The 72,089-nt window shown below is 39.1% G+C and overlaps 1 protein-coding gene across 1 annotated transcript; it reads right to left on the bottom strand.

Annotated features, from left to right (window-relative positions):
• Positions 1–26,290: 26,290 nt before the first annotated feature.
• On the bottom strand, positions 26,291–49,257 carry LURAP1L (leucine rich adaptor protein 1 like). Its single transcript, XM_082336095.1, has 2 exons — positions 48,893–49,257; positions 26,291–26,874 (listed from the first exon to the last, which is right to left on the bottom strand). Exons 1-2 carry the CDS (start codon positions 49,109–49,111, stop codon positions 26,500–26,502), a joined length of 594 nt encoding a protein of 197 aa, XP_082192221.1. The 5' UTR covers positions 49,112–49,257; the 3' UTR covers positions 26,291–26,499.
• Between the last annotated feature and the right edge of the window lie 22,832 nt (positions 49,258–72,089).

The raw sequence follows: 72,089 nt of genomic DNA, 5'->3' as shown, positions 1-72,089 counted from the left end.
TGGTAGACAGATGGGCTTCGTGGGGCTGCAAAGGGAAGATAATCAGGCATGGTGCAAGCCTATGTCTTGGAGGAGGGCTTTTTTATGTATAAATTTAAAAGTAGTTTAAAAATGAAAGGAAATTTTGGGTGCTTTAGTCTTTCCCTCCAATTATTACTCAGGAATTTAAGGCCATGCCTACCAGGTGCTTAAATACTCAAAGATGGATCTACGTGGATAGTGACAGGTACCAACCATGTGGCAATGTACTAATGTTCCAGCAGTAATCCATCTGTATTCCCTGTGTAATGACACCAGCATCTTCTAAGAGAGCCTACCAACATGAGAATCCCATAATCTTTGCCACTGGCTGTTGAAATCAGCGTGGCCAACCCTGAAGAAACCCGGAGAAACAGACGAAGTTGAAAAACATTAGTATTAGTACTAAACAATTTTCATGAAGGTTAAAGACTAAGTTTGAATCATAATATGGAAATTAGAACCTTGTCATTTTTATCTACAGATCTACCTCTATGTATATTATAATGAGTTCTGAAAGAAATAACTGTTTTAGTAGGAGCTTATATGATTTTTTACTGATTATACATTTGATTCTGAAGGGAATATTTCAGTCATTCTTTTCTAGAAGCTTCTTGGATGGGCTGATAGGGGACACTGGCAGTGGCAACAGCAAGAGCCACCTGGAAGTTCACAGGTTACTGAGGAAACAAATGGAATTCTGGTGTATTTTAAAACTAGGTGTTTTGCTGGAGTTTACAGATAAAGGGTACTTTGCATTCTACAAACATTGTATTTATTAAAAGAGACAAAACACAGTGTGCATATAAGGTAATGATTCTTGGCAGGACTAGAAAGCAGTAAAACTGTGTCTGAAACACCGCTAGTGCTTTATAGCATTAGTAGTTACGGCAGTCACCAATTTTCAGTTGCTTTGGTCAGTTTGTTTTCTTCTAGTTCTCCTTCTACCCATTACTTTCAGAATCATGATTACATTCTTCATTCCCATGTCTAGTTCATCAGAGTAAATTTTATAGTATCTAAACCAGCAGGTGAGGGCTACGTTACAAGCAAGTTGAAGGTGTGCCATACTTTTAAATGAATATGCTGTTGATCAACGATTTCAAAAATTTACTTAATCTGATACTCACTAATCATTAGTGACTGTCCAGATGATGGAAAACCTGGAAAGCACTGTACCAAGTTCTGTTACCTCAGAGCTGCAGTAACTTACATTACTTGATGTCCTGCAGAAAATGCAGCTAACTGTTAGCAGGGTCTCCCTTGCTAAAAGCAGAGACTCTCATTATAAAAAGCAGCAAAATCCTCCTCATGCATACTATTACTCATTTTAGATAGAGAAAAAATGGAAGTGACATTTGACAAACACCAAACTTCACTGGCTACAAAAATGAAAATCAGCTAGGAATACAACTTGCTGCTTCTGAATTCACAAAACCTGTATTCCTGCAAAAAGAAAATAGACATCTTTTGCAGGAAAAAAACAGCCTAGCAATGTTTCCTGAAAACTGAAATTACATTTACAAGAAGGATTCCTGTCCTTAACCAGGATTTTTTATCACAGCTGAAATGTAGTCTGCGATTTCTTTTTTAAACACAGACCTGTTGACTCAGATGGATTGTTAAAGTACAGGTCAAAGTATTCTTATTCATTCTGTAGAGGAGAATTGTGAGGCCACATCTTCACACTACCATTGACTCATTTAATTCTGCGTCTAGTGACCCAGGACTCATGATTTAAGAAACTTCAGACAGCAGAAACTGATAAGAAAAGAGGTTATATAAAAGCTTGGTGAGCAGGAAAACAAGCCTGTCTTGCTTTGAGATGGCTGAATAACTCTTACGTATTTTTAAAGTCTTTCATCATGTTATTACATGATTGTCTTATGAAATGTGATGTGTACAGATATGCATAGGAAGCAGAAGACACCTGTGGCTGTTGTTATCACACAGACAATCTTGTTAGTCTTGTAATTTTTTGTGTTTCAAGATTTTGACTCAAGGATCTACCATGACTGCAATTTCTAACATTGTAAAATTCTTTGAATAAGTAGCAATATATTATGCTTTGGTTGTTACGCTTATACAATAGACTTGTGCAGCATTAGAAACCTATATCTTATTTGCCACTTCATGGGGTTGGACAAATAAACACAATTTTACAGATGACAGATACGTGACATATGGGGATTCAAATATTCAGCCTTCCAGAGGATGACCAAAACACTTTGAGTTTTAGGAATTAATTGTGAAATGTAAAATATAATAAAGATGCATTCCATATGCTTTAAAACCAAAGATCAGTGATAAGAGCAAACCCATTCCTATTTAAATGTTGCACAGGAAATAACATTATTCAGGTTCAGTATTGCTTTTAGTTCACAAGGATTTTGTGTTACAGTTCATTGGTCTACTCAATCTATTTTTAATTAAAACCACTTGCTACCCTAGGCTTAGGCTAATCCCTGAGAATTATAGACACAAACAGATATATAAACCAGAAAAGAGAAAATAGTTACTGACAGCTACTCATGAAGAACAAATCTGGACTCTTCAGGTTATCACGCGTGAGTTCCGGAAGTGAGGATTAACACACAGGTGGGCATCCAAGATTTTGTTTCAACTTGTAATAAAGTAACCTCGAAGCATGAAGGTCTGCAGTTTCTCTCTTGTCCTGATTTAAATAGCTACAGCAAACCAATACAAGGGAGTGAGGGAGGATGAGAGGCAGTGGAGGAAGGAGGAAGGAAGGAAGAGAGAAAAGGAGGGAAAGGAGGGAAGGACGCTCACTTAGCAGCATGTTCTGTCTTTGATATTCTCTCCATTAAACATTCCTAAGTATTCTTCCTAGGGGTATAACAGTCCCATTTCTATTCAGGGCTGCTGTAGTTTGCATTGAGGCAGGTAAACACACAGTGGCCGTTCTGGTGGTATGTTTCATGAATTTTTAAATAATAATGATTTCAGATTTGTTGTGCTTCTTGCAGATAAAAACAAAAAATGTCAAGTAAAACATCTATCAAGTCTAAATTGCTTTTACTACATAGATGCTGCAAACTGAAATGTGTTTAGATGTCATCTGACCCAGTAGTCCTTTTAACCAGAGTTGTGCCAATTCACAGTGTAATGCTGTCTACATTAAAAAGCTTTAGTGACTCACAAACACAGCAGGGATGATAGAACAATAGGGTGCAAGAAAAAAAGTAGAGCAAGGAGCAATTAATAAGGTTACATACCATTTATTATATATTTTAATATCCACAATCCTATACTAACAACTAAGGTTTATATGACTATTCCCTGCTAATGAAAATCACGATACTCTAATAGCCCTGTCCTGTTTTACAAGTGATTAGTAACTCTTTAACTGAAGTTAAGTGGAGCAATTTGGGGACAGGGGATGTAACTTTCAGGCCACTGGGTCATATTGTGTACATTCCAAAAAAACAAAATATTGTTTCTAAGAAAGAGTCAGGACACATTTATTTATAATTTTTTTCAAGTTCCATCAGGGAAGGCTTCCATTTCCTCAGGAAATGACGAGCATGTCTTCTAAAATTACTCTTATATATAACTCTGTCTTTATTGCAAAGTACACAGCATCCAGTATGCTTGCAGGCTCATCTTTCTTTTTTATTATTTTGGGCTGGGGAAGCAAGAGATATGTAGCATTATCTCAATCTAAGGTTGACTTTTAAATCCTCATGTCACCTAAGTGTGTACCATAAGAAACATAAGGTAAACTAAACCACAGGTATGAGTGTAATGTTGGCCTCATCTAGATGACTACAGTACCTTGCTCCCCAGGGATTCCCCTGGTGACAGAGTTAACATGCACAAATCATTTCAATGTGGAAAGGAAGGGAGTAAAGACCTAAATTCATACTATTAAATGATAACAGGATAATTTATTAAGACGGGGCTTTGTTCTTAGTTTTGAGCTAGCATAAAATGAAACCAGCATATGTATTTGTAAAGGTCATCTAAAAACTATACCTGTTGCTGCCAGTAGAATGTAGACCAGAGAAGAAACTGTTTATCAGAGTATGACCACTTCCTTTCTTCTCTTCTAAAGCTTTTGTTGAAGAAAGCATTGTAGACAGATAACTGATAAATGGCACAAGAAACGGAGCTCCTTTATTAGATGGCTATGATGGAAAAGCTTTTATATCAGTAAATAACTTCTGATTCTCCACTGAGTTAAGGTGAATGGCTTCCATAAGATGTCCTCTAAAGAAAATACTTTTTCTGATCCTAAGCATGTTGATTAAACTTGGAACAAACTGGCAGCAAAGTTTTTGTTGCTCCTTGCCGATGTGTTGGCAGGAAACAGAAACATTTGTCACTATGGAAGCCAAAGGAGCTGCTAAAATGAAGAATTATTTTTGTATTGTTTACCATCTTGCTCTGGATAAGACTTTTTTTTTTTTTAATGGAGAGAAAGACAAAGTAAATGTGACATCAAACCAATTAAGAGAAACAGAGAGAAAAGATAAACCTTGAAACAAGAAACGGAACTGCATTAAGTATCTTTATGTCCGCTCCCTGGTCTAAAGTAACCTTGCTTAAAATCATGACTTTCATAAGATTGAAAACCCTCTGGCTAGGACCTTGGAACGCAATGCACCTGATTTGTTTAGCTCCTTCACCAGCCACTGGGATGCCAACTTTTGATAATTATACTTTATTAATTGGAGGAAAGGTCTTCCTAATGCTCCCTGACAAACAGCTCTGATAGCAGCCTCATGAGACCACTGTTATCTGGCAGTCCTTCCTTTCTGCTCTCTCTGTTCTTGTTTGTAGGTAAAGATCTTGTCTACTGACATGAATAATTGTGCCTTCCATTGCACGTATCGAAGCAATTTACAAGCAAGCATTCATTAATAAGGAACAAATAGATAAGGAATTAAGTATTATAGTTCATTATTTTTTAACATCCTTATTACTGATTTGGAATATTAAGCCAACACCAAGCACACCTGAAGCCACAGTCAAATAGAAATACAGTATTAATTCACTATATATATTATTCATTCATTCACTGTCCACCATATAATTAAAATTATCTATGGACTTACCAGCACATTTTAACAGCAACTCAATAATTCTTAGTTGTTTGGAACATTTTACTGTCTTCTAGTCCAAACTGTTGCAAAAAGAAAATCTTGTAATATAAACATACAAAAAGAGGATTAGGAACACAAACTTTTAGATAATAAATACTTTATAAAGGAAGAGACAGGATGATTTTTTTTTTTTTTATATATGCCTTGGCTATGGAATATTGTCTTTCAGAACATATTTATTTCTCGTTCAATTGAGTAATTTAGAAAGACCATCTAGAAACAAATAAAAAAAAAAATTCTATGTAAAATTGATTTATTAAGATTAGTTGTCTAAATGATCTGTATTTGTACAAAATGTCCACGACAGCAGTAGCTGAAGAACGCTGTTACAGAGTAGCATCTTAGTCTTCCTAATACCTGAAACATGTACTTTATGATTTCTACACTCTCTACTGATAAACAGAAAATCTCTAACAGGTGATATAGCAGCTTTTCTTGTAACAACATTGGAGGGTTGTTTAATATCAGAAATGTCTTAATTGTGAAGGAAGGACTGATGATAAATCCTCCTGGAAGCCACTCAGGAGCCTAAGGCTGTTCAAAAGGTTAACTCATAAGAAGAAGCTATCCCATTGCTGGGAAAATGAATAGCAGTTTGGGAAGGTTACAAACCCTGGGATACAACACTGCTGCTACTACATAAATCATGTTTTTCAAAGTTCAGAGCAGCTTTTCCACAATTTCACCTCCATTTTCTCTGCTTTGGGGAATACAAGCTTGAATAACTTGAGAGCTAGTTCTTAAGGCTGTCTCCAGTTCAAGAGAGCAAAGCCCAGGGGATGTCTTAGTACCTATAATAATTTCATATAGCTTGACCAGTCTCTTCTTTTAAAATGAGGATATGCCTGCTAGGCAACATGCAAGAAGCAAAGCACTATGTCATATCTTCAGGGTTAGCTTGTAGACATCAGAAACAGCACTGTGCATGGCAAAAATGTGTAGGACTTCTGGCCTGTGACATTTTGTCTCCTGAGTTACCTCACACCAAAAGTAAAGAAATCTCAGTCACGGGCAGTGGAATAGGCAGAGCTCTGAAGTACAGTCTGAAACTTTCCCAGTCCACACAGGAGAAATTAAGTTCTGAGCAACTGCATAACACTGGTGGTTTTGCACTAAAACCATCATTTCTGTTTGAATTATAGTGTATCTTTTGAAAAGACAGGTTGTATTGATTTAATAGTTTCAGGTGGCATGGAAACCACTCCACTGTTAATACAGTGCTTTATTTTTAGTTTGCATTCACCTCTACCAGCTTCCTTCTCTTGATCTCTTTATGCTTTTTTTCTGCTAAAATCCATAAATCTCTCCTATGTAGATACTTTGAAAATGGGATCAAGTCACGGGCTAACCTCCTGTTGGATTATTTGATGGATTGATACCTTAAATCTTCCACAGTAGAAGGGTCTTAAATCTTACCTTATATAGCCCGTTATTCAGACTTCAGCCCATCTCAGTAGACCTTTTCCAATTTTATGTATTACTTTTAAATATGTCTGTCAGACACAGTAATAGCCTCCCTGATGCTATAAAGGGTAAGAGCATTTTCTTCCTCCTCCTAATATTCTCTGACTGCTCTGTTCTTAGGCCATATTTGAGACGTGTTTCTCAAGCTTCTTTTTAAATCACAGGACACCTTTTTTAAAAAAGGTGGACCTTTTAAGAAAGCATTCCTTCCTTGGATGAAAATTTCCCATTTATCTTTTTGACTGAATTTGTCCATTCAATAGAGGCTATATTGGCTGTATGGTGTGTTTTTAAAATCAGAATATGTGAACTGAGCCAAAAACATTCTTGGTCTGACTCCCTGTACAGTGAAGATATCATCCACACTCTGCAGCACTGTTTTAAGCATTAAAAAATAAGGTCTTAAGTCTATAAAGGACCACAGTGTTACTCTGTAGCACTTTCATCTCAAGCAGGCTATAAATATTTCTGCAACTCCAGACTCACGTGAGCCACAGAAAGGAAGACGTGATAGTGTCTGTATCAGCGCTTTACTGAATACACAGGGGTCACTCCCTTGAAGTGGAAATGAAAACTGCCCAACCAGGCCTCACATTGTTATTCAAACAGATGGGAAAAACAAAACACTGCATGTCAGTAAGCATACCTGGTGCAAGTGTTCCCTCAAACATCTTTTCTCTCTGCATGCTAAGTGAAACACAGGAGTTGAAAGCACAAAGCACTGGGCCTGAAGTTTTGCACACTGCACTATCATAGTTGAAACACCATGGGAAACAGTTTGCACTTCCCTTTCCTTTGAAAATGAAAGCAGAACAAAACAAACCTCATCTTGCCTCATGGGTGGGAAGGGTGGGTAAAAGAATATTGCAGCAGTTGTGCTTGCACTATGATGCTGTATGGGACTAAGTATGAGCTTCTTTCCTCTGCCTATCAGACAAAAGCCTCTCATTAAATGCACTAGTATGTTTGATCCTCCAAGAGGTAGTGCCTCGCTTCACACCCAGAACAATGCTGAAACAAGCATAGGTGTTTTTTTGAGGCCTAGAACAGCAAAAGCAATGAGGAAATCTGTATGAAAATATGACAAAGACTGTTTTTTGAGTTTTGCCTTGTAGTGCTTTATAGATATGCACTTTATACATGAATCACCACTTTGAAGTTCTGGAGATGGAACTACTTGTCCAAAACCTGATAAAAAGTTAAGGACAGAGATGGTTACACAAACATTCAAGCTTCAGGACCTTCCTTTAGGAGCTATCAGCAGGACTGTAAATTACTCAGATTTAATTCCTTGGGAAAAAGACCATTGCTCTGGGATATTTGAAAAATAATTTAACACATTTTGACAAAGGAATTGTTATGTTTAGATTCTATAGTAAACACTCCAAAATCTATGACATGCAGTGCAGCAGCCAAACCATTTCTCAAGAACTATGAAGAACTCAGTAAAATCACATTGAGTGAAATAGCTCTGGTTTAGAGAAAAATAAGTATGAATCTTTTTCTACAGAATTCCTGAACCAATGTCTACATCTCTTGAGATTTTCTATATGGTGATTGAACTTCCCCTACTCTGCCTTATTTTAGAATCAAATGCACCAAAGTATGTTTTAATGCTATTTATTATTAGGTCTGGTCAAACATTTTCTCTTGAAGAGTTATGTTGGAAAACACTTATTTTTTGAACATGAAATGGTTTAGTTCTGTGAATTCTTGCTGAGCAAACAGCAGGGCTTCGTTTACCTGTTTTCTGGAGTAGACTACAAAGTCACCTTGTGCTTAGCTACGCGCCACAGTTGCAGTCTGAACGAGTGGGGTCTGACAAAGGAGCCAAATAAGATTCCAGGGACCTGTGGCGATGTTTTTATGTGTCCATAAGGTTTTACAGAATTGGTGGATTTTGAAAAACTCTACTTCTAGATTGTCTTGGGAATGGAATTACTAAAGTATCATCTCTTGAAAAAAGAGAACATGTGAGATGATGGTTTGGATGGGCGTACATGGCTTGGATGGGCATAATCTTCACTGGGTAAAAAACTGGCTGGATGCCCAGGCCCAAAGAGTTGTGGTGAATGGAGTTAAATCCAGCTGGCAGCCAGTCACAAGCAGTGTTCCCCAGAGCTCAGAATAGAGGCCTTTCTGTTTATGTCTTTATCAATGATCTGGATGAGGGGATTGAGTGCACCCTCAGTAAGTTTGCAGATGACACCAAGTTGGGTGGGAGTGTCGATCTGCTGGAGGGTAGGAAGGCTCTACAGAGAGATCTGGACAGGCTGGATTGATGGGCTGAGGCCAATTGTATGCAGTTCAAAAAGGTTAAATGTCAGGTCCTGCACTTGGGTCACAACAACCCCATGCAACACTGCAGGCTTGGGGGAGAGTGGCTGGAGAGCTGCCTAACAAAAAAGGACCTGGGGGTGCTGGTCAACAGCCGGCTGAATATGAGCCAGCAGTGTGCCCAGGTGGCCAAGGACGCCAATGGCATCCTGGCTTGTATCAGAGTTAGTGTGACCAGCAGGACTAGGGAAGTGATCGTCCCCCTGTATTCAACACTGGTGAGGCTGCACCTCAAATACTTTGTTCATTTTTGGGCACCTCATTACAAGAAAGACATTGAGGTGCTGGAGTGTGCAAAGAACGGCAATGACAAGTCATATGAGGAGTGGCTGAGGGAGCTGGGTTTGTTTAGTTTGGAGAAGAGGAGGCTGAGGGGAGACCTTATCGCTTTCTACAACTACCTGAAAGGAGGCTGTAGCAAGGTGGGTGTCAGTGTCTTCTCCCAAGTAAAAAGCAATAGGACAAGAGCAAATGGGCTCAAATTGCACCAGGGAAGGTTTGGATTGGATATTAGAGAAAACTTCACTGAAAGGGTGGTCAAGCACTGGAATATGATGGCCAGGGAAGTGGTTGACTCCCCATCCCTAGAGGTATTTAAAAGACGTGTAGATGTGGTGCTTGAGGACATGGTTTAGTGGTGGACTTGGCAGTGCTAGGTTAACGGTTGGACTTGATGACCTTAAAGGTCATTTCCAATCTAACTGATTATGTGATTCTATGATAAGATAAAGTAATATACAGAAATCTGATGCCCCATAAGGGAGAACTCAGACTTTTCCACTAAAAATGAAGGTGTGGAATACCTTCAACAATGTATGTATGTAGTATGTAGGTACTAATAACACATTAATATCTAATTGCTTATGAGTAATGTCGTTCAAGGAAAGACATATTCACTTTCCTGAAGTTCTTTTTGACATGTTACAGGTTTTTGGCAATATCCATAGCACCTTGGATCAAATTAGCAGTTACCTTGGACCATAGTAGCAGTGAAGGAAAAGTTTCAGAACTGCAGTTTTTAGAGGTACCACTTTAAGTTTCATGGGGTTTCTCTTTTTTTTTTTTTTTTTTTATTAAAACCAAACCAAACCAAACCAAAATCCCTTATCCAATAAATCTATACTTCAAAAATTTAACTTTAAATCTTCACCCTTTCTTTTTATTTCCTGATAAAAACCATTTGGTATGTTCTTTGCTGATTAAGTAAGCCTCTAAAACATTTGGGGGCACATTTCTCCATCCTATTTGTAATAGAGTGTCAAATAAAATATTATTTCCTCTTCAGATCATAGACACCCATCTCATCAGTGGTCCTCAATTAACAAGAAAGTGAAATCCATACCTATACTTAATAAAACTGACACCTTCCCACATTCCAAGTAAAGCTGTATCGACCATCTTTCATTCCTTAAGAAACAGCAAGTCTTTCCATGGTTATTATTCATCTGCAAAGTCTTTGCAAGTACAGTTATTAAACTCCTTTTGATGTTTGCTCAGAATGGCTTAGAGAATGGTGATTTTGCATTGTCCCAGCCTTCTTTTTCAACAACACAGTGATTACAGAGTAAATACTTTGAAGTAAGCCTTGGAATTAACGTTCCTATGGGCAAATTAATCTTTTTTTAACATTACTGTTCTCTCTACATATGAATACATAGTTTTTACCTCATTGGGAAAAATTCTCTGTAATAGGTATTGAAGCTTCCTCCTTCATCCTTTTTCTGGTATATCTTTTTCAACAGTTTCATTATTTTAATGAAATCATATTTTCCTTTCTCTCCAATGATTATATTTCCATGAGAGTAACTTAGGACAAGGACTCCCAGTTCATTGATATGATGTTGTGGTTAGGGTCCAAACATGGCAAACCTATATTTCCTGTTAGTCATGGCTTCAGTCTTTTGTGCCCTAGTCCTGCATTTGCATTAGGACAGTAATAATGACAAGTTAATTACATTTGGAATTCTGAGGTTCTCATATGCAAAAATAATACGTACATATAAATTCTCAAGGTAGACTGCATTGATACAGTTATGCCTCTAAGTTCCAAAGCCATTTTACTAATTTGAATTCTCATTTTACCTGCTACCACAGGAAAGAATTTGAGAAAGGAAAAGATGTCTGATAGCACATATTCAGACTTTGCTAGGGGTTACAGTAAAAATGTTAATAAAAAAAATAAAGCTTTAAGTGGCAAAATAGCCAGGAACAGAGAGAGGGTGGTGGACACAAAAGAGATCCTCTTTAGATTTTGTCTCATTTAACTTGTTCATTGATGAACTAAAAAGAATGAGAAATGGAATGTAAATGAGATTTACATATTATAAGATTTGGTGTGGTTAAAGAAGAACAGTAAAGCCAGAAGACAAATGAGAAAGGTTAGAAACTTGGGCAGGAAATAAGAAAATGAAGTCCAATCTGGAAAATATGCAGGCTGTTGCATTTAGGGGAAAAATAACCTGAAACACAGATATTTAGCAGCAGAGGGATTCACCCAAAATCCCTTAGAGTGACACTGGATAGCAAATTATAAAGGAGCTTGCAAAGGAACGAAGCAACAAAAAATGCCAGTGTAAATTCAGGCTGTACATGTAGAGACACAATACTGTGGACTAGGGAGAAGATAGCTCCAGCCTGTGCAGAATAAAAGAGACCACACCACAGATACTGCTTATGGTTACAAGCACCTCTGCCAAAAAATTTCAGCAAGCTGGAGGGAGTTCAGAGAAAGCAACAGAAATAAACATGTGGCTGTAGGAATTAATTTATGAGGAAAGCTCAAATGAAATAAATACCTTGGTTTGGCTAAATAGTTACTAGAAGGGGATATGATTACATTCTTCAAACACTTCAGGACTGTTATCATCAAGGAAGAAGATAAACAGGATGCATAGTAGATCTGGCTCTACATCTACCTTCACAATGTCCATATGCTTCAAAAAACCTTCTGTGTTGTCTTCCAGATGACCTCTTTCATCTTACTTCAAATCCCTCTCAAAAATGGATGTGTTAGTATAGACGTCAAACTGGAAAAAAAAAAAAAAAAGTTTAGGTGAAATTATACATTTTATCCAGCTTGAAATATTGTTTTAATTATACTTCCCTTTCAGCTTGGTTTATAGAAGACATTAGGACAAAGATTAGCTGTTTCACAGAAGAATGTCCTTAGATGAAGGTGAGGACATATTCTGTATGAGTCCTTCAATTTCTTCTGATAATGTGGTTCCATTTTGTGCAAAATACTTATTCACAGCAGGACTGAAACTCAGATGTGTCAGTTCCCAGGGGACTGGTTTAACCTATAAACCATGTCACTCAACAGGGAAGTATCTAGAGGCAAAGGAATTGAAATCAGGGGTAGAATGGATCTGAATCAAGATTTTCACATCTGACTGGTAGACTGATTAGCAGGCTTCAAGAAGAAGTCTGTTGGAAGAACTTCCTTCTTCTTCATTCAGAAGATGGAGTTTTGGTCCCCTTTCTAAGGCTGGCTTGGAAACTTGAAACAGTATGTTCACAAAAAGTCAAAATGCACTTTCTTGAGATCTTCAATTCTCCTTTCAGTTCAACCTAAGCCATTAACTGAATTAGGGCTGGATTTATAAATAGCTTTAATGTGGCAAAATTGGCATTTCTCAGCAAAGATGACTATAAAACACGCCAGGAAACAAAAATAGATCTGTACCATAGAACTCATTTAGGCTGTAAATACTTCCTGTGCAGATCCGTTTGTCCAAGTCATATCCACAGCTTAACTGACATTCATAAAGTCCAGGTCAATTTCGAATTTGATGGAGTTAAATCATTAATGAAGCTGTTCAGTCATGTGCATGGTTAATTGATTAATATGAAGTTAATGGGCATTCTGAACTTAGCTTCACCATTAGGGACTCAGGGCTGGTAAAATTAATCTTTCTTAGTGGAAAGATCTTCGATCTGGGTATGAGTCATGCAACAAGTCAGAGTTAAATAAGTAGCCAGAGTCATATTAGTAGGACTCGTAATGAATACAATTGAGCCAAAATCTTCAAGCTAACTGGGAAGAACAGGTATTTTGGCCTGCTTTATAGAATTCGACTTGACTATGTGCACCTCATTTGTGCATTTGCTACACATTTCCAGACACAGAGAATCTAAGATGTTGGCACCTTTCTGCTAAGATGTTGGCAATACTTTCTGCTAAGATGTTAGCAATACTTTCTGCTAAGTATAAAGCGTAACTGTGATGAGCCTGTTGTTTCACATTGCTCAGTGCTTTGAGAAGCTGCACCACTTCTTTGCATTCCTAAATGTGGATTTATTTGCTGAGTTTTAGACACTATATTTTTAAGCTGTTGACTTTTGCTTTAGGAGAACTTATTCAAGTCAAAGGTAAACTCTCACCGAATTCAATAGAAGTAGTTAAACTGTATCTCATAATATTGGAAAGAACATCAATATTCATCTATCTTTGTTGACAGAGGAAGTCAATCAACCATGTAAGAGATTCACATTGAAAAATAATTGACTGTTGATGCATATTCTTTTGAAAGCACCAGGCTACATAGTTTCCATAGAGAAAACATAAATATGAACCTCACATGTAGAAATATCTCCAAAAAGCAGTACAAAAATGTCAAGGACACTGCTATGCCAGATTTTTTGAGAAGAGGGTATGATAGTTCTGTTTTAATTTTTTTGGCCAAGCAAATGTGTTTTGTCTGTCTACGCCAATAGTGTTTATGATTTAGTCCTACACTTCCGTGAGATGCTGGCCCGAAATATTTCTGTGTTGATGATGTGGAAGACTTTCTTGTATAATCAGCATGGAATCCCCTGGAGCCATTTTACCACATAGCTTTTCAGACTGAAGTGCGTATAAATTGATGGTTTTGTCCTAATGTGATTACAGACATTCCAGCTCTTGTCAGACTAGATCAGGCTCTTGTAAACATTTAGACAATTCTGAAAGAATTTATGCCACCCATAATTTTTGCCACAAAGATATTATCATATTTTGACAAGAATAACTGTCCCTGTAGTGCTTCTCCTTCTCAGTGAAAGCAACAATCAGACCAGATAATAATTCTGAGTTTTTTTCCTATTGTTGGACTCCAGTGCCTAAATGGAACAAAGCTTCAAAAGCTCAAACACTTGCATGTGTTTATATGCTTATACCCTGGAGATGCAATCTACTGTAATCATTCTTTTTTCAACAGCCATTGATTCCTTATGCACTGGTCAATACTTATTTAATTCCAGATCCTATTATACAGGTTTCTTGGTTCTTGCATTCTGCTTGATATAATCCATTAAATGTGATCCAGCCAACCATTTGTCTAAATGTCCTTGAGCGTCACAGTGAATCAAATAAGCGTTCCCTAAACAATATTGCATTTTGACTGAAAACAAAATAGATGCAGATTCTGGTAAGCATGAATCACCTTTTTAACTAAAATGTGAATTATATTAAAGAAATTAGGATTAAATAGCTGGAACTTTCCTTGCAAGATAGTTTTCCATCTAAAATAAAACAACCAATCCATAACAGAAATGGATTTGATCTGTAAAATGAGGGTTTGCGTCTCCTTTCTCTTTTGTAAGAAGACTGGCAGCTCCAAGTCTACTAACATCTTCTGGATTTACACTAACTAGGTGCTTATGCTCTCAGATTAAGGTTTGATTTTGTCTGCCAGGTCGATGATTTTTAGAGGTCACAACACACATACATGTGGAGAAGACAGCATAACAGATGATAGAAAACAATAAATTACACTGGTCACACTATGTGGGACTAAGCTTTGGTATACTGTGTGCCATTTATTGTCACACAGAAGTCATTCTATCAAAGTCCCTGGGACTATTTGGATAAATAAATCTGAGCAACTGTGTAGCTGTTGACAGAAAGAGGGTTAGTCCTCAAACATTTTTGAAGGATGCAGTTCACACTAAGGTCTCATTCTCATATTTTCATTTTAAATGCCAGCTATTTCTATATATTTCTGCTTCCTCATCCTTAGAACTACCAAGTCTACCTATTTTCCACTTATGGGGTATGTGAGAAAGCGTGAAGATAGCTAGGACACATTTAACTTTTTCTTCTCCTTTTAAGAGAAAAAAGGAATCTCCTTTTGTTAATCCATACCCAGCTCCAGAGACACTGTATGAAAAGTTCAATAACATGTCTGAACGTCTTGATCACAAGACACATATAGTCCTCCACAGCAATACTGCTTCTCTTGTATATCCCTAACTAGAAGGATACCTTCTGCTGCATTTCTCTCCCTTTGTTTGTGATAGTCTCATGACTTCATAGGCTCTTTAGGTCTTTATCCCATGACTCCTTAGGAGAAAATAAAAAACAAGAGGCTTTTGTTGCTTGTTTTTTGTAGATAGACAAGAATGGAACTCCAGCAGTAAAAGAAGCATTAGCAAAAAAAAAAAAAAAGAAAAAGCTTTTGTCTACAGTCTGACCTAAGTCATTACCAGTTGACAATTCATGGAATGAGGATATCAGTAAAAATATAATAGGGACCTAGCAACAGTATCCATACAGAGCAGTTAGAGAAACACAAGTAGGTTTATTCTTCCTTCTGCTCTCACTTTTCTGGATTTTATTGACACATGTAATGTTTTCAGGCACAACACTACAGTATGTTAGCACACAATTCACAGGAGCACACACTAGCAATGTGTAGGACTGCTGTTCAGTGAAAGAATTGAGAAGTGCTGTCTTGACTCAGCATGATGAAACATAAAACACCCCTTATCCTTTAAAAAAAAAAGAAAAAGAAAGCCATTGATAGTTCATTTTTTCATGGGCTAATTTGAAGATATCTGGCAAGCTTACAAAGAAATTAGAAATTTAAAATATCTTAAGCAGGTACCATGACATAAAGTAGTACTGATTTAGCTATGACTGAATGATTATTATTTTCCCCTACTCCTGGCACAATGCATATTTTCCATATTGGCCTACATTGTCACACCTCTAAAAACAAGTACTGGCTCTTAAAAAAGAAAACTAACTCATACTCTGGCTAATAAACCCCTTACTTTTTGACTGAACCCTGGTATGGTTGCAATTTCAATGATAGCGTTATCAGAGAATATTGCTACATGACGATCTCTGTAAAGATTAAGAAGGACACATCTGAAAGTTGAACTATCTTCCAGTCATGTGATGATTACAGATGCATTTCAGACGCAATGAAAACAATGAACTGTGGATATCAAGTGAAGACCGTTTGGCAAAGTTTCATTTGGAAAGATTCCGTGTCTGCACAGAGTTGGCTCTGTGCAGCCTGAAAGGATAACCAGGAAGATTTAGTTCCTGATTCAGCCAGGCATTTAAGGACATGAATAGTCCCATTGAAGTCAATGAGATTACTCACTTACTTGAAGTTAACCACATACTCAAGTATCTTTCTGAAATGGACGCCTACGCTTGCAGAACAGTAGTAGGAAACTGGTTTGCCAGGGACTGGCTACGAATCAGCTTTGTAATGTTTGTTTGGAAAGACTGTCAGAGCTTTCCCATGAAAAGGTAAGTTCCTCCACTCCATTGAACTGCCAGGATAGCTAGGGGCAAGTAGACAAAATATTCCTTTGCCTTGTTCTTTGAGAAAATTGTGCTGGGGCATAGAACAACCTCTTTCCACTCTGCCCTGTGTGTCAGGAGAGCCAATTTTTTTCTGGACTTGATTTTCCCATATTTGAATCATAATGAGTGAGCTTATTACTGTAACAAATCCTCTTCCTGAGAAGCACTTCTAAAATGAAATTAAAGAACAAGTGCTGATTGATTTGCAAGATTTACAAAATGTTTTTCATGTTAGTTGTTTTTCAAAAAGGCAAAAATATCCCAACAACATTATTCCAGAAGTTTGAAACAAAGTCCCTTATCACTATCAATGATCAGCATTCTCAGCTGTAAAGAAACTGAAGCTGAGAGGGAAGATGGTACTATTATTTTTATTTAACTTCCAATAAAGCAACAAAAGAGAGAAACCAATGTCCATGCTTTAGCGTTATGAAAATAAGATGCTCCAAAAACAATATATGAGATGAGATGAGATGAGATGAGATGAGATGAGATGAGATGAGATGAGATGAGATGAGATGAGATGAGATGAGATGAGATGAGGTGATGTTCTGTCACAGAACACAAACCTGCCTGATTTCTAAAACGAGGTTAACTGTCCAAGAAATTACTATGACTTGTTTATCTGAAAAGAAAAATATTCTACACATAAAGTATAAAATACTTAGAAAACCTGAAGAAAACATGAAGATTTACACAATACATCACTTTTTTCCCTTAGAGGATGAAAGTTATAAGACATATTAGAAAATGAGATACCTACAGCAGAGAACAGTATTTTGTCAATAGGAAAAGGTAGTCCTTGATGAAGTTATGTGACTTCAGGTACTCTGGGCTTTATTCCAAAACGTACTTTGATCCTCCCTCATTTTCAGGGAAAAGCGACAAACCTTTGTACCTTATCGCTCCCTATGAAAACCAGAAATAATTCTTCCTTTTTTTTTTTTTTTTTTTTTTTTAATTCCTTCATGGCAAAGCCTAGTCTTTCTTACCTGCTGTTGTGATGTTTTGACACAATAAACCCCTATTTTGTATTGGGTGCCTACAAGCTGCTGAAATATAAACAGCATTTAGACTGTTGCTGAATTAAGGAATTACCAAACCTATGAACTTTGTTCCCTCACCACTACTTTTTGGCTAATAAAGCTCTGTTTACTGTACTGGTTAATAAAAATCAGCAGCTAGCAAAGCCTGCAGTGCAGTTCTGGAAAGGGAAGGTGGGTTGATTAGTGGCCATTTCTCTCTCTGTCAGGATTCCTTCCCTGACTGTTAAAAGGTCCAGGTTAGAGTTTCTTCCAGGCTCTTCTCAAGGTGAAAAAGGAAAGTGGTTTGTGACAAGAGACAGAAAAGCCGAGCAAGCTGTAGCACTTCAAGGGGTTCATGAAATTATCCCCTATATGTGTAGAAACAGCCAGTGAAAAGGAGTGATGGCTTGTGATTGCCCTACAAGTGTACATAGCTGTGAGATCTGCAACGGTGGAAAGGAGATAGACCAGACAAATGAGATGCAACTCTTTTGCTGGTTCCTGTCTTTCATGACTGATCCTGCTTTGTGCTCTTCATTCTCAACCACTGTCTGGAACCTACATGACATCAACATCTTTTGACATTGGCTATGTTATAATCCTTTTTTCCTCTCTCTTCCACTCCTAATCTTTCTCACTAAATAGTTCTCTTCAATATCATATGCATGCCAGCAGACTCTGAAGTTTTGCATCAAATAATTTTGCACTGATGGAGATGTGTGTTCCTTTTCCAGGCCTGGTTGTGAGAAAACCCAGCAAAGCAAGCCGTGAGTTTTTACCTGAGAACATGGCTTCTGTCCAATAACATATCAAGTTTGTCAGAAGTGTCTGACTGAAGCCCTCTATTATCACATGCTGGTGAAATGATTTGCCTGAAGGGAAAACAGAGCATTAATAAATTGAATGATTGCATATTGTTCATGACAGACTGTAATGGTACAGTCTTCTGTGTACTGTACATTCCAGATACCACCCCAGGTCCTATCTGATTAATATTCATCTGTATAAAAGCATAAGAATCAACTTGGGATTAGTAGCACAAATCAGCCATTCCTAGGATGCCTCACTGAAAGGGTTTCCCAGGCTAGATCATATGCCACTTACTCTTAAACCATGGCAATATATCATGTTTACATTGTCAATGGCTCATCAGCCTGATGACATGGCAAAACCAGCAATTCAGGCCTTAAATATTCCTGTCATAATATCAACGTCCACTTAGAAATGTGGACTAAACTAAACTTGTAATTTTTATTGCCCTAATTGCCGTGGTAAAGGATCTGAGGACATGGATGTTGCCTTGTAATTCCTATACAATTTTTGAACTCATTGAGAAAAAACACAGGAAATTTCTCTGTCTTTCTAAATGATTCCTACCTCTTTAAGAAATAAACAAACTTAACAGTCTTGCTAGAATTTTGTTGGCCCAAATGACAAAGGGAAGGGGAAAAAAGCTCTATAATTTATTGTATTATGGAAAAGAGAGCTACAAAAATTAAAAAATTCACATTGTGCAGAAATGTAAGGAAACCTTGGTACAAGAATTACTTCCTCAGTAAATCTACTTCAAGTTTATTTTCTACCGAGGAAATTCAAATATATTTTACATTAGTTCATATATGCTTATTTAAAGGTACAGAAATGTCAGCATTTTAACCGAAAGTCCAACTCCAGTCATGGTGTTACAGATTAGCATTATTCAGTGAATGCCTTTCTAATCAGCAACTTTTTGAGGAGCTTCTCTTACTGGCTCTGACAGCCAAGCACTTGAAAATACAAACAGAAAAAGGAAAGGTATTTGATTTCCTAAACTATAGATTGGTAGGAATGTAAGTTTTTACTTTACTCTTCAATAAGGAAAAAAACCAACTAAACATCAACAACAAAAGAACAAAAGAAACCCCAACCCAAAACCCCAAACCCCACAGCCACCTAACCTTTACCCAGAAGGAAGTCTCCACAAATACTGTTTCAAATTCCCTGTTCTTTGTAAGGGTCACCTCTGGAAATCCATTCAGATTTTCATTGGCTTCCAGGACCATTGCTAGTGCATACTTCACTAGGATTAGTGGCCTACTCTGTTTATTCAAATTATTCTCTCCATTTTCACTCCCTCCCTCATCTGTGTGTCCCCGTTCACGAAGAAAATACACTCTCTGGAGAGCTGATGTTCTCTCTCTGTCAAAAAAAAGCGCCCTTCAGCAAACCCAAGGGTATATTCTGAATTTTAATTCATTTCAGAGGAAAAAGTACCGTGATAGTATTTTCCTAACATTTTTGGTGGTATCTTTCTTTATGCTTCTGCATAAAGGGCCATCAATAAATCAGTTTTTCTGTCACAACCTGAAGCTGACCCTTCAGCTTTCTTCACGTGCCAAAGTAATTTAAGCTACAATACAACAAGTGGAATGATAGGACTGAAATCCCTAGGCTTACCTTAATTTAAAAAAAAAAAAAGGATTATCTAAAAGCCTTTCTCAACTCTACCTTTCCTGATGATGGTGTTCTGTAGAAACAATCTGTTCTATGTGAAGTTTAAACAACTTGGTAGCTTCTCATACAGCACTATGACTCATTTTGGAAATCTGTGTGCTGATATCAGCATGTTGAATACCAGAAAGAAAATGACCCAGCAATGACTTTGAGTAACTTCATGGACTGAAGCAAATATTTACATTACTTCAGGCAACGGGGAGGTGGGGTGGCACAATGAAAGCCATATTTGTCCTAAGGATTATGTCACTGTTCCAAACACAGCCTCTCTGTGCAGAAAAGCAAGTAGCATTTTAATGACCCTTCTCCTCCCCCATCATCAAAATATTTTTAGGATTACTTGACTATGCAAACTGTATGATAGCCAGTTGTCAGGAAACAAAGGGCCCTGTATTGCTGAGGGAAAGAGATGGTCTTCTGAGCAATCAAAATTCTTAGAGATGCACAAAAGGTGAATAGATTCTCCCTAATTTGATCATTTGTGATATCAACTGGGCAGTTAATAACTTTGCCTAAACAATTTGATTGCAAAATATATAAATATGGGGAGAGTTCTCTCATGTTCACAGGAAAAACCTGCCTTTTAGAAAAAACATCACCAACTATGAGTAAGATATGGCTCTCAAAAAATGGATAGGAGAAAAATAAATACCAAGTGCTCCTGTTAAATAGTTTTTTATATTCATGTACTACTTTATGACAACTGTAGCACTTTGCCTTCAAACATTTGAGCAGCCCCCTGGAAATCAGTGTGTCTTAGGACTAGAATGAGCAAACTAGGAAGCCAGACTACCAAATGCTAGGCTCACAATTTTTCTTTCCTTGGTTTATCAAACACTTTTAGGTAGAGTTCAGAAAGTGGTTTGCAATGGAAAATGCAGAGGAGGCATTCAAATTTGTTTTCTATGTGTAAAACATTTAGGCTGCCTCCTGCAAGCTTGGTCATAGGGTCAGATCTGGCTTTCACATATTGAGATCTACTATCATTTGGATGCACACAGGACTGGGTGCATCGATAACTACTCTGTTATTGTCTCTCTTCCTTCCCTTCCTGGAGAAATGTTTTTGGGTTTGTTTGTTGGGGTTTTTTTTTGGTTTTTTTTTCCTAAAAAGGCAGCACAATCACTTTATTACAAGTACTACTTTGTGCTGTAATGCTTAATTCTGATTTGCCTGATAAGTCATATGCTATTGTTTAGACACTCATACGGTAAGATGATGGGAACATTTCTGACAGTAAAACTTGAACAAAGAATTAACTAAGTCATTTTCTACAAATGCTCTCACATATAGCATTTCTTATGCTCTTTCTGTAGTGTTGGTTCTTAGAATCTGACTTGGAATGCAAATAAAAAAGAACTTGAGAGTCAAAAATGAGATTTTTTTCCTTTAAAATGAAATTAGTAGCAATTGCCATATTGCCCAACAATAAATAGTTATTTTACAATTAAAATTTCTAAAGCTTAAAATCTATTTTTTAACTCAGTATTTTAGTGCATTCTTTTAAATAAGGGACTACAACTGTTTGCTCTTACAACAACTTTGAACAGTTGTGACAAAACCTCACATAATGCCACCTGAAAAAAAGCAAACTGCTTTTTATTTTCAATTGGTATAACAAACATTGAAGAGAAACAATGTCTCCAGCAACACTGAAGAGAAACACAGTCTACTACAAGACAGACCTAACACAAACAATTTTGAATTTTATTGTGTACTTTGTCCTTTGAGTTCATAACTCATAGACCAACATTTACGCAGTTCTAATATTACATTTTCCTTCACAAAATCAAAGCAGTATCCTTTCTAAATTAAAAAGGTTTCAGTGGTTTCACAAATTTCCAGAAGATGATCAATACAGTGATCATATGAAAGGGTTTTAATGTATTATAATGTTATAGATGTTAGCTATAAAATTTTGGACCTAGCAGTGCTGACAAGTTTGCACTGAGGGTAAGTGTGCTCTGCGGTCCACAGGTAAAAGCATGATTTCAGACTTTTGGGCTCAGTCTGCTTCTTTCTCTCCATATGGATGTCAGACAAAAATGGAGTTTAAAAAAAAAAAAAAAAATGCTCAGGAATACCAATATAGTTTCTGCAGCCAATTTTGGAAAAAAAAAAAAAAAAAAAGCTGTGTTACCAATATTTATTCTCAGACATTTGCATCATGTAGTCTCCTAACAGTAACTAACACACATTTCTTTTCAAATGTTTCTTTTGGGACTGAGCCAACAAAACCAAGCAAGACTATAGAGAAATGTCAGCCCTGAAGATCAGACATGTTTGCTGGAAGACCATGCTTTTAAAAAGACTTCATGAAGACTGTTTATATTATTAGTGGTATGCCATAGCATAGAAAATTCCATGGGGGAAAAAAAAAGTTGTTTTCACTCTAGATATGCTTACTAGGGAAATTTAATCTCTGACCAATGGAAAGGTCAAGTGCAGGCAGCATTAATGTCTTTTTAATTTAGGTAAGGGAAAAGCTTCTATTTGTTTCAGAGCATGAAGCTCTTACACTGTTTCTATAGTAAATTCATAGCTATTGTGAGAAAGACAAACTTGCTGTAACAGAGCACATTTAAAGTGAAACAAAGCCTCCTTTGCTGTAAGGTGATGGATGCTTTCTACTGATCCCATGTTTATTGGGTATATGTTAATTTGTGACATCAAAGACACATCTTTTAGGGTTGGTTCAGAAGAAGTGTTGGCAACATGAAAATACTAGCACAGGCTTTTTAGACAGCTTAGTAACTGCTTAAGATTACTAAACAAAAACCCCACAGTTTCTCAGTGGATTATATAGGGTTATATGAGATACAACTATGTGGTGTAACTAGACATTACTTCAGACTGCACTTCACCCGCCTTGACTAACCAGTTCTCTTTTTCAAAGAGAAATGTGGAGAAAGATTTTTGAAACTTCAAACTTTCAAACATTTTGACAGTACTTCCAGCATTTTACCACTCCCTTCAAAAGTCAGGGCTCATTTTAACAAGATACACCAGATTTCTGCCTTTTTTTGTCATCCTGTTTCAATTTGCAGGACAATGGTAGTGTGCCTTCCAAAGGCAGAGATGCTGTTCTGTCTTCAGTGTCCTAGTACAATGTTTCTGGCCTACTGATGGATCCAAGAGCTCCTGCTTGCTTCTTCATCCTCTCATAGCATTTGTGGAGACACAAACAGTCATGCAACCCTGAGATAAATACTAGACTTGGCAGTTGGCAGAGAGATTTCAAAGAATTTTAATTGCTCTTTTGAAAGTGCAAGAAAACTTCACAGCTAGACTGTCTTGGCAGAATCTTTAAAGCACCACAGTTTTCAGATGTGAAAGTTTGAGCCTTTTTTTTTTTTTCCTCTCCTTCAATAGTTTGTTTGTGAACCAGAGCACATCCATTTATTAGCTGGTTCCTATTATTAGCAGGGAACAGTTATTTTAAAACGGAAAGCACACTGAATCTATCTTTTTTGACTGTCCCTTATTGTCTCTGAATTACACAGCTCACATAGTGGAATGTCTTTCAAAGACAAAACTTCAGCACTATGGAAATAAGAATGGACTGGGTGTTGCTTGTTGTCTGTGATTTCACAAATTGTCTTGAAACTGTTTGTCATGCCTGGAAGCAAGCTAAGTGACAGAAGAGCCAAGATGATAGAAAATGACAGAGAATAAATGAATTATATTTGCTGGTATTTCCATTTTTTTTTTTTTTAATTCTGTTGCTTTTATCCATTTGAAACAGACGTAGCTTTGTAAAGTGCTTTCAGATACTCTGCCCTATACTACTGAATATTGTTTTTTAGTTCTGTAAATCAGAAAAAAAATTCCAAGTAAACCCAAGGAAAAAAAGAACCCAGCTCTGCAAAATGCTAGAAGAGCAGATCTCTTTTTACCCGACAAAGATTTTGCAAGACTAAGGTCAACCAAGTCAAGAGGAAGCTGGAACAAATATGTAAATTGTTTAAAAGCAAAATTAATTACCCAATGGGAATATTGTTTCTAAGGAGCACTGAACATTTTCCATTGTCTAAACAGTGAAGTTGTAGTTCAATTGCAAGTTATTGACTTTAGGAGATAATCAAATTTCATGGTCTGTCTTAAGCAGGAAGTCAGAGTAAATTATTATCTTTTGGCTATAAAGTTCTATTAATACAATTAAGGAATCTAAGTCAAATCTAAATATTTGAAGATTTTATGCTGCAAAAATAAAATCCAAGGTGCTTGTGTTCCTGGATATGAGAAACACGACACCTGGAAATTCTTGTTTCCTTCTAACAGGCTCCTGGCCTCCCTATTTTGTCATTCATACTCTCTCCATGTCCAGTCACGAGACACACAAGAATAAAAGCTTCTAATCACATACAGGTTTTATTTCACCACTTCTAGTAGTAGGCTTTTTTCCTGCCAGCTTTGATTCCCATTTAAATGAACTTTTTAATCATGATATGATAAATCTATCATTGATGTAATTACTCTTTATCCAGCATTACAGCTGTCAGTGGGTGGGTGACACCTACAGCCTGTATTTTCCTTGAAGTAATTTCACCATAACTCTAGTGGATATTTGAGAAGGTATGTTAAGAATATTTTTGAATTTCCTTCATAGTAGAAAAATTTTATGTGCATCTTGGCCTACAGCCCAAAATCTCAGTTGGAGAAGAAAAGGCTGTATATATTGCACATTCATTACATTCAGAGGGAGTATACAACCTGATGTTTAACTTCCACACCAAGGAATAAAGGTAGAAAAACTTTCAAGAGAGTCACAGTTTTACACCAGGGAGTTAGTTCTGTTCCCTAGGTTAAAATAATGTAATGTAAAGTAATAAAACCTATTTTGAATTTACAGTTGATGTTCTTTTTAATGGTACACCAAGAAAAATTTTTTTCCAAGATTTTTTCTTCAACCTTTTTTTTTCAAACTATGCCCAGCAGTCATAAGCTGGGGAAAGAATTAAAAAAACGTAAAAATGGTAGGTCAGCACAGCATTGTCATTTGAGGGTTTGCCTTTGTTTTCCATCAAGCTATCTGAAATACCCCGGTTGATCTCAGAAGCTGAACAGAGAAGCCTTGTTCTTGGTAACCACGCATTTCTTCACTATCATTCTATTTGAATAAATCATAATGTCCGAAGCAAAATGTACATATCTTGTTTTTTAATTTTGAGGGACACAGACATCTACTGTGTTGAAAAGTAATAGAGCTAACCACAAAGCACAAATTGCCACTTTCAATTTCTTGAGTTTTTACCTTTTCTCCACATTCGTTGTTGATCAAGGCTGGACAAGACAGGTCCATGGAAACATGGCTTGGAAGAGCAGAACCTTATTGGACTATTACTTTATCTCAAAATGAACCAAACCAACATATGTTGACTGCTGCATATACTAGCTTTATTCCTTCAGAATGTGTAAAAGATATTTTAAATAAGGAGCCTGTATTATACTTGGCAAACATTAGTTTCTTCGGTGAGGGAATTTTATGCTTTACTGGCAGTAGGAATACAGACAGGGCAAGACGGGACACTTTTAGATAATGTACAAGTGTCAATATCTCTTTCACTATCTGTAAGCTGGAAATACACATTCATTAATCTGTTAAAGTGTCCAGTTCGATTCTATTTCTTTTATTCTTATTTTTTCTTTACTGTGGAAGGATAAAATCTTGTTTCTTTATCATTCTGAAGCAAGCAAAGAAGAATCTGCCTCCTAATCTTCCGCACAAAAGAATGGGCTGCAGGAGTCTCAAGACAGAGACTTTCCACACAGCAGTTTATTCCTGTTTTTCTTCTCAGATGCTTCCAATATGAATGACTAGCCATAGCTCTCAACTGTACTAGTAGGCACAAAAAGGTTAAAGCAAACTCTTCTTTGTAAAACAGGAAACTAAAAGACAGCAGGACACCACTTTCTCTAAGTAATACTTTATATTCGAAGTGAAGACAGCTTAACAAAATCAAATATAATTTCTTACAAAAGGAAAATTATTTTGTAGAGGTATTTTCAAGATTCAGACTTAAGGCTCAACAAGAACAGTGTCTTTGGAAAGGCCAAACCTGGTAGTCAAGAAAATTTACCACAACATATATTTATCAGAAGATATTTTATTGCCAACAAATACAAAATTGTTGCTCTTGTTCCCTGATGTTTCTTTTTAAAGATAAAGCTTTTCCTTCACCACATTTAAAGACCTGTAAATACAGCATTGTAAAAAATAAAACAAAAAAAGAAAAATTGCGACAATAAATTAAGAAAAGTGAGGAGGAGGAAAGCCCAACCCACCAAGGAGAAAATGTATTAGAAGCAACAGAAAAGTTATGAAGTGGAATCAAAGTATCATATTATGTTTTCCTTCCAAGAGAAGTTCAGGGGTTTTGCACATGAAATAAAATAGCAGCAAAGAAAAAGGGCAAGTACAAGTGCATTTGTGTCCCACTGGAACTTGTTTTTATTAACCAAAACAGTAGTACTCATCAGAATCAATTTTGGGATGCTTTTGCAGAGGCTGTGAGTCCTCCAGAATAGAAGAATCACTGAATTGGTCCATATCTGAAGGGGTTTGGTGACCAGGGACATCATCCACTAAGGTGTCCAAATAACTCCCCACTGATATTCCATCCAGTCCATCACTACAGTCTTGTAAACTGTTACAGCTGCCGTGGAGGGATGTCTCCTGACTTTCCAGCAAGCTGCACAGGCTGCCACTCAAACTGCTACCTCTGCTGGCAATGGCCTTCTCTTCAATCATCCACTTGATTGATTCAATACTTTCATTGATGATGAGTAGCTGGCGCATAAGCTTCACATCAGTGGCTCGGAGATTAACCTACAAGGCAAAAGTGATTAAAAAATTACTCATTTTTTTCAAAATCAAAGTCTAGATAGCAGACTGAAGGCAATGAATGGGTTAAAAAAGCACACAAAAAAATCCACCTTTCACGTCTAGGACAAATCTATTTAAATAATTAGTAAAAAAAAAGTAAAAGTTTTGCTATACTAACTCAATAAAGTTCAAGTGGGAACCTGATCAGGCTACATAAGCACTCCATTAACAGGAATGCTAATCAATGACAAGACTTGTACACACGCTAGTACAATACTATTTAGATGAGAAACACAGCTGCTTTGACAGCTCTTGGGGATAGCTTTTCATTATTCAGAGAAGCAAGACAAAAAACCCATTTCCATTTACAATTACTCTAAGCTCCTTAGCATATCCAAGCAGCTAAATATTCACCCCAAATTTCCCTTATCGTGGCTACTTGCGTAACCTAAAATTTTCAGATGTGCATCATTTGGAAAAAGGCTTGTGGACTTTTAGCTTTTATTCACACTACACCTGAGTTCATGTTGCAAGCTGGTGTATAAACATTTGAAAGTTGAAATATTGAACTTACTGAAACTGTAAATTTCAAATTATTTAAGCCCATATTAGATGAAGGTGTTGAGTTCACAGTCAACCATTTATTATAGATTAACATAGAGAGCAACAATTTGCAAAAAATAACTAAATAAAAAATACACATTAAACACAAAGTCCTACTTTCCAACTTAGTTGTGGTGGTTGATGCATACACACAGAAGTGTTAATGGTGAAGTACAGTGGAATATTACAGTGCTGCTTTTCACAGGTACATTTAAGTTAACTGACTTCATGTTTTCCTTAACAGACAAACTTTATAAGCCACTGTTTCACTCAAATTTCCACAATGAGATGACACATAAAGGTGAGGCCTAAGGGTTTTATTTGTTGCTTCTTTCTTTTCATCTGAAACATCACAAGTGTTGGCAAAAAAATCTGTGTGACCTCCTGTTCATCACATGAAACAAGTAAAAATACTGAAAAGGTAGTCTGACAAACTGAAGATGATTCTGGGTTTGACTATAAAATCAAGTGTGGAGAGCCAGAAGCTACTTCCATCCATACTGTGAGAAAATAATGCTAGTTTGTGACATAATCAACTCTCCAGCGCTTTCCAACAGGACCTCAGGACTACAAAATGTTTGACATCACAACAGACACACTTCCAGTCTCATCACTTCCAGAGTAAGACCTCCACCTAGATGAACTTTTGCCACAGTGCCAACATAGGGCATGCATGCTTAAAACCACTGGAAAAAAGACACTAGTCATTTCAGATTAAGTCATAGAGATACCATGTCTAGCATGTAATTTGTGTCGTATTTTATCACATGTTCTTACATCCTCTAATTGTACTAATCAAGCATACTACATGCAGATATGTCACTGCTTTAATACATGCATTTGGAAAATACTTTCCCTTGTATATAATTTGAGTGTACCTCTCTACAAAAATGTGTGCCATAATGTCTGATATACACACATGTATTACATGCTTTTCTTCCATAGGGCACTAACATTTTAACTTTCAGATTATTAATTCAAAAAAGACAACACAGTGTATCGAAAATTTGAATGTCTTCACTCAGCTGAAAAATAAGGGAACAAGTAAGATCTGTTATGCCAGATGGCAGACATTTTATGCTCTTCTCCGAGTCCACAATTATTATACAGAAATATAGCACCTGTATTGTTCATCCAGAATGGACTGGAATGCAACCAGTATTCTCAGGAAGCAAAGATCGTATCTTGTTTTGCCAAGAGTACTATCTGGACATGGTTCTTTCCATACTCAGATGCCATCTTCTCAATATCCTAAATTACACTGACCTGGTACAGTTGTTCAAAAGTTATGTTAATGTATTTTTATTCTGTTAGATACTGCAGAAGATTGTACTGGCTCTGGCTGCAATGCTTCTTAGCAGCCATTATGGTGCTGCGTTCTATATCTGTGACTAAACAGTGTTGATAGCATACCAGTGTTTAAGCTGTTGCTGAACAGTTATTGCACAGCATCAAGGCCTTTTCTGTTTTTCACTCTGCACCCTCAGTGAGTAGGCTGGGGCTGGGAAAGATGTTTGGACAGGACAGAGCTGGGACAGTTGACCAGAACTGACCAAAGGGATATTCCCTGCCATATAATGTCCTGCTCAGCAATAAAATCCATGGGTTTGGTCTTTCCAATGTAGCTGTTGCTTGAGGACTGGCTGGGCATCCATCTACTGGTGGGAGATGGTGAGTGACTGACTTTGCATCACCTGGGTTTTTTCTTTCTTTCCTTCACTTATTAAACTGTTTTTATTACAACCCATGAGTTTTTCTTGCTTTGGTTCTTCCAATTCTTTCCCCTGTCCCACTGGAGAGAGAAGTGAGTGAGCAGCTGGTGGGTGCTTAGTTACTGGCCAGGATCAACCCAACACAAAGATTTCAAGCTTTGCTAGTAACATACTGTGTAACTCTCACATGTATTCCCAGTCTCCCTCCCCAGTCCCCAGAATGACTTCTGTATTATCCTCAATCCAGTATCACAGGATTTAACATAGCTAACCTGGTCCTGTGCAAAATAGCTTTACCGTTCACAATTTTAACAATATTACCCATCTATCATTGTTTCAGATGTGAGATTCTGAAAACAGATTGACCATTTCATAGCCCTTCTGCTGAAGCCAGTTCTTCTGCTCCTACCCATAAATCACATAAACCATTTGCTCAGCAATGAGGCTGTCATGAAAGCAGCAAATAACCTGACCTCTCAAATGCAACTACAGACTTCAGTAGCTTGCTGAATATAAGCAAGCTTGGAGACAGCAAATTTCCCAAAAGACTGATTAGGGAAATGTTTAACAGAACTAGCACCAATATGCCTCTAATGAAACAGTCCCTTTTAGATGAAGTAGACATCTCATAGATTGCAGATTCAGTTCACAGGAAATCATTTTTTGCTCTAAATACACCCACAGCTTCAGCATTTCTGTGGAACAGCCTTACTGGGAGTAATTGCTTTCATTCCTGCATACTTGAGTCCTCCCCTTCCAAGCTACCATGTCATCCCAAGTCTCCCATATCAAGAGTGTGCTTTTCCTAAAGCAGACATTAAAAAGTAGTCCACCAAGTGTCATCTTTCTTTAATATGGTTTACTTCAGCCTCTGCTTGATAACACAAAAATGTCACTATGACATTTCTTGCCTCTGATCTGTTTTAGCCCAGACACAATCACATTAGTTCATACTCACTTATGTAGCTGCAACCCATGTACAGTAAAGAAGTCAGTTCCAAGATGGTTCAGCTAAAGGGCCTAAACACAGTAAAATCTCATCACATTTGACAGCTCCATTTGTTATGCACAGTAACAGGTGCATTTTTGAAATAATCTAAACAGAGTGTGTCATAGCTAATACAGGTATTTCAGAACAGTTTCTACAGTTGCTCTTTGAGTCAAAGGTAGAGCACAGCACCACAACAGGGAAGGTGTGTATGAGTATGTATCAGTCCTCAGCACAAACTTGTGGGGTACAGAGGAAACGAATTGTCACAAGAGAGCAAAAAAGAAATTCTGGTTACAGGCTAGCTTTTATATCTTTTTGCCTAGTTTGTATAATCACAATAGTGCAGATCCCCAGGAAGGATTGTAAATGTTTAACATTAAATAGCTAGTCATAGCAAGAGAAAATAATGAAATTAAAGTGACAGTGAGCATCTTTCAAGTAACACAGTCTGGCAGCACAGCTGAACAGAACAGATTAGCATTCAGACACAATCAGATCTTAAGTCTGGAAGGGATAACTGGCCTAAACACCTGTCTGTGCTTCTCTCCCTCTCATACTGGTTGTTCTAACAAGATATTTCTTCCTTACAAAACTAGCCTTGCTTGTGGTCTTCCATAATAACATGTGCAACATTGTCATAATTTATTCAAGAGAATTTATATATATACAAACATATGGACATCTGTATACATATATGTATGCACAGATCTATACAAATATTCATGTTATTTTTATAGATACAGTGTTTTTAAAAAAGGGCTTGACTAGGTTATTGGTTTTAGGATAAAACTCTTAATGACCAGGGCTGTTAACAAAGACAATTATCGCTTCCTGGCAGTCACCCAAAATAGCGCATTAGCTATCCCTAGCTTGGTCACGTTGCTTTTGGATCAAAGTCACACTTGCACTCTGACTACAGGCAGAATGGACTTGTGTTTTCCTGCTGCATGTTCTGCAGATACAGCTTTCAGTCGGCTCCAAACACAGTGGGTCCCCTTCCCCTCCAAAAATGACAAAACTAAAAATTCTGTTCAATATATCCTTTTAATCTGTCAAAGCGGTCCACAACTCTAGTTCCTTTCTGCAGATTACTTTCTTTTTGATTCCTGGGGTCACATGCTGCTGCTGCTGCTTCTTTTAACTACAGGAAGTCTGCAGGGATATTAATGGTAACCATAAATGTGGTCTGAGGAAAAGATACTCCTAAGTTTATTTTTAGTTTCATTTTTTCCTCAACACCTTTATGTTGTGTGTTGTAAAGAGCCCACTAGAAAAAGGAAAGGAAATGAATGAGCCTGAATAACAAGGTGTTTCCTTCAAGACAAATCTTTTAGCCAGAGCACAGTGAAGTAAAGTCACTACAAGACATAAAATTTTCAACTTACAGGTTAATGGATTCAGGGAGCTATTTAAGTCACTCAGCTCAGAAGCTCTGGTCTGCACAGGATCTCGAGCAGGACTGAAACACTAACCTAGGGTTGGCTACTATGGAATCTGCATTTCTAAAACAGTATAGTTTTGGACAGATATTCCACAATAAATAGAAGCTGGATGGAAACTGTAGCAAAATATGGTACACCACTGAAAGCCACTCAGAAGTTCAGCACGTGAGCCATCTTGCAGAAAAGAATCAGCACGTGAAGAGGTTAGATAAAATGGGCACTGGAGCCAATTCCATCTGTTGTTGAACACTGCCATACCCATCTCTATCACCCATTCTACAAACAGAATTTCAAACCAGTAGAATCTTCCCATGCCAAACAGATGTGCATTACCACTATGGCTGAGGAGTATTAATGCAACTGCTGTTTTCCTTTCTCCAGGGTGTGTCAGAGACAGCTTTCCACTTTCCCATTCCATTTCTTCTATTTCCGGTGTCATTCAGGATAAACAGCTTTGTGGTTACCCAGCTATGCCTACCTCCCCTTTCTTTTTTTAAAGGCAGATTACCTCAGTTTTCCACGGAATAATGAATTCCATTATTTCATTTGAGATGTAACACACACACACACACAAATCTAACAATCAATGTCCAAATAATGATTTGTTTCGAATTCTCAGAAGCCTCTTTCTTCACAAAAGCTAAGTTTATTCCACTTTCTCCTGGTGTTACTTTTGCTATTACAAACATGGAGTAACAATTTTTAAAGTAACTAAGACAATTAATACCCAAGGAGAAAGGTGAGAGTGTGAAAAATAAAATAAACATTCGTTGGCAACGTTGAATTATTTGATTCTTATAAAGATACAAATTTAGTAAGCAGATATAAAAGAATATAAAACTCATCAATAAAACCTCATCAACCAATTCTATGAGAGAATATACATAACAAGCTAAAGCAAGCTATTCAAAGTCCAAAATTCAGAATATGTGAATGCAAGCATCATTTAATTGGAGTCACTGAGCTAACATGTTTACAACACGGATGAGTGTGATCACACACACAGGCGTTGTTTACTAAGCAACCACCATAAAGCATGAAGCATGCCACTTGAAGGTTGGCAAGCTCAGAACGATATTACAGTAGCTTCTCAACACATTAAAATAAATGGTTTTTTTCCCCATTTAACACGTCTAAAATAAAACCATAAATGACAGATAAGGGATAAATGTCTGCTCCTTAAACACACAGGATGATTAACAGGCTGTGCATGAGCTCCATCCTACTTTAATTAGTACATATGCATGTGCATGACTAAACTTCTTGCCTACTTCAAAATTGTCCCACTGATTCAGGATGTTCGCATTCGTTTCTTCATATAATTAAGCCACTTTGGGCAATGGTATTTCAGAATCAAGATGAAAAAGCGTAAGTCCTAGACTGACTTCTGAATTTGAATGCAATCTTCAGCATCACCTGTCAAAAAGTCAGGGAGCTTTTATGTGACAGAGCGCAAGAACACAGGTTTACTATTCTTAGCTGGGAGGGATCATGTACGCACAGGTGGAACTGTAACTGCTTGTGGGAATGCTCCACATCCACTCCACCACAAAGTCAACTAGCTTGGATAAATTCAAGCACTACAATAATTCAAGGTAATCCAATCAACCTGACACTGTATATGAGCTCTCTCATTTCTTCAATTTATTCGTATGCATAAACAATGGAGGTGGTGACGAAAGTCTAGCAGAGATGAGACTCTCTGTCAGTTGAGGTAGGTGCTCCCATGTTCATCATTACGCCATGTGTGTCTGTGATTTACCTCACACTGATTTAGGTAAATTAAATTTCAGCCAACAGTGATATATGTATATGAACTGCTTTTTGCACGTCTGGTTTCTTTCAGCATGGGCTTGTGTCATAATGTATTGCTGGAACATTTTCCCACTTCTTTCCTCATGTCTTTTAGGCTTGTGGTAATCTTCAGACGAGAGCACATACAAAAGCTACATATACAAAAGCTAAATTTATGTGACTCATCATTGATTTGTAGTTGCAGTTCGCTGATCTAGTATATTTCTGCACATTGAGCAAGTTACACTGACCCTCTCAGCTGCACTTCCATAATGAGTCACAATAAAAACATTGTGGCAGGTTACAGAAGCAGTCTTGATCGCTTACTTTTTGCCATCTTTTGCAAAAGAGATTATTTATACTCTTGTTTCTCTTGAAGACTCCAAAATTGTTAAAACCCCCATAGCAGATTTTTAGGCAGCATTCATTACATTGACTAAAGTTCCAGCTGTTCAGAAAGTGAGCAGTCATTAAATCTTCAGTTTCTATCTGCGCCCTTGACCTTGCTGGTTTAAAAGCTCTAGCCTAGTCATGATCTTGTTTCAACCTCCTGCAGTTCCAGTGCAATCCTGCACCAAATGCTTACGATAAATATTTCTACAGGTCCTTCTGTAAAATTCGGCAGCAATATAATAGCTTTGTGAACAGTATTTTTTTAACTAGGAAGGAGAGACAGTGTGATTTGACATCAGCCAGAAGAGGATTCTCCTTCTATAAGCAGAGCTTACCAAACACCCATTAGCTAAAGCAAGGAAGTCAGCAGGCCAGATCTGAGCCACCGCCAGAATAATCAGGAGGCAGAGCAACTTCACGAAGGAGTAAGTTCGCTCAGTAAGCAATGAGCCTAAATAATTTAATTGACAGGTTTCAAGGACATTTCTTACAAATATATGAACAAAATATTATGCTAGTATGGTTATCATCTGGTATAGAAAATTACAGTATTGGTGATTTACATTTCTCTTACAACACCCTATTTTAATATGCTAATTTTATACTTACTAATTGATCCCCTCCAGCCTTGACAGGAAAATACATACCACCGGGTTGTGTGATTGTTTAATTACATTGCCTCTGTAATAAAAAAGGGGATCTCAAGGCCTTTTTCCACCTCTCTGAAATGTGCATGATCCTTTTCTGTGGAGTATCTGTGGGCAGCCTGCCATCTGCATTAATACCCAGTAAAATAATGATTTGGATGAATCATTCACTCCATAGGGTACAATTTTGGGTTTTTTTAACAGTATACTGTTTGAGGTATCTTGTATTTTTAAGTGTTACACAAAATTCTCAGGGGGGAAATCTTTGTTTGTTTGTTTGGTTTAGTTTTTTGGCCATCTTTTTATTTTACTGTGAAAAATAAGAAACAATTTAAATACCTACCAAGTAGATATGACAATGATTATCAGAGAGAAACATGCTATACATCAGAAAGCAAGTAGCCAGAGAAAAATAAAGGTTAGTTAGCTAAGTCCCTACTTCATCACCTCCTGCTCAAATAAAATAAATGCTAGATCAGCTCTTTAAATATGGAAGCACCACAGAATGCAGAAAGATAAACATCCAGCCTCAGAAGGATGAATGAATGTAAAAGGAAGGTCCTGATTATCTTAAAGCTTAGTTGAATGAACATGAAAGGGAGCAGTGAGGAAATGTAGGGGTTTGAGAAGAGCAAAAATCTTCTAACACTATGGGAAGTTTTTCCTGAATGTTTCCAAATATCCCATACTGCTGTCATAAAAGCTGCATCTAACCTTAGAAATGTGTCTACTATGACAGAGGTGAAAATGTCCAAAAAAATCCATACTATGGATCCGCACACATTGACAGACAAGATAATACCACTGCAAACATTCAGGTCAATATGCAGCAGTAACAATCAGCTGTGGGTGTCAGAAAGAATTACAGCAGATGGACAATCACAGCATCATAATAAGGGGTTCTGGATACCAGCCACAACACAGGACTGTATGTGTCTTCCACACCAACATGAGACAGCACTAGGGCTCAATAGCATATCTAGATTTTTTTTTCCATTGGATTTCACTCTTTACCTTATTTATGCTTGTCTTGACCAAAACATGCTCTTAAAAATTAAGTGCAAAAACTGGATAAAATATCTGTTCATTTCTGAATTAGGTTTGGTTAATGAGCACTCCAGACCTGCTCATCCCTTTAAAATTAATTAGTTTTAATACTGACACTGTGTAAGTATGCTCAAAAGCATAGAACTAAAATGAAAGTAAAAGAAGATCACGGGTTTTGCTTACAGGTATATCCAAAGTTTGAAAATGTTTCTTTTACTGAGACAACAGTGATCCTCACCTCACTATTATTTTTAAAATGAAAAAATAATCAACAAAAACCCCCAACTTATTTCATTAAGTCAGAACTGAGACATGACAATATTACTACTGGAGACAAATCTGAACTTTCTTGAAATTCAAGTCTGCTTTCGCAATACCACTGGAGAGACACATAAGATTAAAAAAAATTCAAATCTTTGTCTGAATTCAAAATGGGATCCTGATTGTAATAATTCTGTGGCCCTGGAGACGGGGTAGGTCCTGTTAAAAGCATATTTTTCATTTAACAACCAAATCGTTACTAATGGCAAACTCCCATCCTATTTACTGAATGTTTATCTGAATAAGAATAAAAAGGAACTTCAAGACAGTCTTGTAATTATAAGTGATCACATCTCCTCTTAGAACTGCTTTAATAGAGTTAGAAAGCAATATGCTGATCACTGTTTTTTTTCCCTACGAAAAACTTATGAACATCATGTTTCAGTGCTAAATCTTTTCAAACTTATTGATTTAAAATGAGTCAACATCTTATCAAATAAGGTTTGGGTTTTTTTTCTTAAGTTTAATCTGTGCACTATTTGAAGCTGCATGTCTTTCAGATTCAGCCTTATTTTTTCTTTTAAATGAAAAACTTCATCCAAATCTCCCCATTGGTATAACCACCATCCTGCTAAAATATGGTCCATACGCAGGCTTTGTGCCCATCTGAATGTACTAGCAAATTTGAGATATTTCTGATAAAATGAAGCAAAGTTGCCTATTTTGAGCCTTTCAACCAAAAATACCCTTCCAAACTTCCAGGTATCTATAAACAGTTAACTACTTTAGTTCTTTCTCACCCACTAAGAAGGTATCAAACAGCTAGCAGCCAACCTGCATCTAGGATCTCCAGGTTAAAGCCAGAAGCAAACAAGAAGCTAGTACCATTTTTAGCAAGCCGAAATGCTGAATTTGGCCAACACAACTAGCCAAGCAGGCTGCTGCAGGCTATACTCGCTGCAGCTTTTGAGTCCTTTTGGCTCAAAAAGACAAGAGCCCCTTTGGCTCCTACAGAACACACTGCAGTAATACGTTCTGGAGGTCACAAGGCATGATTATGCAGGTAATAAAGTGAAAGCATGTATTAAAAATTAAATAAACAGAAATCCTATACTTCTAGCCAAGGACATCTCAGGAGAAGGCAGCAGCAGTAATCATTCATGAACTATAAACTTCAGGGCAAAACCAGGCACTCTAAGTACCAGTCTTTCTGTGTTATTTAATCCCTCCTCTGATCAATAACCATCATCCACAGCCTGGGGTGCAGACCTCAGCTTCTCCTACGCCACTCTAGCTCATGTCATATTGCTCTTTTAATAGCTAAACCTGCTCTTAGCAAAGATTTCTGCATAGCAGACTACTGGGGCAGTGTGGCTTGATCCTAGTTCAGCAAAGAATATTAATCATAACTATCAATGCAGTTACCAGAGGTACGAGTAGAGTGGGAAGGAATCAAGGTCATTGGTTACATTTCACATTTCTCCTTCTACTGAGGAAATACTGGCTACTAAGCTACTTGGGGAGCAGAAATAAGGTGCAAGACTTTCACCAGATGGCTAGGAAAGACAAATATGGCCTTTGCCAATAATCAAGAGTGACCTGGGAAGTGAGAGAACTAGACAAGGAAATCTGGGACACAACAGAGTCGAACTAGAGAAGTATGGTTGTATTTCAAAAGGGCTGGTTAGGGCTCTTCTGAAGTAATTTTGTCATTAAACTTCAATAGAATACAAAAAAATTAATAAAAATTAAGGAGCGAAATGACAAAAGCTTAAACATCATAATTGTTGTTTGGGTTGCATTTCTTTTTTCTCTGAAATGGGAGGACTGCTGCTCTGCACTGGTGAAAGCATTACCAGCTATATGAATTGATGGTCATCTGCCTATGGGGAAAACAGCAACTGTACTCCATTTCTTCAGTCAGAGCAACTAGTGCTAGGCGCTAATGAAGACGTATGTAAATTCCATGGGCATTTGAAGTTGGAAGAAAATTACTGTTGCTTCAGCATGCTAGTATTACTGCTCTTGCCTTGCAAAGAGGCTTTCTCCTCTACTGTTGCAGGATTTACAGTTTTCTTCTATGAACCCTGTAACACTAGGAACCTGCTACAGGCCACCACTTGAGACTAAAATACTTATTTCCCAGGACATATGGATAGCCTGTTAAGAGTTACAGTCGTTGAAGTGGCCCTGTGAAGGCAAAATGCACTTGCAGTCACAGATCAGGAAAAGTCCTCCAAAAATTACTGCTCTGGCTTTATGTTCACTCCTGTCATAACTGCATAGTTTTGAGAAGACTAGAACAATAGTCTGAAGTTGGAGTTTACAATGACTCCTTGAATGACTTCTCCAGGTTGTCATGTTTTCGCACAGACCCATCCAAATTCTGTTAGTCAGAAAACTCTCCTGCCCACGGAAAGGATTCTTCAGTACCAAACTACATAAAAACACTATGTTGCCACTGTTTTATCATGTACTTTGCTCTAGACACACATCATTTGGCTTTGACCAACAGAAAAAATGGTCTGTATTAGCAGCCAAACTTAAAGAACAAATTCAGGCTTGCGATGTGGCTGGAACGGGCCTTTTCCAGGCACCCTTATTAACTTATGTGTTAGTCTCGTCCCAGGAAAGATGCTAGATATTCACTTCACTAGTTTTCTGAAGAGGTGGCAACCCAACGCAGATCCTATTTCTGCTTACACAGAAATGCTTCACAGTTTCCTCCTTGCTGTCAGGACTGTTTTTCCTAGTCATTTATAATTATTGGAAGGGTTAAGGTCAGAATCTGAAGCTTTGTAAATTAAAAAATCTTTTCAGCAAACACAGTATTAAGAGACTTGTGTCCAATGTTTGCTATGTCTCATAAGTGCATATCCAAGTTATAAAAAGCAGTGCAACCATTTCAAATAGAACACTTCCTTAAACCAGTGGAAATTCCATAGGAAAACAGAAAAAAATAATACTCAGAAAAATGCAAAGCAACAGAGCTGTCCTACCTTTGTTTCTATCTTGGGGTAAAAACGTGGGAGCCTGGAAACACTCAACACATTTGTTACATTATAATTCTTGGATGTGTGCTTCCTTCTGTATCTAGAGAGAGGTAGGTTTCATGGCCAAAGCAGCAATGTGATTCTCTTTCTGGAAGCATTTTAGTCATGAATGCAGCTGGTATCTAACAACAGTGAACAAAATTACAAATTAAGCCAGTAAATTGTTTATAAAATCTGAAACTCCCAGTTGTTAAATAGCAATTTAGCATTGCTTTACAGGCACTAAATGCTTTCATGTCACCTGGCACTGCACCCAGCAGGGCCATACAGTAGTGCGAGGAGTTTATTTTACAGCACGGTAAATGGAACATTCAGATAACTTCTCCTAGCAGCTTAGCTATTCTGTGTTTCCTGTTAATTAATATGCCATACCATTCCCTTGACAAAACATAAGTATTAAGAAATGCCAGGTTGGTGGGGAGGGAGGAGAAGGATTAGTTTGCTGAGAGCAGGGGTGCATAGCTCTGCCAGTATTGCTCTTCTCCATGCTTCTGGAAGCTCTGGGGGAGGTTGCATATTCTGACAAAACAGAGTAGCTAACTTTAACACCTGACATACATATAATTTCTAGTGTCCTCCCCTTATCTCCTCTTATGGAAGGAGGAAAACCTCCTTTGGAGGAACTTTGAGGGGGGAATCCTCAGACACATTTTATTCCACACACTCATCCGCAGGTAGGCAGTCAGAGGGACTCACCGCTGGAAGACAGCACAGGATATTTCTGAAATAACTGACCATCCGAATATGCTTCTAGATTTGAAAAAACTTGAGCTGTGTTGTTTATACCTTTCAAAGCTGTAATACAAAGTGGCTTGCAGACCCTCTGGATGTGTTTTGGTCACCCTCCAGACTAGGGCTCCTTCTAGTTGTTTATCATGAACATTTCCCCAACAGAGTCAAGCATCTCTTGAAGCTTGCGAACTGCTGAACAGCTTTTCAGAACTTGTTGAAGAGAACATCTCAGGATGTACCCATTGGGCCCACTGGTCACTTTGGACACAACCCAGCTCTCACTAGAGACAAAGACAGACATGGAAAGACATCCATTGACACCTAAGCTGTAAATGACTGTTGACAAAGAGAAAACATGCTAAAAGCTGTGAAAAAGAAGGAAGATTACTTCAATAAGTATAGTTAAAATCTTTCTCCAAACATCCTCCAGTACTGGTTACTTTACAAAACAGAATCTAGACATGTTGCAGGCACAATCCTTAGTGATATTTTAATTTGACAGAAGCCACTACGTAGCTGTGAATTCAATAACTACTGAATTAAGTATCCTAGTCAGACACCTATCTATTACAGGAAGACAAACAGCAATGCCATGTGGATTACAATGCAAATGTTTCAATGGACACATACAAAAATATTGTCTCTGTCATTCTAGGTTTTACTCCTAGCACAGCTACAGCTTGCAATAGACTCAAAATAAGTGCATACTTGGCTCTAGGGATACCAACGCAATTTGTATACTTAACATGGCTCTGTGCATCATGGTACAGCGTAAAATCAAGCTCAGAAAGCGACTTACCCTCAGGGCAAAGCTTACTACTTCATAATCAGCATTACTATGGTGAATGCAGGCACAGAAGGTTTCCCAGCTAGATCTGGTTTGTAGTCATTCAGCTGATAAAGGAAGACTCCCTCACAGTCATATCCTTAACTGCAAAGGACAGATATGCAGGAACGTTTTATCTTCTACATTAAAGAAACATCATTATTTTAATTATTAATCTCCTTAGCTTTTATTGCAGCCATATATTTCAGAACAAATATTTCAAACTCTTCCTCAAACTCTGTAGCAGTCACTCCTATCCAGTTCTCTCTCTAATCCTTCCCCAGTACTTGAACAACTTATCCCGTCTGCCGCAAAAAAGTTAATGTTCTTCTTAAGTGGCTGAAAAGACCAAGATACACAGGTTTAAAATTCATAGTACTATGATTCGCTTTCAGCATTAACTGAAGTTATCCAATGACAAGGACGATATTTCAAAACTGTGCTTGAAAACAACCACAGTACATACAAGGCTACAGGACAGCAAGACAGAACAGCTTAAGTGACCAAAATACATCCAGACTTTCCTAACAAGAAAACCAGGCATATGAAAGTCTTACCAAGTTTGGTGTGCCTTTTCCCGCCCCCCCTTCCCCCCCTCAAGCATTCAGTAAACTAATCAGCCAAAACTGGGTAATCTTGCTCTTCAGAATTTCAGTGTTGATGAACACCCTCACACTTCAGGCCAAATTAAAGTTTCTCCTGCCAGCTTCTTTAGTTGCTTTTAACAGCTGCAATTAACAGTTTTTTCAGCATTGTAAATAATGTAATAGCTTTTGACAAGCCTGCAAAAAGCCATTTTTGTTGCAGTTATTTTAGTGCAATATTTGGTCAAGCTATTTCTGAGTCATCACAGCTTATAAAGTCATCACTTTCCTATGTATCTCCCGTACAGCAGGTTTGCATTCACAAAAAACTATGCTAAAGTTTCAAGCACTGCCTGTTACCTGTGTTTCAGTAAGAATTTAAAAATATCTATACAGAAGATTACAGACTGTGTAGAGGACAGATCACCTGATCTGACGTGGCCTTAGCATTGCTTTCCAAATAGTTACAGACTTCTCAAATTAAGAAACTAAATGATACACTGATGCCATCTCAGTGTCCAGTTGCCCTACTAAATACCAGCTCCCGTTCCATACCAGTGTGTGGCTGAAGCCAAAATTCAACACAGAGAACAACTAGCATGAAGGCAAAAAGTAATCCACCACAGGTAAATGCTTATAACTAGCAGTCCCACTTACGAGAGTGAGGGCAGGAAAACAAAGGCTACAAGTCTGCCTTCATAACAAAACGTTGCCCTTTTTTTATGAGATTGCCCGTAATTTTCTGTTCAGACCTCTTCATCTATTCAAACAGCAGTCTGAGAACCATCTTTTGGAACTGCTTACATGTAAGATGCCCAACTTCCACGGTTATAAATGTAGGTGAAAATCCAAGAGAGAAATTGCACTCAATTTAATTAAATCCTAATTCCTTTTCAACAGCTCAGATCCTCTGTCTTTTTACTCCTCTAACTTTATCCTCATTTGGACCAGATTCCAGTGTCCAGCCTCTCTTGCAGGACGTGGACAGAAATGAAACAAGAGGAAATAAACATGCCCAATGTGCAAAGTTTACTAGGTTTTGAGCTTGAAGGTAAAGAACAGACACAGGATCTTGTAACCCTTAAAAAGTAAGTTGAAAATGTATTTTTCTTTAACTATTTACTGTTAGGGGAAAAAAAAAATATCGAAGAGTAGAAATGCACTTGTTCACCGTCACCTCTGCTCAATATATCATTTCGTATTGTGCTTTTCAAGTTTTTCCTGCTCATACACAAAAGGTACTTTTTAATTATTGTTAGCTATAAGTATCCACACAAAACAAAGTATTCACAGAAGATGATGATGGTCAAAGGGCTGGGGAACCTGCCTTGTGAGGAAAGACTGAAGGAGTTACGTCTTTTCTCCCTGGAGAAGTCTCAGAGGGGACCTCATCACAGTATTCCAGTACTTAAAGCGCTGCTGCAAAGACAATGGAGAGTCTCCCTTCACAAGAAGCCCCATGGAGAAGACAAGGGGCAATAGGTACAAGTTGCACCAGGAGAGGTTTCATCTTGATATAAGAAATAAATTTTTTACAGCAAGGACAATCAATCACTAGAACAACCTCTCCAGGGACGTAGTGGAGTCCCCATTGCTGGAGGTTTTCAAGATGTGACTGGACACGGTGCTCGATAATCTCATCCAGGCTCCCTTTTCCATAGAAGTTGAACCAGATGATCTTTTGATGTCCCTTCTAACCTGGGCTATTCTGTGAAAATCATGCTGTTCTGTTGATTTCATCAAAAAGTTTGTAATCTATTTGCTAAAAGCTATTATAAGTCACTTAAACTGTAGAGCACTGTGCAGAAGGGGTTTAGCCTTCATGTTTTTTCATTGCAAGTTATCAGCAATCAGACTTCAAAGCCAAAATGCTTCCTCTACCCTTGAAACAAAGTAATCAGGAAAGAAACACCATGAAATGATAATATATATTCTTTGAAATAAGGGCTGGCAAAAGACTCATCTGTACATGGGCAGTCTAACTGGAAGTCTCGAGTGAAGTATCCCTGACATGCTGTGATGATCCATACATGAGACAGAAGCACTTGTACTGAAGTGTTTCAACACTGATGCTGCTAGGTAAGGTATCAGCAATGTTTCATAGACTCTTGGTCAAGCAGTAGCTAATAATGTAAGTACATATTCCTCTGTACTTCCTGGGGACTTGAACCCTTCAGCAGCTGCTATAGCTGAATGAGACAGCCAATAAGCACTGACTGAGTACAACATGGAGATGTTCCACAATTCAGATCCTTTTGCCAGGCACTAGGTGAGATTTGCCAGTCAAAAGATATGTTTAAATATGCATTAGTTTAAAGAATCTTGCTCATCTCGTCCTTCCAAAGTGGTCTGAAAAGACGGAAAACTTAGCAAAGTTCTGGTACTATAATTAGGTTGCAATTTTTTCTTGCTAGATTTGATCATTTTCCCTAAGGATCAATCTACAAATCTTTTTTAACCCAAGTATCCTGATATCACTGCCCAATCTGCATTATATGTAAAAATTAAAAACTCCTCTACTACATCATCCAAATTGGAGGCTATGAATGAGAAAAGTCGTTAGCACAATCCAAGATTACCAGATTTTTCAGTGAACTTCAGGAGGACTTGGGGAAATAGGTTCATTTTTATTTCTGTATGCCTGCCTTCTACTTCTAAGCAGAGCCTCGCTTCAGGGATTCACTGAATAACTGCTCACTAAGAAATCAAGGTTAATCAAACCCTCCTACACAGGCTTGAGGCTTAGCCACTAGTAATTTTATATTTAAGATTTTATCTTCAATCAAGTTTTTAAGCAAAAATTCCAATTAATCTAATAGAAAACCAGCATCTGATACACAGCTTTGCACTGCTGACTAGACACAATGAATCAGATCTTGCCTGCAATTAAACCAATTGATGTTATCATAGAAAACAGTGAATGCAGCAGCCTGTACCTACAGCATGTGTTAGAGATGTTTCAAGTCACGGTTGCTGATTTTTTAAAAAGGTCCTTTAAAGAAACTAATAAAGGCAGACCTCCCATAACTGTGGATCTAATAAATCTAAGCAGATCTGAAGTTGTTCAAAATCTTAAGAGCTGGTAGAACAGAGTTATAGCAGCTCTGCCCTCCAACCTGCACCTTCATTTACATGTTAAGGATATGTTAAAAAGAAAAGAAGAGAATAAGAGAAGGGCTGGCATTGTAACGATCATATTTGCCTTAATTGCAATTAGTAAAAAGTACTTTTAGTTCTGCTTCGTTTTGTCAGGGCTCCATGTTAATTAGCCTTTTAAAAACAGTTATACTAAAATAGAACTAGGAGGGCAGAGGGGGTAAAAACTCAACTAATAAGAGAGCATAGGAATATGCCTCTATCTCAAATACCTTTACCCTAAATCTGACACGCCCAGCTTCTTGGCAATAGGATTGTTTCCATTTCTTTATCCTTTCACCCTAAAAACTGCTGCACTCAGAATACCCAGTTTGGCCTTCAGACTCATTAACAATATTTGATCCTCAACAGTGTTCACTGGAAGGAATCTCATCTAAAAGTCCCAGCACTGCCATTTACCCCACACTTCCAAGACACAGTGTACCTTTTCTGCCTAAAATATTTTCATGCAAAGCATGCTATTTTTTTTATTGCATGTAATACAGACTACAGTCTGTTTAACTTTTTTAGCTTTCAAAGAGGCAATAAAAAGTTGATTTGGGAAACTTTCAAATGAAAAGAAAAACCCCACTCTCTTTCTTCAGGTGTTACGGGAAATCTCCCTTTGAGTAACCCCAGAACTTGTGAAGGAGAAATGAGGCTTTTGAAGCAGTATCATTTTGGGCTGCAGAATGAACCTCACTCATTATTTACTTCAGTGTGTAGCTGTTGAAGTCACATGTATTGAATGGTGACCTCAGGAGCCTGATACATCAGAAACAAGGCTGCAGCTATAAAGGGTTATTATTAATCCCCCAATGGAAGATTCCACCTAAAATACCACAAGAAGAAAGAGTTTTAACATTAACATTGTGACAAATTTTATACTGAGTCAAGGGCACACCAGCTAGTAGGAGGTATTCATCACATCCTAGGCTGACCAGAGCAAAGCGTTTTGACCCACACTGGCAATTACATATTGTTTCTCCTGTTACTTGGTGTCCTTATGCCTCAAAGGTTTTCAGGATCCAACACAGTCTCCATCATGGCCTTGGTGGGTGAAACTTAAGGTAAAGACAGGAAGGAGGCCTGGCCAAGCAGGTCCACATTTCAAGAAAGATACTCTGTGGTGCTTTTGTGATCCCAGTGACTACCAGCAAAATCAGGCTTGAGGGGAAAAGAACCATACACTGGGAACAGCAAAAGGATCTGAGGAAGCAAGACGCAAGCCTCAAGGCCTTTACCGAGGATATTTACAGTTGCCACACACACACCACTGATCTGTCAGGTCCTTTAACTCAGAGTCAAAACCAGCATTTCCAAGTCAAATATTGACACCATAATACACTTATCTCTTAACATTCCCTTGCAGCAGATGACACAGGAGAGGTAATCACTTCCACCATTTCATTCATGCTCCTCCAACCCAAGGAAATGGCAAACTCTATGAGAGAGAGTTCTCAAAGCTTCCACCATCGCTCTCTTCCTCAGAAGTATCCAGTCCAACAGATACCCCTACTTTGTTCTGAAGCAAGATAAGCACTGGCTTCTCACATACAAGATGGATGGAAGAACAGAAGATCGATTTGTTTGGAAGGACAAAGTGTGCACTGACAGGAAAGGACATGGATCTCCAGTATTAAATGAACAAAATCTTCCACCTACTTCCACTCCTGTATGTTTGAATCTACTCTGGTCACCGGAAGAGTTATATACTGCTTGAGGTAAGGCTTGGTGTTTACTCCCAAGCATTACAAACAGGTTCAGGTATGCTTCCCTTGTTCTTTACTGTCAGGGGCCAAACACTAGGATGTTAGGGGAACACAGAGGTATTTTATAGTAGCTATAAGCTGGAAAGCGACAAGGAAACGTAGTTAACAGTAAAATACCTCCTTAGCGCAGTCAAGAACTTTGGGATCACCATGATTTAAATGCAATGATAAGTCAAAACATACTAAGGCAGTATATATAAAATTGCTTTGTTTGTCAGATTTAGTTGAAATTTGTCAGCACAGGCACGGTCGTTGTGAGAAACAATAGCTGTGGGAAAGGACAAAAGTTGAGCTGCATAATTGCACAATTTGTATATAGCCAAGTTCTAAAAAAAAAAACAAAAACAAAAACAAAAAGCAAACCAGAAAATAGCTACATCTGTCCAAAATACATTAACAAAAACAAGAACCCAAGAAAATACTGAGACAGTACTGCTCAGCATCAAAGATCAAGATGTCAGCACAGTAACCAGTGTCAAGTTTTTTTAGATGACTAGAAAAGAAGAGCCTGAATAACCTTCTTTTGTAAATGCTTACAAAAAGTTTGTCTCAAGTCTGAAGCAAGCAAGCAAAAAAAGCACAGATGCGTCTATCCAAAGTTCAGTGAGTGGGCTGCAGAAGCTGCCATCATAGCACAACTAGAAAAAGATATCTTGATGGATGATATTTGGTTTTCTAAACTTCTAATCTTTTCCATTTTATGCATGTTTACTACTGCAGAAGCTATAAACTACTTTTCTACATGTTCAAGGCCTCTTAGGCCTTGCAGCAAAGCCAGAGAATAATATGCTACAGAGAGGTGTGAAATAAGCTAGATAGAAGTTTGGGCTCTGTTTTAGGAATGATATGCAGAAAAAAAGAGAAAGAAACATAGAAAGGAACAGTGTGATTTTTATCTAATATTTTTCTTAAATTGATCAGATCTCTACAATGTGACAAAGAAAATTGCAGAGGTGAACGTAACAGATTAAGAACCTGAAGAAACCTTAAGGATAGAGGAAAATCCGTAAGTTGCTAAAGACAGTAGAGAAAAACCCCAGGAAGATAGTTCACTTTCATGCTCTGGATTACAGAAGACAGCTGAGAACATGAAAAAGATGTAGACAGTACCAACACTTCACCTTCTACAAATAATGATTATATTGGTGGTTTAATGGGCATACACAGATTAGAAGTCAAATGGCAAGAAGTCTGTAACAGAACTCCCCTTACTTAGCATGACCAATGAGCTCAGATGTGAAAGTCAGTCAGTCACTGAAGTGACAAGGAACAGGAGAGGTCAAGGATGTTGGGACTAAAACACATTCATGCTGAGGGCAGGGAAGAAACTGGGTGGCAGGAGGAAGAAGAGGCAAATTGAAGATTGTGACATGAAACTTGCAAGGGTAAGGTAGGTAAAGAGACGAGCTTGAAAGGAAAAGGTGATGAGGCCAAGTTGCAGTCTGACATCCCTAAGTTTTACATTATAAGCTACCTGCAGGTCACTCCACAACCCTTGTGCAAGCTTAAAATTAGAAAATAAACATGAGATATGCTGACAATGTGGAACTTGGTGTAAAAACTGAAATCCACGGTGATCATTACACTAAAATACATTGATAGTTTGATTTGTGAGGATTTCTTAAACCATATGAAGGCATAAAATAGGAAATGTGATTTATGAATTACCCACTCAAGATTAAGGTCATCTTGGCAATTAACTCTCAGAATACCCATTCTTGATGTCCCTTTTTCCCTAGCAAGCTTATTCTTTAAAAACTCTCACAAACCCACCCACCTTTTGCTTATATATATGTGAAGTTGCACAGGGATTGATGGTATGGCATTATACTTGTTCACATAGGATGAGATCACTTTGTTTTCTGTGAACGTCCGAGTACCAAGATAGTTGCATAAAGTCACCTCAACACATTGCCAGCAAAATCCTCATCTCAACAAGATCAAATTCCATACTGTTTTCGAATAACCTTAGTGGCAAGAGCTATGGAAAGAACTGCTACCAAAAAGAGTCTTTTGGGACTCTGGGTAACAATTACACTCTAATAAAAACGGAAGCCAACTATGCTTGCGTATCTGAAGTACTCTGCATTGTCAGAATTGTAACTGCTGAATGTTCACTAGTTGCTTGCTCACTTGCAAAGAGTGTTTTTTTGTTTGCCTTTAAAAAATGAAGCCAGTTTCATGGCATCATCAAAAAATAAAGTTATTGAGATGGTGACATACAAAGTAGGACAAGCACCTGCAACAAGATATTAAACAAGTCAGAAGTTCTGAACTAAACACAGCACAGTCCCATCACAGACCACTGGCAAAAAAACCTCTCAGACAAATTATAAATAGTTGTTTGTTCAAAAACTACTGTGTATCTTCTGCACAGTCTGTTTGGAACTAAGTAAGTCTCTGAAGACCGATGTCCAGATACTGAGTCACTGAATACAAGGCCAAATTTTCAGCCCCAAAACATCGAGTGTCTGTTTAGGTATTAGTCATCAGCAGGAAACAGGTGCAATGCAGAAAATGCATTTACAAAAGAGAGAGAGAAGTGCACTATTTTGTTTATTGATACACCCAGCTTTTAGTACTGTTAAGGAGCTGACAGAGGAACAGAGGCCAAGAGCGAGTCACTAGCGAACTGCCACTCTGCGAGAAGAAGAGACGACAAGTTGTACGCCCTCCACGCCGCTCAGCTGAACAACCTCCTCCTCACCTGGGCAGCGGCAGCGGCAGCGGAGGTTGCAGCCTCCCTGCTGCCACCCCAGCGGCACCGGCCCGCGGCGGTCGCGGCGCGGCGGTACCGGAGGGGTGGGAGGCGGCGGCGGCGGCTGCTCGGGGGGGGGCGGGCAGCACCACCCTCCTGCGGCGGGGCCGGGCCGCAGGGCGGGGGGAAAGCCGGCCCCGTCCCCGGCCGACCCTGCGGGGAGCGCTGCCCACGGACGGCCGGTGCCGCCGTGCGGGAGGGGGCCGTGCGGGAGGGCTGCAAACGCCCCAACCGCTGCCGCAGGGCCCTCGGCCGGCGCCCGGCTACTCACCATCTCCTGCCTCAGGAGGTGCAGTTTCGTCTCCAGCCTGGCCAGGGGGGCGGCGCGGCGGCGGCGGGGGCCGGGGGCCGCGGCGGGGCCGCGGGCGGGCGCGGCGGCGGGGCGCCCCGGGAGCTCCTCCCCGCGCAACGGCCGCGCCAGGCTCTCGGGCACTTTGCGCCCCAGCTTTTGCTCGACGTCGCGGAGGTCTGGCGGGGCGCCGGGCTCCATGGCTTACCCCGGACGGGCCCGCGGTGGCGGTGGCACCGGCGCTACCCGCGGCCGCGCGGCCGCTGCAGGGGCGCGGAGGTGCGGTAATCCGCGGCAGCGCCGGGGCCGGCGGCCGAGCCGCGCAGGGGACGCGCAGCAGACATGGGGATTTCCTGGACGAACCAGTCCCCGTCCCCCCGTGCCCCCCGCCCTTCCCCGGCCCTCCTTTGCCACCGGGTGGAAAGACAAAAGCAGGCAGGCGGGGGCGAGAGAGAAAAACTCCCCCTAAGCCAAGGGGGTGCGCGCCCCGGCCCTGCTACGGCTGCGGGACCGCGATGCGCCCCAGCAGCTGCCGCCTGCTCGCCTGCGCGCCCGGCCGCCCCGGGCAGCGGGACCCGAGTCATCGCCCGTCTCGGCCGGCTGCAACTTTAAAGCGCGCTGGCAGGTGGAAGAGGCGCGGCGCGGCCCTCCTACCGTAATGCCTGGAGAAGAGGCGCGGCACGGCGGCGGCGGCGGCGGGGCGCCCCCGCACGGCGGGAAATGCGCCCCCCGCCCGGGAGCTCCGGGGCAGGGCGCCGGAACAGCGTGTTCCTCTGGGGAAAAGGGAGAGGAGAGGGCGAGAAAATGGGGAGGAGAGAGAGAAAGGAGAGGAAAAAGAGAAAAAGAGAAAAGAAAATAAAATAGTCCCCAGAGCTTTGAGACCCTAGATCACTTTCTAACGGGGACAGAACTATACGTACAGTGTGAATGTTATTCCCACTCGTCATATAGGTTTTATTGGAGTCAGGCTGATTCTGCCCCCTCCCCTCCCGCCTCATTATTATTATTATTATTATTATTATTATTATTATTATTATTATTATTATTATTATTATTATTATTATTATTATTATTATTATTGTACCCCCTTCCTCCTCTTTAAAAAGCAAAGTTTGCTAGCTGAGCCTGTTGCTGTAATCTGATAGCAAGGCACGTGCTGGTCGTGCAGATAGCAGTGCTGGAAGCACCCTGTTGCTCCTTGGCCTGAGGTGTTGCTGCATACACCTGTCATGGCACTGAAAAAACGTTTAGGCATGAAGCTTGGAGTATGAATAGCCCCAACCATGGAGCTGCAGAAACGTTTAGGCATGAAGCTTGGAGTATGAATAGCCCCAACCATGGAGCTGCAGCTGACGTGTGTCATTGGGGTTGAGAGAGTGAGGCCAGGCACTCTGTTCAGGTGCCAGGTCCTTTACAGCAACTAGAATCACAAAAAGTGGTGTGGTGAGCTTGAGAAAACAAAATATTGTTACAGCAAACCAGATGTTGTCTGTGAAATAATTTCATCAGTACTTTAAAATCTAAGAGTTATTGATTAGAGAACTTTGCGAGGGTTTGGTACAGTCAAGCAAAAATCCCACAGAAATGTATGATAATCTTATAGGTACATTGATTTTAGGCCAGGACCCTTATTGCGTCAATATAATCAGAACATCTGGAAATCCTTTGCTTGAGACATATGCAAAGACATTTTTGTCTCTCATATTTGCTGGGACTGTTTAGTTCAGAAGACAGAAAGAACATCAATATTCTTCCCAGAAAAGAAAGCCAAAAGCAGCCACACACACAAAATCAGAATCCTCCTTCTTACTGCCACCACCCCCAAATGTGTCTTACAGTTCTATTTTAACTTGTGAATATTTGGAGAAGAGCTTCTATATAACCTCAAATTAATGATTTGTGCCATTCTGTAAATTAGCAAGGATCATGTTGAAGTTCTTCCTATGTGAACTATGAACATCTTGTTAAGTAAAAGTTTAAGTTTATATTACTGTTGCCACAATATTGAATAATAAAAGGAGGGTTCTTTGTTATAAAACAAGCACCTTATAAAAAAGGTCATGATTCAACTGTATTCAAACTTTCTTTTTGAAGTGACTTTAAAAACAAGATCTGAAAGATTATTTTTTTTTAAGATTTCAGGTTACCTGAATTATCAAGCTTTTTAAAATGAAAATGTAAGAAGAAATAATCCAAAGTCTCATGTTAGTTTAAAAAAAGTGTTCCTATTGATAAAAAAGTTCCCAGAACCCTACTGTAAATAATCTGAAAATAATGAAAATAAGTTCTTTCTGTTGTTCCAGATGAGCAACATTCAGAAAGTAAACCATGTAATGTACCCTATGCATTCATGAATTTATGCTTTACTATCTGATGGCCTGATTGTCACCTCCCACAGGCTTTGCATCGGTGTAACTGCATGCAAGTCAATAGGTTTACAGATAAAAAGATATGCCTATGTTAAAGCCACCCTGTTAAATCTTCAGGGTTACCAGATTTGGTAGAGTAATCTGCATTTCAAGGAAATAGTTTTCTCTTTAAGTAAACAAAAACATGTACATCAAACAGTATCTAAATTGTATTTTCATCCCGTGGGACAGATCCTCTATCTTTGTTTTAGAATCATAGAACATCTCAAGTTGGAAGAGATGCATAAGGATCATCGAGTGCAACTCCCTGCTCTGTGCAGGACTAACTAAAACTAAACCATATGACTAAGAGCGTCGTCCAGACGCTTGTTGAACTCTGCCAGGCTTGGTGCCATGACCACTTGCCTGGGGAGCCTGTTCCAGTGACGGACCACCCTCTCAGTGAAGAACCTTTCCCTAATGTCCAGTCTGAACTTCCCCTGGCACAGCTTCATTCCATTTCCTCGTGTCCTATCGCTGTCACTGAAGAGAGGAGATCAGCACCTCCCCTCCGTTGCCCCCATTGAGGAAGTTGTACACTGAGGTAAGGTCACCCCTCAGCCTTCTCTTCTCCAAGCTGAACAGACCAAGTGACCTCAGCTGCTCCTTGTAAGTCTTGCCCTCGAGACCTTTCACCATCTTGATCACCCTCTTCTGAACATACTCTAATAGTTTGATGTCCTTCTTATGCTGAGGTGCCCAAAACTGCACACCATACTCGAGGTGGGGCCACACCAGTGCAGTGTAGACTGGGACAATCACCTCCCTCAACTGGCTAGCGATGCTGTGCTTGAGGCACCCCAGGACATGGTTGGCCTTCTTGGCTGCCAGGGCACACTGTTGACTCATATTCAACTTGCCATCAACCCAAACCCCCAGATCTCTTTCCTTGGAGCTGGTCTCCAGCCTCTCGTCCCCCAGTTTGTATGCATAACCGAGATTACCTTGTCCCAGGTGGAGAATCCTGCACTTGCTCTTGTTAAATTTCATATGGTTCGTGTTTGCCCAGCTCTCTAGTCTATCCAGATCTCTCTGTAAGGCCTCCCTACCCTCGAGGGAGTCCACAGCTCCTCCTGATTAGCATCATTGGCAAGCTTACTTAATGTACATTTGATTCCTGCATCCAGATCATTTATAAAAATGTTAAAGAGCACTGGCCATAAAATTGAGGCCTGGGGAACCCCACTGGTGACTGGCCACCAGCCTGATGTAACTCCATTTACTTTAACTCTTTGAGCCCGACCTGTCAGTCAATTGCTCACCTAATGTGTTACGGACTTGTCTAGCTGTATGCTGGACATTTTGTCCAGAAGGATACTGTGAGAGAAAGTATCAAAAGCTTTGCTAAAATAAAAAAAACGCCACATCTACTGCCTTCCCTTGGTCAACCAGATGGGTGACCTTGTCATAAAAGGAAATTAAGTTAGTTAAGCAGGACTTTCCCCTCATGAACCCATGCTGTCTATGACCGATGACTGCATTGTCTCTCAAGTGTTTTTCAATAACTCCCAGAATAAACTTCTCCATAATTTTACCAGGCACTGAAGTGAGACTGACAGGCCTGTAATTACCAGGGTCTTCCTTCTTACCATTCTTGAAAATTGGGACAACATTTGGCGTGCTTCCGGTTGACTGGGACCTGTCCAGACTCCCAAGACTGTTGCAAAATAATGAAGAGAGGTCCTGTGATGACATCAGCCAGCTCTTTCAGTACCCTGGGATGAATCTCATTGGGCCCCACAGATTTATGTGCATCCAGCTGCAGCAGCAAGTCTCAAACAAGTTCAGAGTCGGCTGGGAGTTTATCATACCCCCAGTCAAAATCTTTCAACACAGGGCTCTGGGGGTCCCAGGGCCCATCATCGGTGTTAAAGACAGAAGTGAAAAAGGCATTAAATATGTCTGCTTTGTCTACACCCCTATTTGTGAGGTCTGACCTCACCAAGTAAAGGACCAATGTTATCTGTGGTCCTCCTTTTGCTGTTAACATTTTAAAAAGCCATTTTTGTTGTCCTTCACAGTGCTGGTCAGCTTGAACTCTAATCGAGCTTTGGCCACACAAATTTTCTCCCTACAGTGGTGAACAGCATCTCTGTAGTCCTCCCATGTCAGCCTGTTCTTCTTTTCTGCCCTGTGCTGTCCACTCTTTGGGTGAGATTCAGAGCTTTTTGAATCTCTTACTTTGAATCTACAGATAAAGCCATTTAGATCAGTCTTTGCTACCATTTTTTTTTTTTTAAGTCCGGATAGACATATCCAGTGATTCTAATGCCTTGTTAAATCCTCCTATCAACCACTTCTTTCCTTCTGTAGCTAGAAGTCTTGATAGTTCAGTTCAGCAAAGTGTGGATACTTGTGTAGAGAAGAAATGAGGGCGTTCAGCTTCCTGTTGGATAGGCTCTCTGTTGTCACACCATCTCATCTGCTTCTCTTACTGGGTGTTAAGAGCTAAGGAATAAAAATTTCTTCATGTGACTCTACTGAGCACTGCCTTAGACTTGCCTTAGGTCAAACCATGATTTTACAGAAGAAATTGGGGAGTGGATGTTATGCTAAACATATTGAAAGTAAACTGGTGATCCTAAAATGATTCCATTGTATAGTTTTTCTTGGCAAAGACATGGTACTGTCTTTGTCCAGAAGGGTGAAAATACTGTCATCACACAACACACTTGCATTTTACAAAGATCACATTGTCAACTTGATTTTATGAACTTCAGGCATGTAGTTTAAGCAGGTAACTACTTTCCAGCCTGTAAGGTAGGATCCTTATTTTAATGGTAGTTCTTTGCAGATTTAGCTCTTGAATGATTGCTGAGGCTAATCACATGGGAGATAAGAGGACAAAAGTCATTAAACAGGACAACAATGGGCAGCTTGAGAAGGAAGAGGCTTGTTTTCAGTTTATGCTTTCTTATGCTTTCCATAAAAGATGGTGCTTATTGAAGAGTGCTAGAGTTCAAAATGGAAAGGAACAGCAAAACAAAAGCAAATTTGTTTATAGGGATGTTATACTTAAGGGATGAGACACAGCAGCTCAGGTTATTTATATCATCAATTTTAATAATAATTTATCTCTTTATAATTTATTTCTTTTCAATTTCTATTAAGTGAAGTCTTTAAGGTGTCTTAGAGGTCAAAAGTAGTTGTAATATGATCCTACAATGTAGGAATTTTTCTGAAGTCAGATCCAAAGGGGGCACATATGGTCAGGCTGTCCTTCAGCTAGAGTGCAGTCCAAGATAAATTTCACTCAATGATGTTGTAAACATTAGCCCAATCCAGAGACTGCTCAAGGTTTCCACTTAACCGTGTGAGCAGTCAGACAGATCTCGACCTTTGGCCAACATAAAATGCTTAGCCATACTGAGCCGAGTGCTCAGAAGTTGTCATCACTCATTCCCCTTTATAAAAATTATGCTGGAAGAATATCTTGGAAAGTAGCCAGCAGGTACCTAGGTCCATATAAGTTTTCTGTTTCCTTAATGTGTTGACAGTGTCAGACAGATTCCTGCAGTACAGCAAAAAGTTTGGTTGATATTTAACCTGGAGTTATGTCATATCAGACTGTAGATGAGTAAGGGTTTTAAAAAAATATATTTCCTGGAGGATAGCCAGTTTTGTGGGGATTAGTTTTCATGATGTGATAAAATAGCTATTTTTAATGAGGAAACTATTCCCAATAATAAAGTATACTTCTTCTTAAGTGTTGGACAAAGACAGTACCATATATAATGAGGAGAAAATATTCTTTGCATTGCTTATGCCAAGGAGCTGGGGGCTGTGATGAATAAACCGTCAGAGATGAGGTTCTAGTAATCTGGGTCCTGAAGGAATCACACAGTCTCACTGAAGTAAATAAGCTTTACATAAATAATTACTGTAAGTGGACCTTCCCTTGGAAGTACAGGCTACAGAAGTGGGACCTCTGTCTTGTCTTCAAAGGCTGCAGGAGCTTTAAAAGAGTTCCAGGTACATGACAACACAGGGTGTGGTAGGCAGGAGTCCTGCCTTTCCTGCTTTCAACTAGTTACCTCACTAATGCCAGTATTCTGTGTTAGAAGCTTCTAGGAAGCAATCATTATTTGTTTATTCAAACCAACACCCAGGGAAGGGTGAGGCGGTTTGAGCTGGATGTTCATTGGTCATGCTTCAGTGTCACATTGCATGACTCCTGCTTGGGCAGGATAATGCTGAACTTCTTAAGTAGGTGCCTCAGGAAGAATGAAGATACTCTAGAACTGAAGAACTACTGCAGATGAGTAAGGTCAGGTAGACTAACAGAAGCCATTAATCATCATCATCAAGGTGACTATTACTCAAATCCACTAACAAAATAAAGCCTGGTGCATGCTTACAGAGCAGGAGAAGTTTGGGTCATACCAACCAAAGTCAGAACTTTCATCTGGGGCCACGCAGTGTGTAGGTAGTTCACCCCAAAACAGGCTTTCCCCAAACTTAAGACTGTATCCAGCTGTAAGAAAAAGAACTGTGAAAGTCTGAAATGGCGATCAAGGGCACCTTGCACTGACAAACTGTTACCTTAGCAGCAGCAGGAATACTGCTGCAATGCATTGTCCTGTGCCCAAAGGCCCGTGAACAGTGGAACATGAACATGGGGGTGGAGAAAGGAGCAGGGCATTTTACTTCTGTCAGTTTTTACACACTGTGTCAGCAATACCTTCTAAAAGTGATTAATCCCCTTTCCTGAGCTCCTTGCTATGAGCTGGGAAAAGAGAGCAGAAAAAGGAACACAGGAACAGTGTTTAGAAATACAAATAAGTATTTTCTTGGCTTTGTTTAAAGGGAGGAGATGAGATTGCTGCACTTGCTGTTTCACAGGCTTGTACAAGAACCCTGATGAATCAGAACTGAAGGCATACAGAGAAGGCCCAGTTTTTCAATGCGTTCACAGCAACTCATGCTAATGCACCTTACTGACTTCAGAGGCATTAATCATTGCACGTAGAGAACACAGAAGCGTATCTAAAGCATTATTATTCTTTCACTGCTGCTTTGCCCATGTACATACGTTATTTTGTTAGCCATTACCGCCACTGGGCAAAGATTGTAGATAGCAGTTATATAACCCAGCCTTTACTTTAAAAATACATGGAACAATAAACTGCACCTATGGGTCAAGCTTAATATAGAAGCCTTAAAGCTTATGGTAAGCTTCTGTCTCAGAGTTACAGTGCTAACTATACTGATTTATATAAGGCTGTAAGCAACACTGGAGACTGTGTATAGAATTCTGGGCAACACCCAAGACACGCAGCCATCTCAGCAACCTCCAAGTCCAGTGGTTTAGCCCTTTTTCCCAGTTGCAAACTTCATAATATTTTCCTGCAGAAAGATACATTGCTGTACAATAGTTTTAAATCTACTGACAGTAGTTTTTACAGTCTCCTTAGCAAAACAAGCCTAACAATGAAACAGTCCACAGATCTCCCAAGGTTTGTGAGCCACTGATTGAAAAACTACTTCAACAAACTGTGTTCCTATTGCACCAACAGAAGACTCCTTTAGCTGCTGTGAAATTCATAATGTGTATCAGTTTTACAAATAAAATAAACAAGAGAACTCTAGTCAATGCAACAGTCTAGACTGAAGCCTTTTTTCCTGGGACAAAAACCCTCCAACCATCCAGTTTCCCCTACAGTTGTGCCAAAACCCTCACATTAGTCCCAAGCATTGGGTTACATCACATCTACAGCAGAAAGCAAACTAAACTTCTTGAAGCAGTCAGATCTGACACATAAGGAAGCAGCAGAATAACAACATCCTATGAATCATGCTCATCCTTTGCTGTTTTGACACATTACAGGAGGAAATGTGAGAGTTGCTTGGGGGGATTTCTAAATCCTTCGATTGTCTTCCTTACTAATATCACAGATGCATCATAACACAAAGCTTGAGTATGGGAATTGCTTTTGCTGTGAAACGGAATGTTATTATTTTATTGCAACATCATTTCCAGACCCTATCACTTTGCTGAAGCCATTTTCATTTTTACTGCTGACAGAGTTGGACATACACACAAACACCAGTAGTTCTATTCTGTTAAAAATCCCAGCCTGGGCGGTGAGTTGAGAAAACAGCATCCAGCATCCACAGTGGAAAGATCAGGTGAAAGATATCTAACACACTAGCTAGAGAAAATCTGCGGGGACAATTTTTAGTCTGTGCCATACTGGTGTAGAAATGTTACCTGAGGATCACTTCTTGTCCTGAAGAGGGGACAAAAAGCCTCAGGGGAGAAAGCTGGGTGCATCAGCGTAGCACAAACAGTCAAATAATACTGCATTAGCATTCAGGAGACCTTAGTTCAGTATTCAGGCATTTTGAGGCCTTCAGAAAAATCACTTCAGGTCTGTATGTATCATGTCCCTATCTGCAGCATGAATTAAACTTGGCCTCTCAGGTAGAAACTTTTCAAATTGCATAGTAAAACCTAAGGACATAAATAAATCTTCCATGAGAAAGAAGGGTTTCAAAGGAGCTTTATTCTAATTATCATAGTTCTTGCTTACCTGGATGTAGAATAATGAAGTATCTTATTATTGTCAGAGGTTATCACTACTTCAGTTTCTGGTGCTTTGCCCAGAAATTAAGCACTCATAAGTTTGGAAAGTGTTGCAAGAATACATATAACTCTGTGCAGCTCAACTCAAACTGTCTTGCTGTATACTCTCAATAGTACCTTTAATTATGTGATCACAGGCTTTATTTTCACCCACATCTTACCTCTTCCAATTCAATTGCTTCCTGACTCAACATCATTTCTCTCACCCACATCTTTCAGTTCCTGCTCTCTTCTCAGCTTTGGCATTTCAGTCTTACTCTTCTTGCTCTCTTAGTCCTGAGCTCACTGCCAAATGTCTAATGTTTCTTCTGTCAATCAAGCGCCAGTCCAAGTCCAACAACATCCCATTTCTCCTTCTCTACCCTCTCCTACTTACAGCTCAGCCAGCTGTTGTATTCCCCATTATACCTCCCAATCATTGAAAACCATCATGTAAGACCAGGAAGCCCTTCATTTTCCATCTCTCTTTGCTTAAACCCAGCTCCTTTCCAGATCAGTCTCTAACACTTGTTTGCTTCAGAATCTCCTTCATTTCTCATCTGATAACACTTGCCCCCTCATCTTCCACCTGCCTACTTCCCTTCCACTCAGTGTCTCGCAGTCCTTAATCTACACCTGACTTCCAAGTTTGTTTGTATTGTTTTGGTTTTTTTTTTTAACTTTTGCAGGATACTGTACATGTTTCTTTCCCTTACTTCCTGAAGATCAGCATGGTGGACTCAGTAAAAATGGAGAGAGTAGTTTTCTGCTTTTAGATCTGGCACCTGACTCCATATTTGGACTTTCTGAAAGCAAATATCAGGGTCTGTCCTAGCAGTCAGTGACTGACTTAATGGTGTAAGTGCTTTCTCACTGCTCTTGGTTGTAACGGGACAGAGCAACCCCCTGCTGCTCATTGAGGGAGCATGTTACATGGGGGAGCATAAATCATTGAGGAGTTTAGGAGTACAGGGTGGAGAAAGCCAACGGACCACAGGTAAGATACCCTTTTCAACAACAGTCAGGTCTACAAGCTTTGTGAGTATATCATACACATTTTACCTGGAAAGCAAAGAGGTGCTAGAAGAGAAGCAACACCTTCTGAGAGGAAAAATTAATGCATATATCCAAAGGTAAAAAAATGGACTTTTCAGTTTGTTTGTTGATTTTTTTTTTCCTAGTCCTTACCTCATTTTCATTTGGCTGGTCAAAAGTGTTGGGTTTTTTCTTTTACTTCTTGTCTGAGTTTTCACATCTCTTCTATCTCTCTTCTGTTAAACAAGGAGAAAAAAAAAAACACCTCAAAACTTCCCTTATCTTATTTCAGTAGCTGCCATGAAAATCTACTGTTTTACTAGATGTCAAGCTACATAAATTTGCCTAAGGTTGCTTCAGGTGGATTGTGCTCAGCAGGCCAAAAGGGCATGTCAGTGCCACAACTGACTCTCCATGGCCAGCCCAGAAGACCCATCGTATTACACCTTGCAGCTTGCCTCCTCTTTTAGTGATGCCAATATTATTTCAGGTTTCAGCCTTGCTATTGGAAATGGCCAGACATCTGGTGATCTCATTGTTTTAGTACTGTGAAACAGTTTAGAGTTTGTAATAGATTTATAGAAATAAAAACCATTCTGTGGCTTTAGGATTTGTGGTTTGACCTTGGAAAGAATTAAGAATAAAAGGCTGAAGTTATGCCTCTGGGATACAGTGGATTACTGAGAAGTTGAACCAACTAGGTTTCTTAAGAACTAGCCATTTTTACCAAATGCAAGTGTTTGCATATTAATTTGCAGATATTTGTCCAGGATGGACAGAGGTGAAGAAAGGTTGTATTTTAAGAAAGGGCTATCACTACTGCTAGGCACAGAATTGGACTGCAGACACTGTGAAGTTACTCAGGGTTTCAAGACTTGCTAAAAGGAGCTCATATGCTCCATAAACTACTCCTGGGAGCACAGCCATTCTAATACTGTTGAGAAATGCCAAAGGAGCTAAATAGAGTTAGGTTCAAGCAGAGGCCAGTTAGGTGCAACTTACTGGGCAAGCTATAGAAACCACACCCTACTTTCCACCTGATAGACCTGAATGGAAGCATCTTTTCATACTATATTGAAATGAAGTCTGTTTACTTGGAAAATGGTAGCAAAACAGTTAAATCCTGCCTGGAGCAAGAGATGAAAAGAGAAAGCATGGGAAGTGAGATCATTAATGCAAAGAAGAACCACAATAATAACACATACAGTTGTGCCAATCTAACCAATAAACGAAGAGTAGTGTAAGATTCTGTTTATTAGACTGATTCATAAGGAACACATGACTTGCAAAGCCATTCAAATTTCTTTTTGTTCAGCTTGGCCGGATAGAGAAAACCTTGTGGCTTTGTAGGCCAATTGTGATGTTTAACTACTCTCTGGCACCATGAAGACACTCAGGATCCTGAAACTTTTGTGTCACATGAAACTGAGTAATATGAAGGTGCATATTTTCAGTTTCAGCAAAAGCACAGGGAACAAACTGCTCATTCCTGTTTTTGCTGTTCCAGCAGCATAGATGTAAGGTATTCCACACATTTGTCATGTTAAGAAGTGGAAGATAGGTTGGTTCTTCTCAATGATATATTTATCACTAGCATTATGCTAATTTCTAGACTTCAAAATAAAAAGATTCAGGTTAGCTATATTCCTCACAGTAGAAGCTGGTCAGATACTCAAGGCAAAAATAACTCAAAGAATCACAGTTACAAAGGACAAAACTATATTACTAGAGCTTACACAGTCTCAACAGGAGCTAAGGCATATTATTCCCAGCCTCCATCAACTCAGTCTCTAGGGGGGCTACTCTTCAGTTCTTTTTATGTGGATGAACTATTGAGGTCTAAGCAGTGGAACTCCTAGTGCAGAGAAACCACAGGAATATAACTTGTCACTAAGACACCCATTAAGACTGTCTAAATACTTTTAGGATTGCTTCCTATCAGGCAAAGATCCATGTAAAATCTTCTACACTCCATAATTTAGGTATTGTCCCCTTGATTCTCGTTACTTCTCCCCCTACCCCGGGAAACTGCTGATCATTTGCAACACTACTTCCTTCTGCCACTCAGTCCTTCCTCCAGAGTCCTTCCATGCAGTGCAGTTCAATAGATCTCTACATTCATCGTTGATCTTCCATCCTCAGAACATTTGATTGCTCTTTCAGGACCATGGCTCCTAGATAATAGCTGAAAACTTTAAGAGTGTGTTCTGTTCCATGTTTAATTTCACTAAAAAAGAGTATTCATGTATTCTTGGCCATCAGCAAGAAACTGTTTTGCAGGTCAGATTTTCAACAAAAACACTCCTATGTCCATCCACTGTGGGAGGGCTGAGGGGTAGATGGTGAAAGGAAGACTCAAAAGGGACAAAATGCCTTTGACAGCATCAGAATTTGTACAGCTTCTAAAGGAGTGGTTACTTTCCAGTCTGTCTCCAAGAATTTCTATTGAAAAAAATTATTTTAAATTCAAGTACAAAGGATTTTTCTCCCTTACATTAGAAATGCAAGTAAATGAAGCTGTTTCATTTTTGAGACACTATATTGGATTCTTTTTTGATTAAATCCTCTGGATTCTGATATTACATAAGTTCACTTCAGGAATTAAATAGATCTGTGTTGGTAAGTAAGCTAAAATAGTCTCTTGGATTTGCAGGATTTCATAATGTGTATTAACTGGTGTGGCTTGCTGCTAAGACAAACCTTCATTCCTCAGAAATTTCAAGACGATAGCAGAAGGGTTCTGTCTTCTGAACTATGACAGCAGTACTCTTATTCAGAGCATATTCCTGGCTCTTCTACCAGCTCTGAGTTTTGCAAACAGTCTTCCAGGGAGATGATAGCAACCCAAACCCAGACCTGGCACAAATCTTCTGGGCTCTCCTAGCAAAGATACCACACATTATTCAAAGCACAAGGCTTCTAATCCTCCCCAGGCAGACAGTGGAAGAGCATGGGAGGTCAGGAGGTGTGTGCAAAGGAGATCATGATTGCTGTCGTACCTTTTACCTTGCTGTTGAAAGATTCACTTTTGACATTTTATTAAAGACAGTCCTTGTGCAACCTCTCACCTTTTCTCCTTTGCACACCACTTGATGTCAGCTAGTCTTTGTTTATTAGATAACGGGGGCAGATGTTTATTCACTACAGTAGCAGCTATGCAGACAGGCGCAAGACCTGTCACAAACACGGTAAGGTCTGTGTTTAGCCTTGCAATGATAGAAAACATAGTGTCACAAGATAAATGTCAATGAAAGCGGTGCTGAAGGCTAATCCTATTTATTATGGGAAGTGAACAGTGTTATCAAAGCTGCCAGGTGTAGAAGAGTCATTTAGTACAGACAACTTCGATGTCTTTGAAAGGTATAAAATGAAGAGAACCCATTCAATTATTGCCAGGAATGACTCCTCACCCTCCCCCAAGGCAATTGTTTTAAGTGCTGGAAGGAGAGGAAATAGCTCATTATTTTAAGTGGCTTGAATTGCTTTTCATCCCTCCCAGTTCTACTGGGAAAATATTTAACATGGAACAAACACAGTAGAATCAATAGTCTTCCTGTTGTCAACTTTTAACAGTAACTTCACTAACATTTATGGGCAAGGATCAAGGTGTAAAAAAATTCCTAGGCCTATTTATTTCCTGCCTAGGTAGGTAAAGCACACCAAAAATCTAGCACATTCCCAACCTGGTTACACGCAATTTTCAGCTGAAGATTTTCAGTTTGTACCCTTGTTAAGTATAAACAATGGCAAACACCAGTGTCCATTAAGGTCAACCAAAATATTCTTCTCTGTCAGTGATGCTCTTTGATTTCATGTGAAGCGGAGATCTGTTCCAACTGTAGTAAGCGTGCAGCACACCTCCAGCCTCATTTCAGCCTCAGCACTGTGGCTCTGTGCCACCATCCCAATGACCCCATCAACCTCATTTTGCCTGTTAGTCTGAACCTCTGTCCTTGATTGATCCCTAGCCCCAATGGTCAGCCCTAAACCAGCCTCAGCCATTCTGTTTGCTGTTTTGTACGTGGGTCTAGCAGCATCATTTGCTCTGAACCCAAACATACCCAAAATGCAGATTTAGCCTGTGGGATGTTTTCAGCTGCTAAACCAAATTCCACTAATGCAAATTCTGGCTGCCAAACCAGCAGATCAATGCTTGCTGGTTTGAGCCCTAATCTCATAATAAACCGGTGACTCCTGGCAGTCCCCATGGCTTTTATAATTTATTTCTTTTAATATTGATTTGATTTAATACTTTCTCTTTAGACAGACAACCTTAATCCAGATTGGCAAACCTGTTCCAGACATTATCTGTGCCCTAGCACACACTTTCCTACAAAGCGTCCCTTAAAGGCATCCACTTTAACGTGTACTCAGCAACCCCGGCCAGGACCACAATGACCTATATTTAAATGTTGTTGATGACCTTAGCCACTTACCCTTCCCCATCACCTTCACTAAGCACAGACCTAGTCTTGGAAACTCTTCTCTTCAAAAAAGTAATTCTTACTGCTTGTCTTCCATGCCAGCATGAATATTACTATTACAGTTACTGATATGAATATTATCATTGCTTTAGCCTATCAACTTTCTATAAATTGAGGTAAGACCTGGAGGAAGCCTTCCAAACCAGCTATAATACTGTACACAATTACTCAAGTCTGAGTAAAGTCTCTAGTTACAGCACTGGATGCAGATGTACAGCTCAGATAAGTAATCCGCATTTCTTGTAGTGCCCTACCAGTGTCCACCCCCATATGCTGAGCAGGTCTGACCCTGCTGGACTTAACCTATCAGCAGTAATCTGGAATTACATATACATGCACTGTGATGCCATCCCCACTGCTTTATCTTAGCTAGTGGTGCCTGCATGGCCTAGATGTAGAATTCTGTAGTTAACATAAGCCACTATGAGCATTAAACTTATCTGGGTGGCCCCTACAAAGCCTAACTTTCTAACTGCAGCTGATCCCATCCTACTGGCTTGAACGGGTTAATCCATAGCTTGCCTTAGTTAGGCAAGTAAGAAAATTAATAGCCCCTGATGGCAGCAGTTACCTAGTAGGGACTGTAGCCTAGATCACCTCTCCTGGTGTTTTCTGATCCTAACTAAACTCTGCCTGCCTTGGGAGAAGAGCCAGATTGCAGCCTGATGAGGTGACTAAGCCTAAAGATCAGGTGAACATATTTAGGTTTGATTTCAGGCTAAGGTTAATTGCAGCCAGCTGATCATTACTACCACAGATATAAATATTACCAGGTAGCTCTGTGTGGGTCTGTTAAGTCTTAAATACAGTCACATATCTCAAGCCTACTTTTCTTCTCTTCATGAACCCTAACTGCAGTTCCTGGAAGATCTCCTGGCACCAACCATTCCCCTGCCTGATCTGCTCTATTTTATGCTTGTTCTTCTGATAACCTGTATTTAGCAAGGTGATGTCTGAAAGCACTGATTTTAGATGGAAGAACACCATGCCTAGCCACAGTTGAAGAATGTGTCAGCCCAAATTCTAACCCAGGAATAGATTCAAGAATTTCAATTATCTTTCTGCTTTGTAAGGAAGTGACCCTCTGTGCTTCATGAAAAGAGGTCCAAAAGCAAGGTCTATGCCAATGAATAGCCTGGGGTACAGAGATGTGGAGGATTTACAGGCTGACTCTATGTGCTGTTTAGACATGCAGAAAATCTTTTGACTTGGACACTAATGGCCTTTCCCTTATATAATGATAAATTCATTAAAAACCCTGAACATTTAGCGACATATCTCTTTACTTAAAAATACATGGTGTTGGCAAGTAAATAGTCACCCAAACATTTGGCTTTTGAGGCCACAAAGTGTTATTCTGACATTCTGTTTTATTTTTAAAATACAGTCTTTGGTCTACAAACCCTTTTCACTGAAATAAGTACAAGTCCAGAAGGAAATACAATACCTCATTGACTAGTTTTATGGTGTCACAGATATCCTTTCAGACCCTCGTTCCTATGGAGGAAGCAAAGGTGTAGTCAAAATGCAGTCATGATCTTGCCCTTTCCCTGGCATCTTTGTCTCATTCCCCAGGCATGAAAGGAGTCATGTCTGCACATATCATCTATAATGTACCCATCTCTCAGGGACTATCGGTGGTATATCCCCTAGGTAGCCTCAAGTGAAAATTCAATGTCACCAACATCTGGTGGTAGATGATAAAAATTTCCCTCTTCCATACTGTGCGTACCTGGGACAGCAATGCAATTTTATTGGAGTTACTGGGCTCCGTTTGCTTCTCTGGGGTGGCAGTGCAGCGCAAGCCAATTGAGAAACCAGACGCTGTGCCTGCAAGTGCCGGGACACAGCAGCTGACAGTAATCTGCTTGTTAAAAGCAGAAAGCAGGGCCAGGCGGCACCGCCCTTCCCCAGCACCCTGCGCGCTCCCCGCGCCGCAGCAGCGCTCTGGGCCACCGCCACCTCCCGGCACCGCGGGGACGGGGCTCGGGCTCGGGCTCGGGCTCGGGCTCGGGCTCGGGCTCGGGCTCGGGCTCGGGCTCGGGCTCCGGCTCCGGCTCCGGCTCCGGCTCCGGCTCGGGCGCCCTCGCTCGGCCCCCCTCGCTCGGCCCCTCCGCCCAGCCTCCAGAGCTGCTGGGCTGCCGGAGAGTCCCAAGCCCCGAGCCTGAAGGCGGCCCTGGAAACAAGAGCTGCGCTGACTGCTACATCCAGCTCCCCGGGAGGACCCGTGAACACCCAGTGCTGCGCCGTTTTCCTCCTGGGATTTTAGAAGAGGCGTTGTCTGCAGGAAGGGGCGATTAAAGAAGGCTGTTTCAGTTTGGATTTGGAGCTTTTGAGGAAGTTATTAGTAGGCATAGCACTTTTTTTTTTTTTTTTTTTTTTTGCACAAAACATGTGGATATCAAACAATAAACAAGATTGATTGCTATCCTGAAAAGAAGGCTGTGCTAGAGTAAAAGCTACTTGAACAGAAAGGCCCATGCAGGAGGGAAACTACAGCTGTTTAAATATAGCCTAATATCTCCACGATGGAACACTCATTACTCCTTTTTTAAACATCTTCCCAAAACTTGATTAAAGCAAGCAAAACTCATTTATGTTTTAGCTCTCATTTCTCTTTATGGCCTTCCATCCATCTTAATTTTTTTTTTTTTTTTTTTTTTTTGTTTTCCTTTTTTTATTTATCAGCAAAGCAATCAATTATCCTACTTTGGATGGAAAGTTTCAAGTCAAAAATTTGCATGAAAATATTTTTCCAGAAGGCAAAGTTTCCCCTCAAATAAGTGAAGTTCAACCAAATGCGGAGGGCCTGCTTTCAGCCCAACATGATGCCAACTGTCATGAGTTCTTTGAAAACTCAGGTAGTGAGCAGACATTATGCACAAAGATAACTTTCCCCCTGAATGAGTGAAAAATAATTAGTCTTCCTTTGTCCCCTGTTGATGGAGTTCTCCTGACCTGTCCAGGTCTCCAATACTGGCATCACCAGTAATTCTTTGCAAGTTTCCAACCTGCAGGCTGAAAACATATTTGAAAAGCAAATTCTCTCTTTTCCTGTGGTCTGACCCATTAGCCTCGGTGCTGATGGGTTGCATCTGGATACGGACTGAGAGAGGAGGCAGAACAAGAGGCATCTTTTCACAGTAAAAGAGGGTGAACCACTGGGCACCAACCAGGCAGGTCCGGGGACATCCTACAGCCTCACATGAGTGAAGCAAATGTCAGAGCTGAGGGTCCTGCTCTACAGGGTGTAAAATGCAACCCCTGAGGATGATACAGGACATGGCCCTGAGTTGTCAAGCTTCACAGCATTCGTGCCGGATATTCATTTTTGGTTGATTACCAAGAGCAATGTCTGAACTTTACTTTCCATGTCATTATCCTTCATTGTCCCTCATTTTACCTCATCTCATCTTCCATAGCTAAGAGGACAGACTTTATTTTTCCTGCCACTTCACTAACATCTGGAAGGTAAGAGCCTTAATTAACCTCTATGGCTATTTGCCTCTAGATCAGAGAGTTTAGAGGTAATTTTGTGCAGAAACAGCACTTGCTGTCTGTGATGAAGCTGAAATGTGAAGTACTCTCCTCTCTGACCCCAGATCTCCACTCCTAGAAAAGACATTTTAAAGAGGTCATTAAAAGTAATTATAACAAGCCTCACACTGATGACAGAACATGTGGAAAAGTTGCTCAAAAAAGGAAATGCCATCAGTGTAATACTGTTTCAGCCTCTTTTCTGTAGTTCATGCCCTAATTTTAGCCTGTTTCCAAATTGTCATTGATTAATAATTACCATACAGTTTTTCAAGAATGAGTGAACAGGTCTCTCATGCGGTGAGACTACAATCTCTTTTGCTCACACTTGCAGAGAATACTACAGGGGAAAGGCACAGTAGCAAGAGCTGTGTGGTTGTCCACAGGGAGCCTCAGGAAACACATGCACTCCAGAGCATTGGAGTTGCTCTAGGTTACCACTGAGTTGCTCTAGGTTACCACTGAGTTGCTCTAGGTTACTGCCAGCACCTACAGCCAAACCAAACTGAGGTAAAAATCGAGGCCAGGGACTGCCATTGAGTGATGGTGTCAAGCTGAAAAAATTGTATCTGGCCACTTTTATACCAGTTTGATTGTTATCAGCATCACTTTTCTGAATTCTTATTCACTTGAAGAAGTGATGCTCTTTTTGCAGGCCCTGGTGCTGCAGCTGCTGATTTATCTTCCAAGACTGCCAGAAGAAAAACATTAGCAGTGCTACAAGGACAAATTCAGATAATAGATTGCTAATATCAAATAGTATCAGTGTTTGGTAGGACCTCATTTTCTTCTCACTTGTAGATGCAGGGATAAAAAAGACAATATGACAATCACTTCTCTGCCCCTGTTAAAAAAAAAAAAAAAAAGAAAAAAATTACCTTCTGTAATGGACAGTATTTATTTTCTGTTGTGAACCAATAATTGCAGGTATGAGACAGTTAGGCATGTATTGTTTCTGTTAAGGATTTGTTTTTAAAATAATGAGCCTGCAACAATTTAAAGCATCCCAAAGAAAAAGAAGCTAGGCTTCTCTTGGAATAGGAAGGTGAGGGACACAAATTAAAATAAGTTTTTAGAAAATTGTGTTTAGAACTTGAAATGACTTTTTAGTTAAGTAGAGGAATTTTCTATTCCATGTTAGAAAACAACTTGAATCGTTTGGTGAAGTGCCACCTTGTGGCAAGCACCAAACCTCTGCTTGCAGCTGAAGGGCCTTCATTGCATACTCCCTGCTTGCATGTGGGCGCAGCACAAGGGAATTTTACTACAAGCAATCTTGAAGCCATCGTACAAGTAAGAATACTGTTCCTAAGGAGATGTAAAATGGAAATTTCACCTTATTTAAACATGAGACTTTAGCTTTACGCTCATATTAAATGCAATTGCATAGCAGGTGTTATCAAGGGTGACTTTTTTTTTTTGCCATATAAATTAATAAATAAGAAGTACAGATGATCTTTGTCATCCAAAGTCCAGTCGAAACCAACATCTTCATTTTTAATTCATGCATGACATAATAATTCAATCATTCAATACTATTTAATTTGATTTCATTCTTTAACTATTCTGCTCATACTAAGAATCATTCCTATATATTGGTTTGTAGAAGGTGTTAACAAAGAGACAAAATTCCACTAGGAGGCCTTAGGTGCAATGATATTGTTTGGAGCTACTTTTTTTCTGGTATGTTATCTGGTAGTCTAGAGAGAAATATTGTTTTTCCTGCAAACTTCAAGCTTAATAGCCTGAGACCATTTCAGCTACAACACAACTTTCAGCTTCTGAACAAACATTTTCTCCCCCTCCTCTCTTCTCCCTTGAGATTGTCTCTTTGGAAAAAATTTCTTCAGCACAAGGCCTTTTATCTGTATCAGGAGTTTTCTCAACCTTTCTGAACTGAAGCAAAATAAAACTTAACACCAGTAGTAAACAGACAGGTTGTGTGGACAGCTTAAAATCCTCTTAGGCAGTCATTCTATCACCAGTTCAGCCTCAAATTAATGATGTTTAATTCTGCAGTACTGCTTCTGTCTTCCTTTGCAGCTTTCTTTGCTTCAAGCAAAGGACCATGGGTCCCTGTTGTACTGATCAGGGGTACTGACTTCAGCAAGATACCAGTCCTATTCCTTGAAGAGCTCTTACTACTTATAAAATCCAAATCCATGCTTGGCTGATTGCCAAAGGTCTTAAAGTCAGTTTCTACGTGCATGCAAACCTAACTTACTGTAAAATTACTGTTTAGATCCTTTCCTTTGCACCCAACATTTGAGGGGTGAAGGGGGAAAAGAGAAGCACGTTAGTTGGAATTGGCAGTGGCTTACCTTAGGTACCTCTGGACATTAAGGGTGGGATTGGCAGGATGACAAAAAACAATGCACACTATGCTATATATTTAAAAGTCTACACAGAAATCAATCCAAGTTTTATTTTAGTTGGAATTATCATATTTTAATTCCCTCTAATGAGCAGCAAGAAGCAAATATTGTGAATGCTGTTTCCCTTTCCCTTTACCATAAACGAGCACCTGAACAAAGCATCTGCTAAAGCCAGCACTTTCATTCTAAATTGGAGGTTAAATGAGATTTCAAGTTAAAATTCAGTTTTGAGAGAGGAGATCCATACATTTTTGCTCCAAATTAATATTTTGAAAATAAATCAGGCTTCCTTGCCAAATTATTCTTTTGGTAGTCAAGTGTGTAGCTGGAAGGTATTTTTTGGACAATAAAAAATATTAAGATGAAACACTGAATACAATTCAGCAATAAATCTTGTTTTGGGAATCATTCCAGTTCTATGTGGAGGGGTGAAACTTCTGGGGTGGGAAATGTTTCTCTAAGTTACAAAAATAGTTCAGCTTTGTGTCCAAAGAAAGTGTTCATGCAAGTTATGATTGTACTACCCACCATTAAGAAGAAGTTAACTGGACAGCCTAATTGCCCATCAGCTTCCACTGAATTCTTCAATCTGCCTGTGAAAATCTTTTCTTTCATGTAGAAATAGCAGTTTGTAAGGGAAATTTTTCCCCAGATGCTGCCTTTATTGTAGGCAGCCAGCTTACAGAATCTTTTAAACTTCCAGGATATATGGTACATTTATTGAACAAACTATGCTACATCATATAAGCAACTGCCTTTGCTGTTTTCACACTAGTATCACATTGGTGGCATAAGATTTTCTGTTACAAGCTTGTTTGCAATGCTTTTTTATTCCTTACTGGAAAATTTTGCATGTGGCAATAGAAATTCATGTTATTGGAATGTAGGGGAAGAGAGGAGATACCATTACTGTGCTGGTTCACTTCCTCTCACCTTTCTTCAAATATTAAAGTTTACAAGATATTTCTGCAGGTTACCCTTATCCTTCTATATGTTCTATTCCAGTACTGTCCTAGGGGTGATGACTCTCCATGCAGTGCAGTTTTGTGCATTAGCATCTCTCTTGAAAGAAGTAAATAAGGCTGATCCTTAAGTCTTTGTAATTCTGCTAGTAAAGGGCTACAGGGCTAGTCGCTAGTACTTCTTTCAATACTGTGTCGCCATCTCTCCTCTAGTTAACTCTCTTCCCAGTCTGCAGATCCTATTCCAATTCCTAACTTTTCAGGCTTAAGCACATGGCTCTTTATCAAAGGCTCAGCATCACTATAATTCCAAAATAAAATCTTTGAATTAACTTATCAAAGAAAGCTATTAAGTTAGCATGGTCTATCTTTGGTAAATCTGTGCTGTATTTGATTCCAATTGTATTTTCATGGTTTGTTTTGGAGACTGTCATGCTCTTGAGTCTAAATTAATAAGCTTGAAGTGCACAGAACATTTTTACTTTCCCTTCCCCATAAAATATTACTGCTCTCAATTGCATAATACTTCGGCTGACCTGATAAAATTATTCAAACACCTTACAGATGGACTTACAGTTTTGTGTGTAATTTTTAGATTCTTGGATGGAAATTACCTGCTGTCTTGATGCAGATATATTGTTTAGTTTCTGTCTTGTAAAGCAATTTCTATCTCTCATTCCATAAGCCTTTAACTTTTTCTGTACAAGATCAGCATAGTTCATCTTATTGAAAATGGAGGTCAGTTATCACTGACATCGAAAAATGTATGTGGATCATACTAATCTTCACTCTGCATTTATTGCATTTTCATTTATATGGTCAAAGAACCTTTTCAATATTTCCTTTCCAAGGTCAAATGCAGCTTTGGCAGCTTTCTTTTTATTTCTAAAATTCCTGACCTTAGTTGCTTTTCTCTCTTGCATATTCTCAAAACCTCTATTCATTTAAAATTGGCTGGAGAGAATCTGAGTTATTCTTTCATTATTTGAATTCACTAGTTACTGCCTACGAATTTGCTTTTTATAAGTGAAATAAATTTCAAAAGCCAAACTTAGATACTGTTAGGAACTAAGAAGGCAAATAAACATAAAAAATCATTAACATCCCCAGTTGTTTTAGGCCTAAGAGGCCTACAAATGCTTTTTTCTTTTTTCTTTTTTCTTTTTTCTTTTTTCTTTTTTCTTTTTTCTTTTTTCTTTTTTCTTTTTTCTTTTTTCTTTTTTCTTTTTTCTTTTTTCTTTTTTCTTTTTTCTTTTTTCTTTTTTCTTTTTTCTTTTTTTTTTCGTTTTGATGATACAGTCACTGTAATCTAAGCAAAAACAATAACAATGTGACATTTTATTAAGCCAATAACTATTTGTGGAAAAAGGGTCTGTGCCCAATTATATCCACAGATTTTGGTTCCCTTAGCATCATTATCAATACTTATTCAACAGTCTCCAAATTTTACATAAATTACACAGTTCTAATTTGTGTGAGAGTTTCTGTCTGTCAACACTTTAGAGATCTCTGCTCATGTCCAAATCTGAGACTCGTTTCAGTTTTTCATTAATGGTGCCAACCCTTTGCTACCTATGTCACAGTTTCTTTTGGCATGGCCATCAGTTCAACATGAACTTAGCTCTATTTTCTCATCATTTCCAGATATCCTTTACAGCTGTTTTATACAACCCTTATATGAATAAAGGTTTATATGAAGAACAGGGAGCAAAAGTCACAGGGAGGAGTGACATCATGTGCTTCGTAATTGCTGCACCTAGGACTTCTCAGTTAGTACTTTTTTCCAGCTTTTCACTTCCTCTCTTCTCCTCGT

The sequence above is a fragment of the Platalea leucorodia genome, assembly GCF_965183815.1.
Source record: "Platalea leucorodia genome assembly, chromosome: Z".
NCBI lineage: Eukaryota > Metazoa > Chordata > Aves > Pelecaniformes > Threskiornithidae > Platalea > Platalea leucorodia.
This window is presented reverse-complemented; position numbering and strand designations above follow the sequence as displayed.

Coding starts and splice junctions, on each gene's coding strand:
- LURAP1L (XM_082336095.1), bottom strand. CDS start 49,111: ATGGAGCCCGGCGCCCCGCCAGACCTCCGCGACGTCGAGCAAAAGCTG. Junction 26,875..48,892: donor ACCTCCTGAGGCAGGAGATG/GTGAGTAGCCGG, acceptor TTTGCCTTGTAG/GTTAATCTCCGAGCCACTGA.